Consider the following 72,089-nt stretch of genomic DNA (forward strand, 5'->3'; position numbering starts at 1 on the left):
CTTTTAAAAAAAGCCTTCAGGAAGAGCAAGAAGGATTTTCCCTGTTATGCACCAGCTGTTATAGTCAATATAATGGTTCTGTTTGTATTACTATACTTCTCGTATAATTGTCCTTTAACGCCGTTGAATGATGCATACATCCTATGAAATATAGAGCACCCATATCAATCTGAGTTGATATTCATTACTTCTAATACCCTTTAATCCGAATAAAAAAAGAAATAAGATTCGTTAATCTGAAAATGATTTATATAACAACATGACAATTTGTATGATAGGTATATGTTTACATTTATATGCATATATATGATATTGTGTGTGTGTCTTCTCCTTTGCCAAAGATATTTTTTTCGCCCTTTACCAATGCGTGTAAATCGTTGAAAAAGAAATAATAATGCAATTCTGCACAAGGTGATTCAACCTAACTCAATCATCTCTGGAATAGGGTGGTTAATCATTTGTATTTTATTTCCCTTTTTTTCTCTGTAGCGACAGTGTAAAAATTTTATAACGTATTCCCGTTCTTTGACCTTTGTTCTGAAAAGGGAGTGAACCATGTATTAGTCATCACCAGCAAAAGTTTGGGATTATTCATTTAATCTCTTCATGCATATCAGCCGAGTATTTCGATAAAGTGTTGATAACAGAGAACGATCCAGTTTTTGAATTAATCTATTCATGACTCGCAAACCCTGTTTCCCGTATAGCATGCCGCAAATTAATCTCAATATTGCAATGATTGACAGCCCATTGAAAGATCCTTGCTTTAACTCACCATTCTCATGGATATTTTGTGTGGCCAATTTCTGAAAGTGAACACATGATTCTAAATTCTTTATTCCCATGAATAATACAACAGAAGCGTCCTTGGGTTCCCACCTCTCCTAATTAATCCACACCATGGTATAGCGCATCATTCCATAAAGAAGTAAAGGCCGAACAACTGAAACCCGTCGTCCCTCTAACGGTTACGAATCATTTTCTCTCGTTATCTTTTTTTTTCCTCGTTCTTTCCGTCTTTCTCTTTCCCTCTCATTTTTCTTCTTCTCCTTTTATTTTTTTTTTTCATCTGAGGAGAGGGGAATAATGTGACTGAACCCTGATGGGGAGAGTTTCGGCAAATATGGTTCTTTCACGACACATAGCGAGATCGAGGTGGGGAAACCTCTCGAGAAAAAGTTCAAGATTCTTCAGCTGAAGGTGATATTTGGAACGTTATAAATAGAGCACAGATCTGTCACTCAGTTGGGAAATTCAGAGAGAGAATAGGGGTAAGTTTGGGCGTGCTAATAATGTACGGTAAGGCATTGACGTATAGATTCAGGTGTGCGTATACTGGTCCATACTGTTTATAATCATCATGGGAACACCTGTGCTTTATAACGATACAATATTCTCACTTTAAGTAATGTAGCAGTCTCCCTCCCCCACCCTCCTCCTCCATCTCCCTTTATGATGAAAAACAATAAAAATGTTTTGGGCTTATTTAGCCTGGGTAGTCTCTTCGGTGTTAGCAATGTTCTTCAAGAAGATTTATCATGCCTCAATCATGACCTCCGTTTTGTTTTGGCTTTAGAATGTGTTCACCTCTTTCTGTCTTCGCAGTGATGTATATAACATAATGTCACTGTCGTCAGCACTGTAAATGTTGCACACATTGATAAAATGAAGTATGTACTCGCCATGAAGTATACAGCATAGCTGCTGACGCTTTTTTCTGTTTTTTTTTCTTTTCTTTGTTTGTTCTTTTTTTTCATTGTTCACGGTGGATTTGATGTGGCGTATACAAGACTCTTAATTCCAGAAGCATTAATGTAGTCATTTTACATGCACTGCAGTCTTAATGATAGTAGCTTTTGACGTGATTCCCATTGTTCCTGTCGTATTTCAGTAGTAGGCAGACTTTCGGCCCCAGTGCCCAGTGCGTTCAGTCGCTGCTGGGGGAGGAGAAAGTTTCATAATAATCAGCATTATCAGCGCCTCAGTTTGGCATTTGCATTTCGGTGTGGGAAAAGAAGCAATGCATCATAAGAAATAAGCTGTAGCATCAAATGACAGAATATGTCGTTTGATTTGTTTGCTGCACTCTTGGGAGTTACAAACTGACGTGAAAGCTGTTTTTATATGAATGTATTATCATCATTATTCGTTTTGTTCGGCTCTAGCTCTATCTTTTTTTCGTCGACGCAACTGGACAACGGAACCGAGGAGAAGAGTTGAAAGTGGGTCATCTCCCGTAGGGCGCCAGCCAACGTAATATAAGGGATTTCCCGCGCCTCGGGGAGAAAAACTGACAAACGAAGGGAGATCCCTGTCGAAAAGATTTCACTTCAAAGACTCCTCCACTCGACAAAGGCTACTCTGTAGTTTCTTCTTGGTAAACCCCAACATAAAACAGAATGCAAATAATATGTATATAGATCTTCGGAGAAGAATGTCTCTGTATTAAGGAGTGTATAATCATAATATTCCCAAAGACATTATTGTTTACAAGGAAACTGCACACTACAAGCCATGTTTTCTTTAAAGCAATCCTCTCCAATTCCACCAGTCTTAATTCCGTATTTGTCATGAAAGTTACAACGTAATTATGGTATTTCAGTTCACAGTCTTTTTCTTGATAAGATTGTTGTACTGATATGATGTGTGTTCAAATGTTTTATTACAATTGCATTTTGTTGGAAAAGAAATTCATGAAATGAAATGACATAGTAGGACAATGATTCGCTGAAGGTGTGCTATATGTAGCAACAGGTGTCGAAGGTGTGTTATAGAATTCATTTTGTAGACTCTGCGATCACGCCGCTACAGAAAATCGTAACAATAACCATTGATGTAGGCGATATTCGACGTCATAGTATGGGTGAGTTTTCAAGTTACAATGGTTGCAAAGTCTCACAGATATTTGATGGTTATTCTTCCCAGGTTCCACAGAAATATAAATATCCTATCGTTCATTCCATTACATTTATTTCTCTTGTCCAACAAAAATATATACAATTGTAAGCACATCATGATTATATGAATACTTTATATTTCATTCCATTACATCAGTTCTCATGTCCAACAAAAGTATTTCCAAATGTAAGCACATTATGATTACATGAATACAGAATGTTTCCAATAATAACATCTGTAAGTGAATTGTTATATGATAAAGGCACTACGTCATATACAAAGTATATATATATATATATATATATATATATATATACATATAAGTATACATACACAAAGAGAGAGATTGTATTTATATGCATATTCATATAATATATATATTCGTCTTTCCTGTTTTATTTCTCTATTTTTTCCAAGTGATGAGTCTAAAAATTCAAACACACTTGATCTTTAGATTTTTGGTGAATAATCATAAAATGATGCTGTGAAATGATGTTATTATTCCATTTCCTGGTCCTTAATCTCCCCCTCCCCCCCCCCTTTTTTTTCCCGGCGGAGGGGGGGGGGCGATCTTTTTTTTCCTCCTTCTTCTTCTTAACACGTCTATGTATTTCAAAATCTCAAACAAAAATTACGATGTAAGTGACCATGTGCACCTCCCTGCCCGCTGCTGTAGATAAATGTGTTTTTTTTAAAAAAGTCACTATCTTTCACGACCCCTCGTGATATACGAGGCCAAGCTAGCAAACGATTGTGATAGAGGATGATATACATGCATCTCAAAGTTTGGCCATGCACTTTCGGAGATCGTTTTGAAAAATTCACACGTTTGGATTTCCATCTATAGCATTTCTCAGATTGATCGAGACACATGCTTCAGCTGAGAGCTTCGACATAACTGTTTGATATGTGGTGACCTCAAGTTGTAAGGCTTTTAACACAGCACATACACACACAAACACTCACAGACAAATAAATAAAGAAACACGCACACACATACATTGGATTGGGTTCGGTTTACCTTGGCTTTACGAGCATGGCACTCATGAAGGCTTTTCGGTCACGGCTGTTTCATGCTGTGGGATTAATTGTAATGCTGCAAATATGGCTAACACCGATTAATATCCAAGCTGTGAACATTAGATAATCCATATGATATATGAAGAGTTCGGTTTTAAAAGGTACTACATCCATAATTTCAAGTTCTGGGAAAAACGCGATTTTTTAATTATCATACGTGTATTTACCAAGCTCAGACTGGAATGGCATATCCCCCTATTATACTGCTAGATGATACAACACTAAAACCACTCTCTAAGAAAATCTAGGTCCATTCATTCACCGAAAGTGGATGTAGTACCTTTTGAAACCGAAATTTCACATGCCAGAGATATATTTAGTGTGATGTTATGATATGTTTCGCGGATTAATTTTTTTTTTTCAGCAATGGTGTTGATGGGGATAGGATACGAGATCAATGGGGCCTAGGTAATTGACAATGCCCTGCCCTATTTAGCATCAAGAATAACAAATCAATGTGCATCGCTAATGCCCCACTTCTCCCTTGATGACTAATATTTTGAATGAATGACTGTCATTGGTCATAAGCATGGAAGGGGATCCATTATGGGTGAACAGTTATAGATGGGGAGGTGTCACAATATTTCACCAGGTGATTTCTCTCTTCCGTTTTCTCCTTTTGTTTTTCTCTCACGAGCTTTATCTCAAGATTTCTTATCGTTTTCCTCTTTGTATTAAATTTTTGGCTATTTTTCTCTCTGTGACTTCTCCCTTCACGTGTCTCAAGAATACTGTTTTCATTATCTTTTCTTCATTTTTTTTCAATGTAACTTCTGAGGGAAAAGGTGGAAAAGCAGCATCTGAATGTGCTGTATTTTCTCAACGATGTAATTAAATTCATTACATGAATTTCATTCTTGTATGTTCTTTATCAGGTAAGACAAATCTGATAGTCTAATAGCTGATAGAAATCAAGACCGTCGATGAGTAATATGACCACCTATACTAAACGCACATTTGGTATTACCTTTGTGATATTGTATAAGTAAAAGATGTTATTTACAAGAATGAATATAAATCTAGTGTATCTTTTTTCTAATTTTTTTTCTAATGTACTTTCAAGCCCTGGGGCCTGGTACTTGACATCATGCACGTATAGAATATCACAGCATACCCACAGGTAAAGCACTGTTGGTAGGGATGTCAGAATTCCATATCATTGTATACATCTAACAAAGTAACTTTGCTTTTAGACAAGTTGTCAAACACTTATTAGCTGTTAAGCGATTTTTGTAAGAAATAGACCATACCTGCAATGTGTCTGTGCATTTATTCATGCATGCTTGGACCTTAACGGGGATGGCTAGTAACTGATCAGTGGGAATCAGTGGGAATGCTGGGGACGATTGTTCCAATTCTTGTGGGATTCATTTAAGAGTAGATTATATATTTATTGTTGTGTGAAATTTACTGTACAGGCATGTTAGCCTGGAAACATTAAGCTGCACATTACTTTAATATGAGACCATTCTGAACCAAATAATTTTCACACAACAATATATATATATAATGTACTCTTAAATGAATCCCACAAAAATTGGAACAATCATCCCTCAGCATTTCCACTGATTCCCACTGATCAGTTCCTAGCCTGATTACGATTGATTGAGTGCAGTAATTTAAAGGATATTCAAGATATCGCATTTGATACATTTATGTGTAGGTCAGTTGTATCACAAAACATCCTACCACGTAAAAATTTTGCAATAAAGCCTAAATTATGAGGAGATATCATTATTTTTCTCAATACACAATGACTGTAGACGCTTTAGTTTCGAAATATTTTTATCATAACTATTGTTCATATTTTGTATATTTAACAATACTTAACTTTAATTATACTTATTCACATTTTCGGTTGTTTGTTTTCCAACTCACATATTAGAACTATTTTGAATCACTAAAACTGGGTTTTTGTTTCACCTGCAAATGGTAAATAATGCCTTTAGCTGCATAGTTATGAGTCATTTCATTCACCTTGGTATCTCCTACATCAAAGAGGCATAAGAACCTGCTGGGCTGCTCTTGATTACTACAGGCAGAATTTTCTTTTTCTCACACACAACCTCCGGGGAACCTCCGGGAACCTCCGGAAGCATGCATAATATTAACATTTTGTAAGTAAACAGGTCTGTTACGATGACTTCTCATGCACTCTCCTCCACACAGATCAATTCTCTTTTTTTATTCATCTTTTTTTACATCGCTAATTGCAGACTGCCCCAGAGAATAATTGTAACGCGTCGTCCGAGGCAGTCCCAGCGGCCTGTAGTCCGCTCGCGACTGGTATAACTGCTCTATAAATTTAGTTGAGACTGTACCTGACGAGGAGGAATAGACGTAGACAACCCAGTTCATTGGCAAAATTGGGAGATGTTCGCTAGCGCAAATTGTACTGCGCTTACTTCCAAGGCATGAACTGTTTGCCAAGCCTGAATAGACAGAAAAATCGGTCTGTTCGGAGGAGTTCTATATCATTTTTTTTTTTCACTTTGGCGGTTCTTCTCCGTCTCCATGGAACACATCCCAGACGATAAATTTAGTGATTTTTCGGTCTGGAGCCTAATATACTTTTTTGAGCCTGCAGAGGAAAGAATGCCTATTGCTGAGAAGTGGTATGATTAGTAGAGCAGGAAGATTGAAAAATAATTTGCTTGAAAAGAAGTCCTAACATTTCTTTTGTACCATCACATCTATATCGTATTTCAATAGTGCACTGTCCCATTTTAAGTGACTCATAATTTCTGGATTGAAAGATGAAACGACGTGCCTGGCCCACAAAGGAGCAGAAATGTCGAAATGTCCGATATTTCATCCTCATTATTAGTAAGTCAGTACTCAGTACTGCATTCAGTAAATCACCTTTAAAAATGTCACGGGTAGAAAAAGAGGGTCTTGGGCATCATTCTGTAACACATAACCAGATTAGCATTCAAAAAGCAAAAGACAGTAATCAAAGTCCGTCTTTTCAAACACATTTATCGCTTCATTTTTGCACCTTTGAATTTTACCGACAGGATGTATGCGATGAAGACCAACTACCTGTTAAGAATATTGAAATAGTCACATTTGAGTACTGCCAGTGCATGTAATTGAGTGTGAATATTTACAGATATCATCTCGTTTCAAGTAAGTGCAAGGAGGTACATGTAAAAGGTGAGCTCGCCTATATAGCACGTCATTGGGAATTGTGTAATATATTATGAAATAGTTGAATCAATGCTTTTTAGTAATAGTCGAGTAGAAACTTTTTAGACCTGGAAAAGTTTTTAAGTACAAGGTTTTTTTGTTGATTCGTGTTCTAGAAGGGTATTGGAGTAAATCTAGCTTGGTTGCCACCTGGGCAACCTTGGGCAACTTTTTTTATTAGCCTAATTAGCATAATTACGTAATTAGCATATATAAAATATGTAATACATTACTCATTTTGATACAGAGAACCAGAAAACATGGGAAATAAAACTTTTTAAGGGGTTTTCATATCGAGGAATCCATTCATAACATTAATTTTCAATTTCAAATTATTCAAATGTCTTAAATACCGTAATTAGCGTAATGAGCGTATACGTATAATAGTGAAGTATATGGTAATATATGCCATTGATATGACCTGGAAATGCTGTTAAGCCCAAGGTTTTGTTGGTGTTGTGGTTGATTCATTTTTAAGATGGGCATTGAAGTTATCTGAGCTTGCTTGGTACCTTGGCAACCTTGAACAATCATTTTTATTAGTCTCATAAGCATATTCAGCTAATTAGCCCAATATGTCAAATGTTCTTAATTTCACTGCAAAAAGCCTGAAAACACACGTATAATACGATTTTCAAGTTTTTTTTTTAAAGACCAGGAATTCATCTGTTACACTGGTTTGTACTTCCAAACTATGTAACTGTCTTAAATATCATAATTAGCATAATTACATAATTAGCATATTATGTATGTACAGTATACAATAGTCCAGCAAATGGTGTCATAATATGCCATATACATTAGCGCAATATGTCATATTCACTGCAGAAAGCCCGAAAACACACGTATAATACGATTTTCAAGGTTTTTTAAGACCAGGAATTCATCTGTAACACTGGTTTGTACTTCCAAACTATGAAACTGTCATGAATATCATGATTAGCATAATTACATAATTAGCATATTATGTTTGTCAAGTGTACAATAATCCAGCAAATGGTGTCATATGCCATGTGCTGTGCTCAGTAATGACCTGGAAAAGTTGGTATGTACAAGGTCATTGTAGATTGGGGTTTTAGATATGTTAGATGGGTACTAAAAAAGCAGTAAACTAGTTAAGCTTGGTTGCCACTCTCTCAACCTTGGGTAATTATCTTTGATTAGGCTAAATAGCATGATGTTAGCTAATTAGAATATGCAATGAGCATGTTGCTAATCTTTATCTAGGAATCTGAGTACTCATAAGGTATGACTTTTCGAGGTTTTGAGATTTGTATTTAAGGATAAATGCTACTTCGTTGCCACTTTGGCAACATCAGGCAATCACAGTCTAGTAGCCTAATAGCATAAAGATCTAATTAGGTTGACAATAGAATATGTTGTTTACGCTTTATAATGAAGAAAGCTTGAAAAAATAACACATTTTCAAAGGTTTTCTATTAACAGGAATCAATTTGTGACCCCAGTTTTTTTATGGGAGATGGCTGGGTTGGGAGGGCAAGGACATCCCCCTATAAAACAAAATATAGTTTTTCATTGTTGTATGATAAAAAGAAAAAAATATCTCTCTCTCTCTCTCTCTCTCTCTCTCTCTATTAATCATTATTATTATTATTATTATTATTATTATTATTATTATTATTATTATCATTATTACGGAAGGGAGGGAAATACTGGTGGCACAACAACATGTCACACATTCTGACAACAAAACAAATCACCACCACCAGTGATATCAGACTTAAAGTAACAAAACCTGTATTCTTCCCTCGCCTCAAGCGGCATCGTCCCAGTCTCGATCTATCTTTTTTCCAACGTGGGCCGAACAGGCCACACTCACTTTGTACATATGCATATTCATGACAATAATCATGTATACATATATATAATATACAATATATAATATATAATATATTATATATAATATATAATGTATAATGTATAATATTTAATATATAATATAATATAATATATATACATATATATATATATATATATATATATATATATATATATACGTATCTAACAACATCTCAAGGTCACATAAAACGGTATCAAGTATTGTAAAATGGACTATCGGAAATATGCAAATAATCTCATTATCCCAATTACGATATTTAAGACACCTTGCACCACTTATATGTGAAATATGTGAAAACCTATCTAATAATGAATTCCTCTTCATTCAAAACCTTGAAAAACATTTTTTTTTTGTTTTTAGACTTCCTGCATAACTACACATTGAACATTATAGCTTTTTGCTGAATATGCTAATTAGGCTATTAGATAATAATCGCACTAGGTTGCCAAGGTGGTTACCAAGCTTCGCTTGCTTCAATACTCGACTAAAACAAATAAAGAAATAAAAAGCCTTGTACTTAACAACTTTTCGAGATCGTTTAAATATGGTGTATTTGTTTATCTACTTTACACTATTTTACTTTTGTACACATGTAAATTAGGTTAATATGCTGATTATGATATTTAAGACACTTTTATCATTTGAAATTGGGAACTGGTGTTACAAATGGATTCCTAGTATTAAGCTATAATTTGCGTGTTTTCTGGCTTCCTGTGTACAATTCAATTTCCAGGCGTCCTGGATTAAGATTAGCAGGATACATATTACGCTAATTAGGTATAAATTATCATGCTGGATTAGGCTAACCAAAGATATTTACCCATGGGTGAGAGGATGGCAACCAGCTTAATTAGTTTACTGCCTTGTTAGTACCCATCTAAAACACCAATCTAAGTTACAAAGACCTTGTACATACCAACTTTTCTAGGTCATATACAGTACATGGCATATGACACCATTTGCTGGACTATTCTACACTGTACATATGCTAATTATGTAATTATGCTAATTATGATATTTAAGACAATTACCCCACAGTTACATAGTTCAGAAGTGTTTATACAAACAAATGTTACAGATGAATTCCTGGTCTTATAAAACCCTTGAAAATCGTATTATACGTGTGTTTACGGGCTTTCTGCAGTGGAATTAAGAACATTATGACATATTGGGCTAATTAGCTGAATATGCTAATGAGACTAATAAAAATGATTGTTCAAGGTTGCTAAGGTACCAAGCAAGCTCAGATAACTTCAGTACCCATCTTAAAAATGAATCAACCACAACACCAGCAAAACCTTGGGCTTAACAGCATTTTCCGGTCATATCAATGGCATATATTACCATATACTTCACTATTATGCGTATGCAAATACGCTCATTATGCTAATTACGGTATTTAAGACATTTAAATAATTTGAAATGGAAAATTAATGTTATGAATGGATTTCTTGATATGGAAAACTCTTTAAAAATTTTATTTCCCATGTTTTCTGGTTCTCTGTATCAAAATGAGTAATATATTACATATTTTATGTATGCTAATTACGTAATTATGCTAATTAGGCTGATTAAAAAAGTTGCCCAAGGTTGCCCAGGTGGCAACCAAGCTAGATTTACTTCAATACCCCTCTAGAACACGAATCAACAAAAAACCTTGTACTTAAAAACTTTTCCAGGTCATGTACATGGTCTATGACATCGTCTACTGGACTATAATATATTATTCTTAAGCGGTTAAACCGATTTTTTTAACATTTTGAGTTGATGTTACATTTAGGGCTAAAATCTATTGTATTTATATATAAGTTGACAGTAGGTTGATATTCCAAATAGGGTTGAAAATGTTACATTTAGCGGTGTTTAGGGTCAAAATAAAGTTCATTGAAGATTAAAATGTACATGGATTTCATTTTGGATTGACTCGATCATAACATTTACGGTCGATATTACATTGATGGGTTAAAAAGTATTGCAGCTAGAGTTAAAGGGATGGTACAGTATTGGTGGAGATAAATATTGGGCTTGTAACTTTTTGCGAGATACTAAGAAAACACTTATGAAATAGTATAGAGCATACCATTTTAAGAGGAATTCAAAGTTTATTTGATCAAAATCGGGTTTGGAATTACTGAAACATCCAAAAACAAAGTAAAACAAAGCGATTGTAATAGAATGTGGGTCCCACACTTTATTAGAATCGCTCTGTTTTGGATATCTCAGCCATTTCAAAACCAATTTTCATCAAATAAACGTTGAATTCCTCATGGAATGACATACTCTTTCACATTTTATTCGAGGTTTCTCATTATCTTACTAAAAAATGTTAGAAACCTGAAATTAGGTCTCAACCAAAACTATATGATCCCTTTAATATTAAATCTAGGGTTGATATTACATTTTAATGGTGTTAGCATGTATAACATATAGGGTGGATATTAAACTTAGGGTAAAAAGGTATTACCTTTAGGGTTAAAAACTATTACGCCTACATAGGGCTGATCACTGTATTTCATCTAAGGTAAATATGTATTACATTCAGGGCTGACATTGCATTTAGTATACATAGGCTTAAAATAAATTACATTTACTGGTGATATTACAGGGATCGTATAGTTTTGGTTGAGACCTAATTTCAGGTTTCTAACGTGTTTGGTGAGATAATGAGAAATCTCTTATGAAATATGAAAGAGCATGTAATTCCTTGAGGAATTCAACATTAATTTGAGGAAAATTGGTTTTGAAATGGCTGAGATATCCAAAACAGAGCGATTCTAATAAAGTGTGGGACCCACATTTTATTACGATAGCTTTGTTTTACTTTGTTTTTGGATGTTCGGTCATTCCAAACCCGATTTTCATCAAATAAACTTTGAATTCCTCTTAAAATGGTATGGTCTGTACTATTTCATAAGTGTTTTCTTGGTATCTCGCAAAAAGTTAAAAGCCCAATTCTCATCTCCACCGATACTGTACCATCCCTTTGAGAGTAGAAATGTAATATATTTAGGATCGATATCACATTTAGGGTTGAAATTTATTTCATTAACGGTTGACATTACATTGAGAGGTAGATATATACTACATTTAAGTTAAAAATATATACATCTAAATGTCTAAAATCAATATGACATTCAGATTTGAAATGTGTTAGATTAAAAGGGTAAAGTTTATTGCATTTAGGGTTTATAGCATGTATTACATTTAGGGATAAAATGTGCTTATTTAGGGTCGATAATACATTAACGGTTAAAATGTATTTATATTACATTGAAAGTTAAGAAGTATAATTCTAGGGTAAATATATTGTATTCATAGTTGAGATTACATGTTGGATTAAGAAAGTAATACTTTTGGGGTTAAAATGTAGTACATTAAGGGTTGACTCGATTAGGGTCGATATCATACTTTACGTTAAATATTTTACATTAAGGGTCGATATCATATTATGGTTTAAGATGCATATCTAATAGGGTTAGCATTCGTTACCTTTTACAATGCTCGATATTACATGTTGGTTTTAAGTGTAATACAGTAAGGGGTTGAAATATATTACATTTAGGATTAAATGAATCTATATGCTAACGGTCGATATTACATTAAGGGTTGATATGTATAACATTCGTGGTTTGTATTATAATTAGGGTAGGCCTATTATATTTAAGGTCGATATTACATTTCAGGTTAGAAAATATTACTTTAAGGGTAGATTTATGTTGGATTTAGGTTTAAAATGAATTACATTAAGGGTTGACGTTATAATTATTAAGGGTCTATATTACTTAATTGGTTACAACGTATTACATTAACTTACATTAACGGTTGTCTCCAGTTATTACATTTAAAGTCAAACTGTATTACATTTCTTTTTGAATCGATTATTACATTTAGGGATGAAATGCATTGCATTTAGGGTCAATATTGGATCTAGGATTAGAATATATTACGTTTGGGGTCGATATTACCAAAGCTTTAAAATGTATTGCGTTTTTGGCTGTCTCCGGATATTATATTTCGGGTCAAAAATGTATCATATTTCGGGCTGACTCGATTATTACTTTTAGGGTTGAAATGTATTGCATTTAGGGTCGATACCATATTTATTGTTTTTGTCACATTAAGGGGTGATAAACCGTTCTGATCCTATAATCACAATCCATTCAAGTAAGAGAAATGAACAAAATTACCGTCGTAGTGCATTAAAGACAGCAGATTATTTCCTTCTTCACTCCTCGCTGTTTCCGGCTTTGCTCTGTGTCTTATCGTGTGTGTGTGAGTGTGTGTCTGTGTGTGTGTGTGTGTGTGTTCCACGTCTGTAGCATTGTGCAAACTATTAATATCATTGATAATTCAATTGAATAAAAATTTGAGAAATTCCCTGACGAATTAAGACGAAGACACTTTTTTTTTCCTGCCCACTCATAAACAGTTCAATTTGTAATCGAGTAAGTCTTAACTCTTGTTAACATCTGATCTTATTGGTATTGACATAAACAAAATTGCAAGTCTGCCATAATCAAATCAACAGCGCTAAAATGACCAAGCATCCCTTACAAGGTTTCAGTGCCATAGCTGCAAGCAAAGCAGGTAAAGCTGATAACGTGTTCTTCCCGTATTTTCCATAAAGATAACCGCAGGTAGCAGCACTGACATTTCGTGCACAATTCTTTTTGCAGTGTGTTTCGATGATGGAATGGCGCCGCTAAAGACCAAATTGCTTACTTGTCTCTTATGTAATAGAACAGCTCCGTTTACTAGCTTAGAAAAACGGATTTTCTTCGCGCTCCAAACTCTGTCCTACCTTAATGTTGAAAAGATAAGATTTAAGTGAGTTATATCGTCGTTTTTACAAAGAAAGACTATGGAGAATCGGTGACAAAGACAATCTCATCCAAATTGAGCATTGCTTCATTTTGTGTTCTACAACAGACAGTTTTTACATGTGTTTCACCTATAGTGAGTTTCTGATCAACCAAAACCAAATGAATATAGGGAAATCTAGATTTATTCACGTATCATCCTTTTATTTCTATTTTGTTTTAAATGTTCTTTTCACGATTGATGCAAAGGTAGAATGTTTTCTGACTATGCTGCCATTTGTGTACCCAGGTGATAGGAATACCAGTAGCCATTCCTTAAGTAGCAATCGATGTTAACCAATTTGCGCAACGCATCAACTTGGTGGGCAGATATCGCTCCGATATCAGGTTCCCCTCGCAGTCTTTCATCGGCTGGTCCTCAAATGATCTCATCGAAGGCGTTAAGCTGTCGGAACACCCCATGCGAAGCAACCTGTTTGCCCGCCGAGCTATGGTGAAAAAAAAAATGCTCGAAGATGAATAAAGAGAGGAAGAAGGAGAGGGAGGAGGAGGAGAAGTAGTCACTTTAGACTGACCGTTCCCATTTTCACCGAGTTTCGTTTCCCGATGGCACTTAGAGTTAGAGCAATATATGCGTCATATTTCAGTGGGGATATTTTGGACTGTCTACCAGCTGAGTGCAGAATACGTACGTGCATGCCTATATTACAAGATCTAGCAGCTTCCGCACTTTTAAAATTCTGTGTCAGGTATACAGGTTCTCCGATTCACAATATGTGAATGATGTAAACGACCGTGTATTTGATGACAAGTAACCATCTTTTTGGTTTTCCTCATTAACAAAACACACAAACACACACACACTCATTTAAAGGAAACCTCCGGATGATTTTCAGACTCTTACATTATGAACAACTATGAATTAGTTATACTGAGTACAGAATTTCAGAACATAAAGTAATTGGGATGAGGAATAAGAACGTTTTCAAAATTTGTAACAAATTGCAGTGAACAAGGATGATGACATGGCAGCCTCACCATAAGGATACATGAGTTGGGGCTCAAGGAAGCAGAACAAAAGAAGAAAGCATGCATACACTTTACACAGGTGAACTCGTTAAGCAGGAGGTATTGTAATGGAATTCTTATGTCATCGACACTGCTCAGTGTAATTTGTTTTTCAGAGTATTGGTTTCTCTGCTGAAGGGCCACAATAAAGTCCACAAATCTATGGAGCTGTCGATTTATGTACTACATAATATGAAATTATGAAAATCGTCTGGAATGCCCCTTTAAGAGACAGAGAAATAATTGTACGAATTTGTCATATTGTCAGACAGGGATTGTCATAGAGAAATTATAGGCAGGAGAAGCTTTTTTAAGGATTCTAGAGAATCTAGGGAAACTCTGAATGCGAATAAACCATCTCTTTATTATATATACATAAGTCTAAGCCCATCCAAATATCAGGATAAGATATAAAGGACTATGATAACATCATTGATCCAGATAAACAAATTGAATCAAAATTCATATATATATACTTTAATTTGATATTCATCTCTCTCAAGAACGAAAGAAATAAACAAACGAACGAACAATTATGATTATGTTAGGAATACGTTGATGATGTGTATGTGATCGTGGAGGGAAAAAATCGTTCCCGGGGGAAAAAAAAGAAAATAGGGTAACCAACGTTCATTGCCCTTTATTAAAGCTGAATCTTTTTTTTTTCTTTTAAAGCTATTAAATGTCTGTTTGGATTAGAACTATTCTGTGTTCACCGAGAATGCCAGGTGAGTCGTAATCTGCCAATACAAACGGTAAATTAATGATGCTCATAAATCATCTTTTAGAAAGCAAACCAAAATGAACTGGGTGACTCATTGCAAAAAAAAAAATAGTAATAGAAATACCGACTGTAATCTCTGAGAAAGGGCAAAGTAGATGCAGAAGTCATAAGTGCTCCCAAAAACAATTCGTATTACCTATCTGTATCACTTATTTGCTAAATTTAACTTTCCTGTATACAGTTACCAACGCAACGCAATCGTGCGCTATCTATTTCATTTTGTCTTTGCTGAAAGTGAACGGGTGTCATAATCATAGAAAAAAACAATGAGGGCTCATTCGACCCCGGAATCCTCCTACATACGACATTACCTTTAATTGTGCAAACGCTTTGTCGGCTCGAGTGGCACTATCGTTGGAAATTTAAGAGATTATTTCTAATCAGCACATTAGATTATAACCGCTGTTCGGGCTGATGTTACTGATTCAGATTTACGGTAGCTGGACATAGGTAAGGGAGGGAAAACAAATTAAAGAAAGAAAGACCCACACACTCACACTATTGAGTATTATCAATAGATTTTGCAATCACTTGTGGATTCTTGCAGGTCCAACCATACTCCCTTCGGCGATCTATGGGCTAATACGGACTTCTCGCTAAATGCGTTCTGGCCATAATGTATGATTAGGAGCCAGTGCTATAAACCCGATTTTAAGTGATGGTATCATAGGGGTTTCGCGGATATTTATGCGTGTTTCATCTATATGCCTGGTGTACATAGCACACTCTAAATGAGTCATAAATAATGATTGTATTTGGTTTTGTTCTGTTTGACGTTAAGGTTTTTCTTTTTTTGCTGTAACGACATCTCTTGCTGTGGGCAGCGTAATCCGTCATCTGTCCTAAACGCATTCTCCTCACCACTCTAAACGAGCCAGATTAACACCTAAATTGGATCATTCGCAAGTATCTGGTGCAACATCGTCTGAAGCATAAATGGCGTCATTAATTTAGCAATAAAAAATGATATCAACATAAAGCGACGTAACATTGCTTCCGGTAGTTTATTTGCTTATACGTCCGTATTGCATGCGTGCATGTGTGTTTTAGCTTTCTAATAAGCCATTTGTCCCAAAGGTATTCTCGTTACCACTCTAAACGAGCATGATTAACACCTTAATTGGATCATTCGTAAGTATCTACTGCAAAAGTGTCAAAAACATAAATTGCGTAGAAATGCAGAGATAAATATATATATATATATGTGTGTTAACGAAAAAAAAGGGCAACACTGGTTTTCTGTGATGTATTTGCTTCGTTCATCTGCGTATCATGTGCGTATGTGCGTTGAGTCTTCCACACACATTTTCAGAATGAATTTAGAAAAAAGCAGCCATCTGAAACAATCGTAAAAGACGATAGAAAAGCCGATAATTTTTCCTCTGCCTACATTTCAGTGATTTTGATATCGCTATCATTGAGCACGTCACCCACGCCACTCCCACCATAATTTCGATTTTCCATGTTGCGTGATCTCTCATTTGAAGTGAATGTGATTATTGTGAACAGTTGAATTTGCACGTTTCTGTTCATGTGACCAGTCTTTTATCGCTTATTTCTTACCATGTAAAGTTATTATTGTTCTTCAAAGGAAATGTAAACATGTTTGAGACACGTATGTAGGATATAACTTCACTCTTCCTTGTGAGCGAGAGAGAGGGAGAGACAGAAGGGCGAAAAAAACCTCAGACTTTTAGAGAATTCGCAATATCTCTTACTTTTCCCAATACGAATACACATCCCTTCCTCTCATGTACTGAAATTCTAACATCAAAGCCTGGCTAAATTTTTGAAGTTTCTTCTCATTTTGCCTAAATTTGCAAGAGAGTTTGTCCGCGGCATGTTAACTCTGTTCGGAAACATTCGCGCATTTTCCCCTTTTTAGTTCCTTATCCATTTATACTGTTTCTCGAAGTAGCTCCATGTTATGACTTAGAGGCATATTCATCCACGCTTCACTCTCGTAGCCAGAAAGTTCAGCACTCTAAGCAGCTGTGAGCCATTAAACAATTTGTCTGAATATAAACTAAGCTTTCGCTAAAACACACGAGACAAAGTGGACGTTATCAAATATGCACCATTAGAACATCCAAGATTATTGCAAGGAATACTGCATCCACTCCAAATGCAAGTATTTTAGGACGAATATTGAGGAAGATGGCCGACTTTTTTTTTTAACCATGGCGATCCGAAAAGTGGCTGGTCTTCTTTGTGGATGATTCAATTCAAAACTACATGTCAAAGGAAAGAATTGAACAGGGAATTTTGACCTACGAGAGTTCAAATTTCTCCTCGGCTGACAAAACCCAAAGTAGGTTCTATTTCGTTAGTTTACATGTACGGATACATATCTTCTCCACATAAGTTCACGGATACTCATAGAGGGCATTTTATACATTGTCCTTTGACGCCAAAGACATAAAACATATTATGTACACATTTGATTTAATGTTGCTTTGAAAAACAGCTCAGGATCTGTCAGAATGAAGTTATAAGCACCAACTGACTCTTCAGCTTTGATGTCCATTTCATTCACCCTTTTAGGATTCATGTCAATTTCGTAAATGCTAATAAATGAAATTACATCATTGTAATTGCACCATTATAACGGTATCATGTCTGCACAACTGTGTTGTTTTGAAAGAGCTAATTTGTGCCAAGTATCCAAGTATATAGGCCTATTCTGAAAGTCTAGTGTATGAATAGCCAAAGCCAGATTTTAAGTTATTTTACCTAATTTTGGACGAGGAAATGACTTGAAAGGATTGGTAATCATTATATCGTGAGACACAGTAATTAGCATTTTCTTTCTCCTTTCATTTGAAAGACCACGATGTTATCAGACTCGGAGAAGGGACCAATATACACCATGATGACGACGACCAACGCTCGCATCAATGAGGCCGCTGACGAAGAATGAAGGACTGGTTGTAGGAATGATGACGATGATTACGATGACGATGACGATTACGATGACGATGACGGTGTCAATACTGATCAATGCTTATCAACCCTGATATAGGTGTGCGTGGCTTTAATCAAAAAGAAAATATGTGAGAATTTGTCTGTAGGCCTTCTATAGCTAAAACGACAATGAGTCCACGGATGATGAGGGCTAACTAAGTCAATGTACTTTCTAAATTCATATCACGAAATAGGAGATGGGGTGGTGTTGGATAGCCATACGCACAGCTGTAAATTAGATGTATACAAAAATGAATGGTTGATAGTTATCATCATAATAATATGTGAGAGTCAGAGCAACGTATTTCGAAGAAATCTATCCTTATAGGGACGGATATTTTTGTGCTAAAAATACGGCACGCTGCATCAATTCTAAAACACTCGGAGAAAAGAATGGGAAGGGGGTATGGGAGAAACCTCGGAATATAGGGCTTCAAAATGCAGTAACTTGTCTCCTTTATTCGCAGCTACTTATTGCAACGCAAACGCAATCGGATCCCTTGCGCGCTTCCCTAATGATGTTCATCTATAGAATCTCCTGCCGTGACGAATATTCCTGCTTCGCTTCCAATGAAGAAATGAGCAAATTTTCCTCCCACTAAACCTTCCTTCCACCCCACCCCACCCCCCCCCCCCCACTACACCGCCACCCATCCTTTCTGCAGAATTCTGCACAGTGCAGTCATTTTCCCCATCCATCCGTTGTGTTTGCCTAGGTGCTAGATGAGTCTTCCACTAGAAGTCTGCCCAGTTAAAGAACGTGAGGATTTGAGTTTGCCTAAATGACGTCATCAACCCATTAAAATTGTCCTTGAACCTCCCAAACTGTCCTTCGTGAAAAAGGTGAATTAACTGATCGGGCTGTTCGATGAAAATCAATTTTCGCCGCCTCTTGGTCTTATGACTGTCGCTCCGGCAAGCTTTATCATGTCTATAAACGATCATGATTCTTGTTGACGTTCAAGAAAGAGCACAGAACAATAAAACAGAAAAAAATACTGATAGCAAAATATGGGTGTTACAAGGAGCGCACATCGCAAGGGGAAAATAGGCTGCAGATACTCTCAAATCGCACGTCAATTCAGATTCTAGATTATCAGTGATTATGTTCTAGGTTCTTACTTTGTGTCCCATCTCCGTAACGAGTCGTATTCACATTGCTGTTTGTTCCCTGAAACCTGCAGTAACAAGTTTTGCTTTAGCGATATCTGCATATTTTACATCTTGTTGGAAATAGTCTTTCTAGTTATAATCCACGGTATATTTTGTTTTTTCTATATACCTTTTTTTAGATATACATATTGTCTTTTCTCTATACCTTTTTTTAGATATACATATTGTCTTTTCTATATACCTTTTTTTAGATATACATATTGTCTTTTCTACATATCTTTTTTTAGATATACATATTGTCTTTTCTATATACCTTTTTTTAGATATACATATTGTCTTTTCTATATACCTTTTTTTAGATATACATATTGCCTTTTCTATATACCTTTTATGGGTAGATATACATATTGTCTTTTCTATACACCTTTTTTTTAGATATACATATTGTCTTTTCTATATACCTTTTTTAGATATACATATTGTCTTTTCTATATACCTTTTTTAGATATACATATTGTCTTTTCTATATACCTTTTTTAGATATACATATTGTCTTTTCTATATACCTTTTTAGACATACACATTGTCTTTTCTACATACCTTTTTTTTAGACATACATATATTGTCTCTTCTATATACCTTTTTTTTAGACATACATATTGCCTCAATGTCAAGTGAAATATAAAAATAAATGTGCTAAACTGTCCAATGAGTCTCGAGTGAAAGACTGGTGCAGTTTTAGTAATCAAATTTAAAAAAAAAAATAACAGAGAGGGGAAGAGAGAGAAGGGGGACAGGGACGGACAGACAATCACATAAACAAAGAAACACACGTAATACAGGCGGACACACGGACAGACCGTCAGACAAGCAAGCTCTCCCTCTGTTGAGAAAAAAAGAAAAAAGAGGGAAAAAAGTACTGTCTTGAAATTTAAGGAACACGAGGGATGCGTATGCATACGCAAAAACTTTTGTGAAAAGCGGCCATACAGCCACTTTAAAGGCATAATTTACCATTTGCAGATGAAACAAAAAACAAATGTGAGTTAGGGATAGAAACAACCACTGTAAAAATTTGAATAGGTATAATCGATGTTAAGTATTGTTAAATATACAAAATGTGAACAATAGTTATAATAAAAATGTTTCCAGATTAAGCCGTCTACAGTTACGGTTTATTGAGAAAAATACAGATATCTCCTTATATTTTAGGCTTTATCGCGAAAATCTTATATGATTATAGGATGTTTTGTGGTACAACAGACCTACACATATGCATCAAATGTGATATCCTGAAAAACTTTTAAATCACTGCTCCCAAAGGTAAACGGGACCTTTAAGTTCTGCGACGCTATGATACAAAAATGTAAGATGCGATGACTTTCTGGCACTGCGTTCGGGTTCCCATCGTGATTGAACAATGAATGCCTGATATACGAAGAGGAGGGAACATAATTCTTGTAAGGGCGTATATATATAGACTGAAAACAAACAAGAATACACAAGCTCATTTAGATGACAGTGGTTACTCCGGCAAGTCCGGGAAACCGCATGGGCCTCTGACGCTGTATCATTCAATATTATAATCTGTATCAAACCAGACTGGTAACTTACAAAATTCATTACGACCTTTTCTGATGATATTATTATCATTGTTTATCTCCATTGCAAAATCGTTCAAAGTCTCTGAGTCTCTAAAGTTATAATTGGATCCTTCAATCTCATGATATTGTGGAAAAATTGAATTGAATTTGAATTCGAAATTTGAATTTAAATTAAGTTAGTTTGATTTAAGTTCTTTTTTTCTGTCTCAATAATGAGCCAACTTCCGTATTTTTTTTACCGATTTAATGAATCTAACGACTTTAAAGGGTGAGCATAGTTTTGTTTTAGACGGAGATTCAGGTTTTCACTTTTTGCTAAATGAGTAGAAAACACACATAAAAATGAAATATTAAAGAGCATACGATTCTAAGAGTAATTCATAGTTTATTTTATGAAAATTTGAAATGGCTGAGATATTCTAGTACAAAGCAAAACAAAGTTGTCCTAATAAAACATGTAAAAGGTGGGGTCCCACCTTTTATTACAACTACTTGGTATTATTTTGTTTGTTTGATATCTCAGCCATTTCAAAACCGACTTTCATCAAATAGACCTTCAATTCGTCTTAGTATTGTATGCTTGTTAATATTTCATATAAGTGGTTTCTAATTCTCACAAAAAGTTAAAACACGAGTCCCCATATCAACCTTTAGAATTTCTTCCTCCAACAAGATGGGATATGTTCAGAGCTGCCAATTCAATGACGACATGTAAATAACATCTGCAGCGAAACGATGGCGGAAAATTATGGGTTACGCGATTTTTCGAAAGGAAAATGACAGATAGCTCCAACCCACATACATGATGAGGATGTCCATATCGATGTAGCCAAGGGGGCTTTCAGTGATGTCTTATCAATCCCTATTGCAAGTAATCAAAACGTCTTTTAGAAACAAGTTGACGATTCGTCATCACCTGCCATCATCCGATTTCGTCGTTCTTCAAACACTTCATCTCCCCCTCCAACCACCCACCCCCCCCCCCCCACACACACACAACATGATGACTGCGAATAAAAGAGCGACAAATTAAATTTCACCCGTTTTAGTTTTCGAAATGAAATTCTTATATATTTACAGAGTAGCCAGGCGAATTCTTCGGCAGTCCCAACCAAATTTGGAGAAAAAAAAACTTGGGGAAGAAGGCGCGAACAAGAAGACTGCGATCCGGGTAGTATGGACAAGTTGCCGAAGGCAAGGTCTACTAAAGTCATCCTTGATCGTATTTATTCTGGAAATGAAATTTCCAAACGGACGTATTTGATGGCGCCTATGCCACACATTTATCCATCAGCTTTCTCTCGCAGACTTTGCGAGAGACACTGTACTTCCGTTGTCAATTTATTTGATCAAGTTTGATTACAGACAGAGTGGAAATTATTGTGAGGGCCTCACTGATATATATATATATATATATATATTTATATATATATATATATATATATATATATCAATTTATTGAAGTACAAATATATATATATGTATATATATATGTATATATATATGTATATATATATATATATATATATATATATATATATATATAGATATATATATATATATATAAAATATTCTTCAATACAATTTTGAAGAGACTAGATATTACATAGTAATGAATACGTAAGCTCTGATATCATGATTACGCTTTCATTGTCATCCCATCCAATTGTGTGCAGGCAAATAAGGAATACGATTAACTAAAATCAATGACATCACCTCCGTAACTTTTTATATAAGCATGGTTGGTCACCAGTATCATAAACACTGTGTAGGTGACATTTTATCATACATTTAAATTCAGCAAGCTGTAAAATCACTTTCTAATAACATTGACAAGTTCAACTGCGCATTGATGAAGTCAGATCTTTGATGTAGTGAAACGCCCACAAGCTCCACAGATGAGTTTATTCTGTTTGGCTCTAAGTGGATAGACATTATTATGAAGAATTGATCCAACACGTGGCATTTCATGTGGAAAATAAGCGCTGCGGTTGAACCCACAAACACTGTCGGTAACCTGGGGGTTCGTTTTATGAAGCTATCACAGTAAACTCTTTGCATAAATCTGAGAATGGTCAATGTCGCTCATAAACACTATCAGAGACTGTCAAAAGAGAAGTAAAATTTATTTCATGAAGTCTCTCACAAGTGTGTCTTATGAGTAACAAATCTCTCAGAACACTTTCATGAAACTGACCACGGAATATCATAATTTGAATAGCAATTCGCTAGCAAGAATCATGCATTGCATGTAACACAAGCAGTGAGATGTCATTCTCTACAATCTCACAATTGATGTTTTGAGTATTTTTTGTCAAAAACTGCACCCGAATTGTTGATTCCTGACCTCATAATCTTTCAAGCTCTGTTTAATAATCTTCCCCAGAAAGATGAAGTCACATTACAAGCCTATACAGTACTAACTTGATTAAACAGTTAATTACACAAAAATGTTATCACATCGTCCTTGTATCATTCACTTCCTGATGAAAAAAAGAACATCTTTTGAAATTCCACGTCTTTCATTTCACATCCTCTACTTACATGCCCTACTTTATCTGCAAGACTGCCTTTCTATTGGCATGCCTACGTGATAATCTTTGCTCTCTATAGAAAGTCAAAGTTTATACGTTCTTTCATTGACGCACTCATAAAGAGATCGTGCCTTATTTGTTATTAGCCCAAAACTATGGAACAATCTTCACCTCATATGTGTAACGTTTGCTATATTCAACTGGATCACGTGAATTCTCTCTCTTGACATATTTCATTCAACTTGACATAATGATACAGAGTGTTTTTCTGATATGAATCATTTGCGCGTGTGTGTGTCCGTTTTCATTTTCTTGTATGGGTGATTTTCCTCCTCTACCCCCTCCCCCCGACTGTAAATCAAAGCGTCATATAAGCCATTTTATGTGATGTAATAAGTTGTTACTATAATTATCAGTAATGATGATTTAGTTTCTATAGCGAATATAACGAATCAATGTTCCCTATATGCGTTTTACTATAACTCTTGTCCATTTAACGCACACACTATCAACACAGAGGCATATTAACAAATTACAATCGAAATAACAACGAATCATAAACGTACAACGCACAACATAAGCAGTATACCTCTATTTACGTAGCTTAAAAAAATGTATTCTACAAGAAGATTACCCGGTATTAATACTTTAATAGGAATGATGATAATAAATGCAAATTATTTGCGTCATATCCACTCCAGGCACATGCACCCTGCATGGTCACTGGATACTATTATTTCCAACCAGCACTGACAGTGTTCACTCTCCACTCCCAGGGGAGTATTCCAGCCAGTCGTCATCTTGCAGGCGCGAATATAGATGTTGATCTACCAAACATTCTCATCCTACCGGATACTCATTTATCCTCCTCGATTGGGACCAGCAATGTAGATAAAGTGGCGTACTGAAGGGGAAACGTGTCGAGCTTGGCAGGGGCTCGAACCCTCGAACCCGTACCACGTTAATGTGATTCAGTGACCAGCGCTCTTATCCATTCGGCCACGACACCTCCAAGTATGTTTTGATATCGAGAGACGGATAAAGACATAGATTACTGAGACCCGGGTATTGTACCGTATGAGTTTACTAGATACAATTCAAGCAAAGGAAATTACCTTGTGATCCGCACTTTACCTCTCAGACCGAGGAGTCTTTCGGACAATAAACTTTGCCTCTTGCATGTGTGTGTGTATGTGTGTGTGTATGTGTGTGTGTGCTTGTGTGTGTGTGTGTGTGTGTGTGTGTGTGTGTGTATGTGTGTGTAAAACAAGTGTGTCTTGGTTCATCTGCAACTGAAAGACGAGTCTTGCAGTGGAATATGTTCAATCTAAACAACGACATTCAAATTGTGGCACTGCAAAACAAAACAAAAAAGTATGTCAGGAACAATTCCTCCTGTGGGATTCAAATCAAGAGAACCAATTCCTTTCGGAGTAGAATATTGCATGCCTGTCGGATGTGACAGAGCGTGCCGTAGAAGTCTCCTTGTATTATGACGTGCGTGATAGCAGCTCAAAATGCGTGACATAGTCGACCCAAGACAGATTTAAATCGCCCCATTTGTACCGTTTGTTCATCTCCGCGAACTTTTTTTTTCTTCACGCACCTTTGATTCGAGAAATCTTTCATTTCTCACGATCTAGCGTCTAATTAAAGGTCACGCCACAACTTGCTCTCCCTTATTAATCCTATATCACTGGACAATGATGATATTATGAGTGTTGCTTGCATATTGTACGGTGTTTGCCTCCATCAAAAGAATATTAAGATGGCTGTAGTCATAGAGAAATATGACGTGCGATGTATGCCAAAAACATTTAGGACATGACGAAGATATAGTCAAAAACTGAAGAAATAGCGGCAAAACTAGCCGGTCATAATTTGTACATTGGAAAGGAAGGGATATGAGGATGAAGGGTTCAAATGGACAAAAACGCAGGGGAGAAAAGTAGAGAGCAAAGCAGGGAGAAATAGACAGACAGACAAACCGAGAAACAACACCTTTTTGTTCATAGCACGATGCATTTTGATACATGGAATAATCATGTCCGACCCTCGATGGGGAGTGGTGTGTTGTTGTTTTGTTTTTTCCTGGAAAGAAACTAAAAAAGAAAAAAGAATAAATCAGACAATAAGCATAACGCGACAACGAATAACAGCAGTGGAAAACGTGGTAGCATGAACGAATGAATGTGAAACGACGAAGAGAAAGCGTGTTAGATGAAAACAATGGCCGCGGTTTGAAAATGGGATTCAAGAGCGTACAGTTGCGACTAAGGCAGAGCAAAGAATCACAGGAAAAGACATAGCTGCGAGCAAGGAAATATCACGTGGTAGAGGAAGATCGAAGAGAACTTGAAGTGTGAGGGAATTATTGCGATCGCTCCACGACATCTTCAAAGCAAGGATGCGGTTGCCTTGGGAACCCGCCGGAGCTTGCCGCATCTCGCAGCGTGGAGCTGGCATTGTCCGTCAGTGTTACGCTCTGGTACCACCGACCACGTACGCTTTCATCTCTAGCTTGTCTGTTTTCACGCAAAGTCTCCGTTATATGAAATCATAAAGTCCCTTAAAGGGGCATTCCAGACGATTTTCATAATTTCACATCGTGTAGTACATAAATCGACAGGTCCATGTATAGATTTGTGGAATTTATTGTGGTCTTTGAGCAGAGAAACCAATACTCTGAAAAATCTTAAACAAATTACACTGAGCAGTCTTGATGACATAGGAGCCTCACATTTCAGAAATGTAGCAGTGTAATTCCATTACAATACCGCTTGACTGACAAGTTCATCTGTGTAGAATGTATGCATACCTTCTTCCTTTGTTCTGTTTCCTTGAGCCCCAACGTGTGCAATCTTATGGTGAGGCTGCCATGTCATCCTTGCTCATTGCAATTTGCTCTAAATTTTGAAAACATTCTTATTCCTCAGTTGCATGCCAGTCACTAAAAAGTCTAAAACTCTGTACCCAGTACAAGTGATTTATAGTTGTTCAAATATAAAAATCTGAAAATCAACCGGAGGTCTCCTTTAAAGTTACCGTTTAACAATGCTTCAGGAACTTCTAATTTATACATATGTATACATATATTTATACATATGTATACATATGCACACATTTATGTGAGATGCATGGTCCAATATGGTCCAGCGTGTCTGACGTAGTGTCAAAAGTGAAACTCTAAGAAATTTCGGTCGAGGTTACAAGTTATGCTGAATTCATCACCCACAGTCAAAAATGTAGGATTGACCGCATGAAAATCACACAAACAGATGTCTTGATTGTGATGTTATCATCGTTTCTTTGTTCATTTGCGTTTCTTTTTCTCCGTTCGAAGTCACTACAGCTCACTTAACATTATTCGGAACACACACACAGACACATATATATAATGATATGTAATATATCTTATCCGGTCTTGATATTCTAACGCAGAATCTTTAAAATTTCAGCATCCTTCTCGTCAGTTCATTGCCCACTCCACGAACATCAACCACGAAATCACATTAATGAAATGCTCGACAAGATTCGAACTAATTGGACTGAAATTTGTCGTGGTTGTAGATGCACATCACAGTTTCTCTGCACTCCGGCGGTGCCGTTGACTGTAGCACGCATGTATATTGACATCTGGCATTGCGTATGATTTCACGTATGCACAGTTCCAACACTCACATAATTGAGCGAACACAGATTGAGTTGGACGAATGTTTCCTCTGTTCCTAATCTTAAAGAGGAAATTACCCCAAATGTATATGTGGATTGACTGTATGCAGCGATCACAGTAAAACACATCGGTGAACTTTGAGGGAAATCTGACAGTCTGTTCAAAAGTTATGAAATGTTATGATATTTCAGAGTTTCGGTGCCGCCATCGCTGGATGTGAAGATTACAACGGTTCGTGACGCAACAGCAGAACAACGACGTTAAAGGCTTTTTATACTGTTAAATTGTAATGTTTTATTTCATACATTACATAATTATATGATCGATCAAGAACATTATCGTGCTATGGTTGAAAATTTCTTTGTTAGATCAATTTGTTTTTTATGATCATACGAGTTCACCAGCACATTAAGATACGAGGCTTCGAAAGGATCCATACTTCTACTTTTAATTCACATTAATAACATGATGAATTAATTCGCTTTAGTTTCTTTTGTCATGTTTACCGATGGTTGCATGATATGAATATTAGATTATCGTACGGAAATTTAATAGACCTCTCTAATGTTCTAAATGTAGATTTAAGTAAAGTTGCAAGCAGATTTTAATGAAATACCAATTATGTTACTTAATACCAGTAACGAGCAGCAACCTACGATACAAGCAAAATGGAAAACATTGATGTGAAAAAAAAAGAAGAAGCAAACATTAAGGAAGAGAAAAGTGGACACAAAGACAATCTGCTGTAAAATGAGAAAGTTAATACTTTATTCATTATATAAACACACACGCACACACACACACACACACACTAGTGACCAATCTGCCCTGCACGAATATCAGTGTAAGATGATCTGAAATGCCAAAAAGACATAAAGCATGTGTGTTTGGGGTTGTTGTTTTTTGCGACTTAAATCGTTCATGTACCGTGTGTATATCCCGGATCGCGACATTCTCGACAGCATCTGAACTTTAAAGCCCATAATAATCACGTCATGCTTTCAAACTATGCTTTCATATTTCGGGGGCTTTTCTTGGGACAAATCATAAACGACTGGAAGGCTTTAAGTTTTAATATCCTGTCACATCAATATCAGAAATCGTTATTCGGGCACTTAGTAAAATATATAGCCAGGTTTCCGTGACGTGGAGGCAAATAGTTTGATGGTTCAAGAGGGGCTTACCAAACACTCGAATTCTTGAAGTAAAGTAAGGTTAGTAAAGTTCGTAAAGTATAGGGACATAATAACGATACAATAAAATGACTGAAATGAAGAAGTCAGGCAATGAAAATCATGACATATTTTGTTTCCGCATGTATTCAATGAAAGTTTAACACGTTCTTCTGCCAAAAAGAAAATGTACTGCGAACGATTGTAGCCCCGGTCATAGCGTGTGCAACACTAACAGTATGTGAAATTACAACACTGCTCTATGCTATATTTTTAGTTGTCACTCAATACGAATGTGAACGTTGTCAACCATAGTGGAAAATTGCAGCTCATCATTATTCAAGCAGCAACATTGTATACCCGAAATGTTCTCTGTGTTACCAATACGAATGTACGTATCGAGTGCTCTTTCTTTGTCTTGTACCTGACGATTTAACTTCGGTTGAGGAGAATTTTATCTTCACGAGTGCACACTGAGTTCATACTGTTTCCTCTCATTTTGACACAAAACAGCAAATGAAACCCCACCTCCACCCTTTTTAAAATCAATTTCGCTTCACTGCAGCGAACCTAATCATGATTATTGTCGTATCTTTTCTACCTGGCATTACAGGTCGTCAACCTGCGATAAGTTACACAAACGGAAACAAACTAGAAATGTCGCTATGGCGACTGGTATACCTCCGCCTTATACATGGTTCTCCTAATAGGTCTATAGTTCAATGTCTTGACAATGTGTGATGAGTTTCACATAATTGGCAAAATATTAAAATGACAGGTTTGTCACAAATGTGTTGATTGTTCACTTTCCTTGAACTAGGTTTAATTGGGTGGATGGTATACTGCCAAAGAGCGCAGGTATTTGGGGATTTGAGGATAGTTACTTCACTTGACCTTTGACATTTGGGCAAGAAACTTCCCAGAGAATCTCTTTTGGGCTATACATGTATATATCAAGTTTCCAGAAAAATCTGGCGAGTATTGCATTTAAATATGAGGGGATAAGTGAAATTATGAGGAGTTGACCTTGACCTTTGACCCATGACCCCCACATTCCCTAGATAATCACTGCTAGTCGGTACATGCATATGTAGTAAGTTCCATGAAGATAGCTTGAACTATTTCCTAGATATGGAGAAAACAGTGAAGTTTTAACATTTTCACTTGACCTCTGACCTTTGACCTTTGACCTCATGATTTAAATCTCTCTCTCTGGAGATTCTTTATTTAATATTACAATAATACACAAAGTTTCCAGAAAAAAAAAACTCTCGGCATTGCATGGATATGGGGGGAAATAGTGAACTTTGAGCATTTGACCTTGAGCATGTGCCCCCAAAAGTTGATAGGCACAACTTCGTCCACTCATGCATATATACATACCAAGTTTCATTAGAATACCTTAAACGATTTTTGGGTTACGCTGTCCACAAAATTCATTACGGACGGATTAACGGACGGACGGACGGAAGGACGGACGGACGGACGGACGGAAGGACGGACGGACGGACGGACGGAAGGACGGACGGACAGACGGAAGGACGGACTGATGGACGGAAGGACGGCAACCCGAAAACATAATGCCTCCGGCGACACTTCGTGGCGGAGGCATAAAAAATACTGTACATATCATATTGATGACATTTGCAGTCACTTACAAAGCAGTTGGTGTCTATTCTCTCGTCAAGAAAACGGAAATATTTGGAAAATTGTAAACATTTGAAAAATCAAATGTTATTTTTGTTGTGGCAAGTAGGCTTGTTTTTTGTTGTTGTTTTTTCATATTGGTACCTTGAACGCCCCAGAGGGCTGACAATGATTGATATTTATGCTAGAAGTCTGCAACAAACGTTATTTCAACACATTTCAAAAAATTGTACAATCGCAGAGATTCTTAATGTGTGTTTATGTTTGTGGGTGTGTGTGTGTGTGTGTGTGTGTGTGTGTGTGTGTGTGTTTCTTTGTTTGTTCTCATGACCACGACTTCTGTACTCAGATAGCTACCTCAGCGGATCTTTCAGTTTAAAGGAACACTGAAATTTCATTCGAATAGAACTAGCTCTTTTCCATTCTCTCATGTACCTCTCAAAATGGTAAAATGAAGTCATCCCAACCATTTTTGTTGCATACAGCCTTACACATTCGAAGACGGATTAGCGCCTATAGAGCTGTGTGTTATGGAGTTTCTCGGAAGTAACGTGAAAACTACTTCCTGCTTAAAATTTTGACATATTTTGTCTGAAGAAGATCCACTAAACTCTGTACTACTTTATATCAAAAAGAGATATCGATAAACATCATCAGGCTCTTCATTATAGCCCTATATGGGACTTTATGCAGAAGGTAGAACATGCTTACATAAAGCTGAAATGCATTAGTCTTCTCTATAAATCCAATCTAAATCTTTTATAAATTTTCTATCTGGAAACTGTCGTAATCCACATTCTATGCCAATTAAAATAAAATAAAAAATTGCCTGAAACTTAATGACCAAAACAGTCACAAACAAGCGCATACATATGTTACCAAACAGTTAAGAAGGTTTATAGTAATTACACTGTCGATCATCCTACATTGGTGTCGAGTCCACACTTACATCATGACCTCTTATATCCACTATAAGAGTTGTATGTACCTGAAAAATCGACTTAAACAGTGATTACAACAACGTTCTACAAGATATCAAAATGTTTAAACAAGTCCTTCTCGAGATCTCCCTTGTTAGACATTCTTTGCAATATCATGTGTTGCGTGCCTAAACATACAATATTTGTCTGTGTAGGTATTTTGAGGCACTGTTTTTCAATTGGAGCAGTGATATTAAAGAAAAAATGTTCGAGTCATCACATTTGATGCGTATGTGTAGGTCAGTTGTAACACAAAACATCCTACCATATGAAAAGTTTGCAATAAAGCCTAAGATAGGAGATATCTCATTTTTCTCAATAGATCATAACTGTAGACCATTTATTCTAAAAAATTATCATAACTATTGTTCACATTTGGTATATTTAACAATACTTAACATTGATCATACTGATTAACATTCTTGAATTGGTTGTTTTTATCCCTTCCCCACCATGTCCACATTTTAGAACTATTATGAAGCACTAAAGCTGGGTTTTTGTTTCATCTGCAAATGGTAATAATACCTTTAATAATATGTCAGTTGAAATGGTTGGAGTGTGTGTTTCCCCTCCCGGCTCCAGTGAATTGGTTTATCAGTGGCAATCGTTCCGTTGAGTGATCATCATAAGGTATTTTGTATGATATTCATATTTATTCACAGTAGCTTCTAGTGTTCTACCAGAGGGTCCTGCCATTCCCAGTACCCTATAGCATTAATCATCACGTGTCCATTGAAACATCTGTCAAGAGGAAAATGATAGACACTTTTTTTTCCAAGACCTGAACGCATGGAGTTGGATTGGAACCCATACCGTCTGTTCGACATTTAAAGTGGAGTTGTATCCACGGGTGCACATCATGAGCTAAATACCCACGAGTCATACAACCCACGAGTCATACCACCCTCAAGTTATGCAACCCACGAGTCATACCACCCTCAAGTCATGCAACCTACGAGTCATACATGCAGGTATGAATCATACTGCCCATGTGTCACACAGCCCACGAGTTAAAGTGTCCACGATATGGCCCACGAGCTCCAAAGCAAATAAAATAAGTCACGATCTACCCATACGTTCAACGAGCAAGACACCAGGCAATCGTAGGCCTGGTTTTCTTGCTCAGTTTGGTGTCTATCTCGTAAGTGTTTTACTCATGGACCTTTGTCTAGCTAGCTCGTGGGCTGTATATGACTTGTGAGTGTGTATAGCTTGTTAGATGACCCCATATCCAGTGCATAACGCTGCTATCCGGTACACGTTATTGCCTTCTTTCATGAATAGAAGAGAGAGAGAGAGAGAGAGAGAGGGACAAACAGAGACGGAGAGACACGAAGAAATGCAATCTCTTTCAAATAGAGCAAGCGACAGATGAGATTACAACATTACAGCAAAATTTATTAATCATTTTGATTTACCATCTCTGGGAAATCTCTGGCAGTCAGCAGAGTGGTATCGATCGATATCTGTGGGTGTTCGCAGCATTTGGCGTTGAAGAAAAACAAAAGAGTTCCACTGAGGAGTCAAACTGATGCTGTGAGACACTGCTTCCTCCAATCATACTTCGCAATCCCTCTTCATCTCTTTCTCTCCCTTTCGATCTCTCTCCCGCCCTTTGTCGCCTTTTCCTCTTCCTCATCCTCATCCTCCTCCGCCTCCGCTCCGAAGTTCGTCGAGTACAATTGGTCATCACGATGCTTTCCATCATGTTAACAGGGACAATCGCAACACCCCGGGAGGTCATTGGTCGTTATTGATACAGGATATGTCGTATCCCTCCAATCCTGGAGACACGGGCGCCCCCAATGTCATGTCTCTTTCATTACTCACGACCTTGTCCTTGCCAGGGTCTTCTTCCGATCCTTCTCCTGCCGAGGGTTAACCTTCCTTTCAGGCTCTTGGCTGCATTCTCTTCCTGTAAAAATATTTGCCTATTCAGTTCACCTTAGCAAGCTTATCCTCAATCGTCCGCTTGCCTTCCACGTTAGTAGCTGAATAGACAAAAGAAAATGAAATAAATGAGAGTAAACACAGGGGGTTATGAAATCATAAAAGGTCATAAAGATATAGGTAATAGGAATGCTACTGCTGGCAATAAAATCACTAACTATAGATAATGGTGACAGATCCATGACAAAATAATACGCTATAGACAGTGGTAGTGTATTCAAATCTAAGATCAACCATAACGGTTTCTTGGCTCTTGCCCTACCTAGCAACGACTAAGTGGATTTTCTGTCTAAGGGAGTTTATTGGAAGGAACAGGTGAATTAAATACTTAATGTATGACATCCAGGAACTGTCATAGATCACCCGGTACAGAAGCAATTTATTGAATAGACGATAGCAATTATCGTTATGATTTTGATCATAACACAACAACAGCAATGATTACAATCATGTCAGTACTAATATTGGATGATCCATTGTAATTCTCATGGTGATTATATTGATAAGAAGACAATAGAGAAGTGACAGGGTGACGACATCGTGGGATGGAGTTTGAGAGAGACAATAGGGGGTTTGGACACGAGACTAGGCAAAGGTTGCGATATTGAAGGCGTCGCCAACTAAGAGGGTGATCAACACGATCAACCATTAGGTAGCACACTTCTCTCTTTATGAATGGCTGGCATTGGCGGGGACCACGATGCCTACCTCGTCAGACGCCAAGTGGATAGTTCACGTGATCTCCTAGCAGGTCTATCATCATCGCTCACGAAACAAACTGGAAGATGGAAACGCTACGCGAGATGAGAACTAAAAGGGGGCTTCTCTGGAAGACCAATAGTCCAATTTAAGAAGAGATGTAAGATATGAGAGACAGTGCGTTGCACTTTGTATACTGGTCAGCACCGTGTAATGGCGTTCTGGACCGTGTTCACGGGGAGTTGTTAGCTCGGCGCGGCAGTCCTGCTCCTTCACATATAGATCGCACGTTGTGATGTAAGAGCATATGTCAACACGCACTGCCGAAGTATGCGAAACCGAGTGAGGGATACAGAACGAGTTCCTCAAATATCTCTTGTTTAAGTGACTTGTTAAGATTTTTCTTTCTCTTTTTGTTTCTTTTGTTTCTCTATATTTTGTTTCTACTGTTTTATTTTGCTTCGTTTTGTTTTGTTTTGTCTTGATTTGTTTTGACAGGAGCAACACGATGTGAAATCCATCCAGTAGCTGCGACATGTTCAAAAAGAGTTTGAAGTAAAAGTTATGCTCTGCACTGAACCTGCTAAGGACTTAGGGAGACTGGATTCTCTCTCCCCCCCCCCCCCCTTCTCTCTCTCTCTCTCTCTCTCTCTCTCTCTCTCTCTCTCTCTGTCTATGTTTAAGGTCTATTCTCCGAATAAATAACTGGAAAATGCATTACAAAAACAACATCAACGAGGAGAAGGAGGAGAGTAATGAATGACTGCCGATGAAGACCAGAAGCATGATGGTAGACGACGTCAAGATTAGTCAACATGATGGGGTAGAAGGAGGAGGGAGGAGGAGGAGGAGGAGGAGGAAATGACGATGTGACTGGTGGAATCCTGAAGAGGGCAGCATGATTGTTCATCGCCATGGCAAATGTCTGAGTTTTTTGAACTTTTAAAAGCAAAAATTTTAAAAAAAGGGGGGAATGGCATATTCGGAAATTATGTTGTTCTTTCTATCTACCCAAATATAATCACGATACATCATTGAGCCGGACAGCCTCTCCCAATCGTAACTTGATTCATAATTTCGCCAGGGAGCTACGAAACACGTTTAGTAAAACAATATTTTTAGAATTCCAGGGTTCTCACAATCCTTTTCACCTTGTGGCAGTATTTCGGAATGATCACTCAACATGCCCAAAGATTTACGTTGTAAAAATGAAAGAAGATGAAAACAGTTGAGGTGCAACAACAATATGAAAAGTGCAGATGCAAATGAGTGATGTGAATCGTCCCATATGAGCCGAAAATATCGTTATCAAACTATTAATAGTAAATGTGCATCTGGTTTAGCTGTAAAATGCATGCGATGAGTAGCATTCGAAAGTAGTGATGTGAAAAATACCAAGCAAAACCCATGAAAAAAAAAAAACACGATCACAACACATTTTTGGTTTAAGGCTATTGAATCTAAGATTTCATAACATCGAAATACATGTATGTAATGATTATAAAGGTACATCAGCACGCCCGCAAGTGGTGAACGCGGCATGAAGAACTCGCACACGCTCGCGCAGGCGCGGAGACAATGGAAGGAAAAAACAACAACACCAAAGTGACGAAAATAGTCTTTCCTTATTTCTCAAAGCTACACAGCTATCGTTCATCTTATGCACACGATAACGCCTCTGTGCACAATCAAGGCGTTACTGCGAGATCGATCAAATCTCTTTGCCTTCGGTCTTTGAGGAGGAAAGGGATCATACTTAAAACCATAAAGTATTTTCTACCCAATAAAGTACCCATGTACACCTCATCCTACCAGCTCAAAGCCATGATATTGCATCCATAATTCAGGGGTATCGACGAGGCAGCGAGTACCGGCTAACAAATCAATCTTGAAATTCGATGCCTGAGTTTTTGTGAACCAGCGGGGCTGAGTGACCTTTTCTCTTTTTCTTTTTCTTCATATTTTGTTTTACAAATAAAAGGACGAAAGTGGAAAGAAGTGAGAAAAAAGCCAAAGGTTAAGACTCCCATCACACTGACAAATGTCCACCTACTGTGGTCTTCTTCATCGGTTGCTGTGAATATTTCATGGCATAACGCATCGTCTGTCCTGAACTCTCATGAAAATAACATCGCGAAAGTCTCAGTTTTCGATAACTGTCTCACAAAAGAATACGCTCCATTATGGGGGGAAAGTTTGGATAATACCAACCATCGCGCGTATCATAATGGGTAAATTGATTCCATCGAAAAGACAGAGATCGAGCAGTTGGGTCGAGGTTTAGCTATAAAGGGCAATTCCGTACCATCGCACGTGGAGGGTTTGCACGTTGCAAAAAGAAAAAAAACCCCACAATATTAGTAATATAAAAAAAAAGAGAAAACAACGAACGTTGGGGGCGATATTTTACGTTGTCCGGGAGCTCGCTTGAACAAAATACGGAATCGACAATGACGTGTATTCCGGAATCTCGAGGTGTTATTGTGAATTGTTGTTCATCTGAGCATTTATTTTCGTGCTTTCCTCTCAAGTTTCCTGAGGCAAAGATTTGCTTTGACGTACTATGGCTTTAGAATTACTGTTCCGTTTGATATTTCCACCCATGCACTCCTAAACCTACAACTTGCGACTATTGACAACATATTTTAAGATAACAATTCACCTTCTTATCACTTTATAATGGTTTACGCTTGACGACGTCGTATAAAATAAGAAAAAAGAAAGAAGTTCCATGCAAGCTTCACATCATGTGATATAGACATCATGTTAAGTTTCAAATGCAATTACACTGCCAGGCTTAAATTAGCATGTACAATTATGAGCAATCTGTACTCAGGATTTGTGGTATTCAAGTTACTCGAGTTCAGTGTTTTCGAGTCGTATCACCAAAGACAATGATATGTACTAAATGCGTCCGGCAGTTATCTCGGAATATCAGTCTTACAATTAAATCTTCATTATTTCTTTTAGATAGTATATCTTGTAGTATATCAATATATCTATTATAGTATCTTGAAGATCGTATGTAGTAAAGTGGACAAGCTGACAAATTGTATATCCAGCTGACCTACCCAACTAGTCGTTACATTCCCCTCCCCCCTCAGCTTACTATCCGTGTTCAGTGAATACTTGCAAGCGGTCACGACGGTTGAAGTAATCTGTGTATGACAAAAATAATCCCCGAATTGTAAAACTCTTTTCACATAACAAATATAGCCAATCTTTCTAAAGCAGCTGGTGCTGTTCCTCAAAAGTTAATACTGTCCAAGTACTAAAGAAGGGAGACAGAATTCCTGGCAGTAATTACAAGCAAAATGCCTTTCTTTACGTCCTTTCCTCAAAATTCTTGGATGGAAAATAAGTTACTGGGTGATCTCCTTTTAGGAGATGGAGAAAAACCACCGTCTAACGTTTTGGAACAGAATATGTTATAGGAAGCTCAACTGATAATCACTCATTGGTTATTTCGAGAGCGTTTAGCAGACGATTAAAAGAGACTTCCGGGTGATTTTCAGACGTTTACATTTGAACAACTATAAGTTGGTTATAGTGGGTATGGAGTTTCAGTATCTATAGAGGTTTTGATGAGCAATAAGAATGTTTTCAAATGTACAATGAACAAGGATGATGACATAACAGCTTCACATAAGAATGCATGATTGGATGTTCAAGAAAGCACACAAAAAATAGGAAGCATTCATAAATTCTGCACATTGTGTAGGTGAAGTCGTTAAGTAGGTGGTATTGCAATGAATTACATTGCTACATTACTACAATATCTGAGTCTCCTATGTCATCATCCTCGTTCAGTGTATAAGTTTTAGGATTTTCAGTGTATTCGTTTCTCAGCTCAAGAACCACGATAAATTCCACAAATACATGGCACTATCAATTAATGTACTTCATGATGTGAAATTGTATAAATTGTCTCGAATGCTCCTTTAACAGCGAAATCTTAGGGTCCAAACTTTATCATGCTCGTGTCACAGGTTTAGGATACAGGCAATTGGAAAGGGACATATAAAGTAACAGTCCTAAAGTCTAGAATGACCTCGCTGTTGACGTCACAATTAGCCTTTCCCTCCCCATTTTCTGACGCAGAGTAAATCTTTATCGATAGAAAGGTAAGACAAAGAAACCATTTCATCTGCTACATGTTAATAATACTAGCATTGTCTCATAATCCTTTGACGTTCAAGCCACATCGAGATTCAGCTTGAGACGTCTGTATATTCTTGTTCCTCAACCCTGAATTAAAGAGGTGCTTACTCCAGTAACCATGGTGCTCTTTAACTTTTTTTTGTATTTCCCCTTTTTGTTGCTTGTTATTGATGATAATCAGATTTATTCGTTATCGACTTAAGCTTTGTTTCCGTCATTTCATTAGACAAGGTATTAGGCATTGCGTTATATACGTTATATACCTTCTCATGCACCATCGCATGGTTATCATACTCTTGTAAGCAGTTTCTATGTCTCGAACTGTAGTTTAGTAATGTTTATTTCGTTTTTGACTAGTTACATATGGTATATTTTGTTGTGAAATACGATAAGTGAATTCAATTTAGACTACAAATGTCGCTATGGTGACTGATGCCTCCGCCATAATGCATGATTCTCCCAATAAGGCGTATAGTACAATGTCTTCACAGTGTGTGATCCATGACAGTTTCACATAACTGGCAAAATATTGAAATGACAGGTTTGTCAGAAATGTCTTGAACTTGGTTTGCTATAATTTTCTAAGAGTACAGGTACACATATTTGGGGAATTTTGGGGAAGTTTATGCATTGAGCAAATTAATTTCCAAGGTATGAAGAAAGAGTGTGATGACGGTACAAAATAGATTTTTTCTTTTTTGTTTGTTTGGGGGGGGGGGTATTGAAACCTGGCCTTTGACCCTTAACCTTTGACCTTTGGCCTTCAGGCTGGAAATTTCCGGGGGAATCTCCATTAGGTAATGCATGTATTAAAGGGATTGTATAGTTTTGGTTGAGACCTAATTTCAGGTTTCTAACATTTTTTGGTGAGATGATGAGAAACCTCTTTTAAAATATCAAAAGAGCATGTAATTCTATGAGGAAGTCAACGTTTATTTGATGAAAATTGGTTTTGAAATGGCTGAGATATAAAAAAGAGCAATTCTAATAAAGTGTGGGACCCACACTTTATTACAATCGCTTTGTTTTACTTTGTTTTTGAATGGTTCAGTCATTCCAAACCTGATTTTCATCAAATAAACTTTGAATTCCTCGTAAAATGGTATGCTCTATACTATAGCATTGAAGTGTTTTCTTGGTATCTCGCAAAAAGTTAAAAGTGCAATTCTCATCTCCACCAATACTGTACCATCCCTTTAAGTTTCGAAACTAAAAATGCAGGCATTGCATAATCTAGAATATGAGGGAAATAGTAAAATTTTGAGGAGTTGACCTTGACCTTTGACCCCTGACTATTGACCCATGACCCCTAAAATCTCTAGATAATCCCTACCAGACAGTACATGCGTATGTACCAAGTTCCACGAAGATACATTGAACCATTTGCGAGAAAAGTGATATTGCAACATTTTCACCTAACCTTTGACCTTTTGACCTTTGACCTTATGACATGAAACTCTCTCTGGAGAATTTTTACGCAGTAGTACATGTCCACACCAAGTTTCAAGAAAATACCTTCGGGCATTGCATAGATATGGGGGAAATTGCAACATTTGTAGCATTTGACCTTGACCTTTTGACCTTTGACCTCTTGCCAATGTCACTAAAATCTACTCAACTAATTATCCCATCATACATCATCCTTGGACCAAGTTTGGTGAAAGCTGCTTCATCCAGTTTTGAGGTATCACGTAAACAGATAAATTTTAGGATTTGACCTTGATCTTTGACCTTTGACCTCTGTCCGATTTCACTGAAAAACTAATCAAGTAATTGTCTCATCATACATCATCCTCCAGCAAGGTTTGGTGAAATTTGCTCCATCCAGTCTTGAGTTATCGCGTAACGGATACAATTGCATGATTTGACCTTGACCTTTGACCTTTGACCTTTAACCGAATTCAACCAAAATCAAATCAAATAATTGCCCTATCATTCTTCATACTTGGACCAAATTTGGTAAAATTCCAGTAAATACTACTTAAGTTATCGCGTAAACGAAAGCGGACGGACGGACGGACAACCCGAAAACATAATGCCTCCGGCACCACTTCGTGGCGGAGGCATAAAAAATATCTACCTATAATCATCTGCGATAATCTGTGTGAATTGATACTGCAAACCACACGTACAAATATATACACGGCGTGATATATTTGATTTGAAATGATTAGATTCGATTTGATCTGATTTGATTTGATTTGACTTGATTTTTTTCTGTATGGCAAATAATAATAGTGCTTTGCAATTCCATCAGTTTTCAACTATTTCATTAACATTATAAATTATAATTATACGAATATGATATTGCACAGTAATATGGCTGTGTAAAATGGAGGAATAATCAATAACAGAAGAAGCACTTTCCAGAATTTTAATATAGAAGTTTTAATACTATACAATATGAGATCCTCAGCAATGTTTGGTGTACTCATGTAGGTCAATGCAAGCAATACCCTACCCAACAAGAATATCACTACTACAACAGCGACGACGACGACGACGACGACGATGAAATGATTTGTCATTTTTGTCATTTGGTTTTTCGTGCGTATCAGGCTTGTACCTCTTCGCAGCTTTCGGTTTCCTGAGGATCAGTGCTATATAAATATACTCTTTTTTTAATTTCAAAGGGATCATTTACCGTTTACGTCTCAGTGCATGTTTCAAGGAACAAGCATTATCAAAGTTTATCCCATGAGATGCCTCACTCACCAAGGACTGGAGCATGTTATGTAGATGACATAATTGCATATTCACACCTGTTCAAGACAAAGACACTGGGCTCCATTCATCTCAGCTTCATTCAGTGACAAGGATAATCCGTTCTTTAAGCGTACGTAATTGCCAAATATGTATATATATATATCATTAGAAAAGTGTATTTGTTAACAGTTCATATCCTTAGAAAAGATACGATGCATTGTAATGTGAAATTTGCAGTTCTGTCAGTTTTGTTCAATCCTCCTTTATATTCTGTATAAATACGCTTGCCTATTAATACCGTAATTTCACTCCTTCCATATCCGATACAATCATTCCCACTATGTCGTCCTAGAAAGCAGATTTATCTTAAAGAGAGAAGAATGGATAAGGTTTATAAGAAAATATAAAGAAAAAATAATTAGATATATATAGTTATCTTTAAGTTTAATTACACTTTGATATTCATGGAAAATCACGCTCCCTTTGATTGAAATATAATCTTGTCAGCATCGCACGTCGAGTTCAGATATAATCTTGTCGGTATCTCCACTGAAAAATCATCAGAATTTCTTCAGTTAGTTCAAACAATATTGTTTCATGCTTTTGATTGATATTACCCTTCATTTTGAGGAATAAAACTCTTGTACACAATACTTGACCACATCAAGTCATAACGCACGCATGATTCGACCATGAAATATCTCTTTTTCTATTCGTTAGATGCCCTTGAGGCTCTTGGCTCTTCCATCCATTATTCGCTTTGTTTCGACTCGTACGTTTTAAGCGCAAGAAATGACAGATACGCAGATTAAGCATTACGTAACTGTAAATGCGATTTCTTCAATGAACCTTGATTGTGATACACATAAAGAATATACACATGTTGTTTCTCCCAAGATATTGTTGACAGAGGAGACTGAGGTAAATTCTCACGAACTGTAAAGGGTTTTCCATAATTTCACAAGAGATATCTTGTAAAGAAATATGACTCTGTTACACAACTTCACAGTAAGAGAGAAATTTCGAGAGGCAAATGGTACGTTTCATTTGATAATGACTGTGCGAGGTGAAAAGAACATTGGTAGAAATGTCAAGAGTGAAAATGTCAGAGGTTAACATTTCTGAATTCATGGATGCACAAGGTTATACTTTTTTGGGGGGTGCAAAGTTAACGAATGCGCACAGCAATACTCATGTGCAATGACATAAATATGCAATATTTGTATCGACATTTATGTTCAATTCCCAATCACTTTTACCCCTGACATTTGTATAGCTCTAACGTGTTAGACACCCAAGCGATTTCTACACTGGAATGTTTCATCCGATCACTTTCCTTTTCGATAAACAAATTTGGCAGCAGAGAAAAAGTAACGAGCTCACTTCTACTTGGTCTTGCACTCGATCTAGTTACACACATCTCCTGAATCGTGGCTGTTTACTATGAACGACAGTATTATTGATGGCTTCAGTTTCTCAAGCAGACAAGATGGGGGAAAGAGGAAAAGGTATAATCTTGATACACTATCTCTCATGCATTATACTTGAAGAGGTTTTTTTCCATCACACGGAAGCAAGGTAGATCAGATGAGCCATTGTAATAGGATTACGCTAACAACACATGATGAGTAAACTCAGGGCCCAAAGTCATATGTATCCTATCGTCTGCCACGTGCGCGCCAAATTTTTATAAAGCAGACGACACTGGACGTCAGCTTAGATTCGCGCGGAAATCAGTTACCAGGTCAGACGACGCCAAGATGAGGTTCTTTCATTTTCTCACCTTCCTTGTTCTAGCTGCATGCAGTTTTCAAGGTATACAAACATAACATACAAAATACCGAAACGCTTCTTGTTGTTATCATTCAGTTTGTAGGGTTTTGTTTTGTCTTGTGTTATTTTTTCGTTCATAATCACAAGTCATCTCCACAGTTTCTTTAGGTCAATTTTGGATTATTCAATGTTTGAGTAATGACAAAGATAAAGAAATTATTGACATGATGGAGTTTGACTATTATACGCAGTACCCGCTTCTATATCTAGGGATCAGAAACATCACGGGCTTCATCGAAAGCTCGGGATTCTAGTGGATATGACGCCTATCTAGCAATCATGAGGCCATGGGTTAGAATCCTACTAATAGGCCTACGTATGGCCATGATTTTTTTTGTCATGGCTATTAATCAGGCAATATATAATCGGTGTTTAATCGATGAATGGCAATTTGCAGCCAGTTGCAACTCAAGTTCCTAGTACTTACCACTTCCCTTGCCATATACCACCGTCAGTCCCTGCACGGACGGAATTGACTCTTGGCTGAATCTGTAACATTACCTGTAAGGTGTGGATAAAGAAAGAGTTAGCTTTTTACCACTTTGAAAAACCTCTCCTTTATTACCGTCGAAAAGTAACAGGCTCTTTTCAAAATATCACTTCTGAAAGACTGTTCTTGAAGTGAAGTGCATCAGCCTTACAAGAGATCGCAATTATGATTTATGACTAGTTGTCTTCCTTGTGTTATCATTTTGTGTCACCAGAGTTCTCGCCGAAATTTATTTCTGTTTCTTAGGGCAGACATGAAACATACTAGACCAACATTGACAAGCTTACAACAATGTGTAAAATAGATAAGACAATCAAGTTTCATTGAATGTATTGTGCACTTGTGCACTTGAATTAGGGGCTTTCAATGACGAGTTCGTCACCTTCATTCAACAAAATTCGTCTGACACAAGGAGTTAGACCCTGCTGTTGATTAGGACCAAGTCTTGTTGCCTGTCCTCCTCAACGGTTCTCCTTACTTACATGCCAAGTCTACTATCCAAAACAATGGCAATGGATGATGGCTAGCAAATACACAGGTATCTTATGGGGAAAAAGATTTCAACTGTCCATTCCGGATCAATATCTATACCCTCTTCAATCACAAGACGGTGCAGCAGACACGGTGACGTACGACGACCTGGGCAGCTTCAGCTACGGGAACGGCGCCCCGATCTGTCACCACGCCATGCCGGAGAGCCCCGAGGACATACGCACTCGCTTCTGGCTCTTCACTCGCAGCAACACGAACTCCGGGCAGGAGCTCGACCGGAAATCGTCGAAGTTGATCAGGACCTCGTACTTCTCTGCAAGCAGAGACACAAAGTTCATCATTCATGGCTACACGGACGAGTACACAAGCGGCTGGGCTATGGACATGAAGAACGCTCTACTGACCAAGGTACAATATACTTAACCTACTTTCTCATAAGCGGTCATCATTTTGTCCCTTTCTATTAGCTATAATAATGACATAAGGTAAAAAGGAATGATGAAATCTGCGTTTTCAGCAGTATTTTGAAACGAAAATGGAATCAGAATGATTCATAGTATTACACATAGTACTGTCTACCAAAATTTGCACTGAAGGTAAACTGGATCGAAAGAGGAGGTTACCCTGTTCCTTTGGTCGATTCTTTCAGATTTTTCTGTTGCTTGTTTGTTTGTTTGCTTGTTTGTTGTTTTTTATCTGTATTCTTGTACTGGTACCCTTACCACTCAACTTAGTCAACAATACAGTGAGGGAATTTTTAACCCTCGGCGATAGACTATTAAGATACTATTGACCATTTTCCCGATATCATTTGGCCTCAAAGAACACAAACGTTATCATGGTGGACTGGCAGGAGGGTGCTGGTCGTTTGAATTACGCCACTAGCCGGGCCAACACACGCGTAGTCGGGCGCGAGATCGCCAAACTCATCGAGCTCCTGGCGTCGACCACCGGCGCGTCCTACAGCAGCATGCATATCATTGGCCACAGCCTCGGGGCGCACACCGCCGGCTACGCGGGAGAGGCGCGCTCTGGGATTGGGCGACTCACTGGTAAGTGATGAACACGAACCGGCACCCCGGTCACACACAAACACACGAACACACCCGAATACAATCACATATAAAGGCACAACAAAACACGCACTAACAAAAAAAAAAGCTATATAATTACAGACACAGAACACGCCAATAAAACGAGAAACACAGGGGCGGATCCAGGAATTCTGTAAAGGGGCCGGGGGGGGGGGGGGAGGGGGGGGGGCAACTAATATTTCTGGTGCCACTGTTGGGTTTCATTTTTTTTCTTTTTTTTCTATTGTTTTTAACGAAGAATAAAGGGGGGAGCGTGCGCCTGTTACGCCCCCCTCTGGATCCGCCACTGAAACAGATAGGCATTCAGCATTAAGAGTACCTTCAAGCAAAACATTGCAAATATCCCACTTGCTTCTGTGCCGTATTATCCACGGTGACCGATAGATCATTTCACATCTAAAAATAAGTGAATAGAAACATCAAATCATGGATATTAGGGTAGACATAGCCAAAGAGTGCACGGACGTCGACCATGGGGTCTTGTTTTGTGGATGTTGCCATTTGACACAAGAATATCAAAACCTTGGTTCTAAGAGTATAGAATCACAAAAACAAATGGGAGATACTTACATTGATTACTGAGCAAGTAATGGATAAGAATTTGGCGTCTATTTCTTCTTCTTCTTCGTCTTCCTCCTCCTCTTCTTCTTCTTTACTTTATTTTAATATGTTTAGATGACTAACGGGAAATACCTATCAAATTATTGCTATTATTCCATCAATTACCTGGCTGCTCGCTCGATTTACAGGCCTGGACCCAGCTGGACCAGAGTTTTCTGGCTACGAGAATGAGTGCAAGCTGGACTCTTCTGATGCTGATTTCGTCGATGCAATTCACACCGACGGTGGAGCAACAGGAGCTGGTCTATTGGAGCAGGTACAGTATCAAAAGTAGACTATACTTTGTAAGAAACGTTATACATTCTTAAACATGAGGGCCTATCTCACAAGGGGAGACTTCGTCGCGACTAGTGCTACTCTGTAAAGCATGATATATTAAGGCCAAGAAGTGGATTGCGCGGTCACAAAGAAGGAGACTCTTGTGCGACGACCGAAACGTCTGCAAACGAGGTGACAACTTAATCACGGAGATGTTAACGCCGTGTGTCAGAAACATCTTCTTCTTAGTCGCGAAGACGTCTCCGCGACGTCTCCGTTGGGTGGCCAATGGGTCTCCGCAAGGTCGCGGAGACATCTCCGAGACCATTTGAAGACTAGAAAAAGTCTCCGAAGAGAGGCTAGTGTTCAGGAGATGTCGTGGAGACTCCGCGAACACTGCGCGACCAGTGAGACTCGAGTCTCCACCAGGTCGCCACCTAATCTCCAAGCCAACGAAATACTTATTTTACCAACGACAATGTTCAGTAATGTGCAGTAATGAATAGGTGACCTGTTGAGCTGTGTGACTTTGAATGTTTTGGAGAGGTCTGTTTTCACTGGAGAAAGTGGACATAAAGATTAGTGTTAATTCCCTCCTTAATCAAAATGAGTGTATTATAGTGCCACTGCAATAAGATTTCAGGGGATTTATATATTTTTGTTGCTGTTGTTGTTTGTATTTTCTTTCGCTTTGTTTTTCAAAACCCCATGTAAAAATCCAAATTTACCCCCATCGCTGTTGTTGAAACAACGATGTCATGGACTCCGGATGAAATATGTGCTCACACTGCAACTGCTACCCTTGGTTTTAACAACAACAAAAAATACTCTGTAAAGATGCCAAAGATAACATTAAAAATGATGCTAACAATCCTGATGAGAGTATACTTCAGATTGCTGCTATCAGTAGGTCTACAACCACCATCACTATTCCTAACGATCATTACAACTATGTACCTTGTAATTATCATGGCATCATTCGCTCCATACCGTTTCAGCTGGGTCACCAGGATTTCTACCCCAACGAGGGCGTGGACCAGCCTGGCTGCGAGGGGACGAGCGTGCTTGAAGCCTGCGATCACATGAGGGCGACACACTTGTTCACCGAGACCGTCACGTCGAGCTGAAGTTTCTCTCCCTCGCACAAATGCAGCAGTTGGTCGAGCTACCCGAATTGCGCCCGCTGCGGCTCCTGCCCGGAGATGGGTTACAATGCCCAAAAGAGTCGCGGAACGGGAGCCTTCTTTATCGAGACCAACGGAGCCAGCCCATTCTGTGCCTAGAAGTAGATTAATTTATTTATCGAACTATCTCTATACATCTATATGATATCTATCTATCTTTCTCTCTTCAATCCCCACACTGTAAAGCAGATGAGATACATAATTTGAATAACATATTTTTGTGCAAATATGAAATGAAAATTTCTACCAATCGTTATCGATTTTATTATATTATATTATATTATATTACATTATATCATATATATATATATATATATATATATATAAAATTATGTGTGTCTGTGTGTGTGTGTGTATGTGTGCGTGTCCGTGTGTGTGTGAGTGGTGTATGCTTACTGCAAAAATTATGCTTATTATGTCTTCAACGGTACTTCTATGTTTTACTTTGAATCTATATAGAACTGATTGTTTTGTATGAGAATGAATGAATGAGGATGAAGATAAAGGAAACATGAAAGAAAAAATCTCATGGCGATATAGCTTCCGATTGCTTTAAAGTTAAAGGAGAAGGTAATAAAAATACCTCTGAAGTCATTCCTAGTCAGTGTCTACTTTGTGTAACCCTTTTGGTGTTTTGAGTGTATAGACAATAAAAATCCCATAGCGCGGTATTCATTGTCCAAAGTCCCTGACACAAAAAGGGGGTCAAGAGTACAGTACGGATAATTACAAATATAATTTCTTTCTTTTTTTTCCTTTTTTGACAAATCAGTCCAAACAACCGCTCTTTTTGAAGGTCAAGCCCTACTAACGCTGCGGAAAAAGTTCAGTGGCTATTTAGCACATCGTCAAAAACACGAAAATAAGTTCAGCCCATACTCTCTAAAAAAAATCGAGTGAAAATTTTCACTCTAAAAAGAGTGAATTTCAAGTGAAATTGGAGTGAATTTTGAGTGAAAATGCTCATTTTCACTCATTTTGGAGTGACGTCAGGGATCACTCCAAAATCTTCGAGTGATCCCTGACGTCACTCCAAAATGAGTGAAAATGAGCATTTTCACTCAAAATTCACTCCAATTTCACTCGAAATTCACTCTTTTTTGTATTCACTCTTTTTAGAATGAAAATTTTCACTCGATTTTTTTTAGAGAGTATACTCCAGTCCAGTTACTGTGAAAGTCGCCGATTCGTCCACGTTTCCAGCAAACGAGTTTGCTTGTTTATTGAAATGTTTCAATGATAACAATGAAAACAAAAATCTTTCCGATAACTATTATGACTGGAAAGCTTGTCAAAAGTTTCCCGGATTATAGGTCACTGTACTTTGTTGATACCCATGATTAAATACGTTAACGTCATGGTGACAGTGGTAAACAAAAACATCTAGACCAACATTTACCCTCCTCCACCCTCTCACTATAGCACATAATATCAAAAGTACAGTCAACCTGGCCTTCATCATCATGTAACGAGTGGGGGGACGGAAATACAGAAGGTGAAATAAAACGGGTCCGATTTTATACGAACTTCTCCTTCCGCGTACGTCAAACTTGCCTGAATTAATCGACGTTGGACTTTTATTTCTTATTCCTGTTCAGAATGGTGTATCGATAATCCCCATTGTTTGCGTGTTCGTGAATGAATGTGAATAATGGATTGGAAAGGGATGGTTTTTCTTGTAATGATTTTTTGCATTTTTTTTGGGGGGGGGGTGAAAGTTTTGAACTACAGCAAACAAAATTCTAATGTAAGAGTTGCAGGATATGCTAAATTTTTATTATCAAGTGTGAAAACATTTATGACATTGTGATTGACGCTCATACGTGCTTAATCTTGGTATTTAATTTTGTTTATCTTGGAACAGCTGGCATGGCTGAGCGATATTGGAATTTTGCTTCGAATGAAGTGTATAATGTAAAAGCAGCAGGTTAAATTTGCGTTTATAAACACCGTTTTAGTCGTATTTACGGAATTACAAGCCTTATTTCATTTTCGGTTCACCGAGCCTTTAGAATAACGATCCCTTTTTCATTTCCGGATTAACGAAAATTCTGAATAACGAACCGTCGGAATAATGACCCTTATTCCATCTTCGGATTAACGAACCTTTGGAACATTGGACTATCACCCAGCTGTTCTGTGGGACTTTTACTCATGCTTTAGTCCCGCGGTAACAAGGTGACCTCTGCCTTACCATCTGCCGACATTGTTGCAACAGTAACAGCAGGTCATGGGGAGGAGGGGTGAAGAGGATGAGAAGTGAGGATTATAGCATGGGTGGGATACGCCCTTCCGGTTCCAACAACCTAAGAATGTTATCGGATAAATACTCAGAGCATGGATAGTGTAGATCGGTGGATAGCGTGACGACATTAGCTTGCAGTAAGCTGGCATCGATATGGAAGAAAGGCGATTCGATTGATGAGGATAATTATAGGAAATGACGAGGAGGGGGGGGGGGGGTGGGGAGGAGGAACTCACAAATTTCATCCTGTTTCCGATGACGTGACAATTTTCATTGTTGTGGAATACTTGTTTTAATGTGACTTTGGGCTTAGTCATTGTTGGTATGGTTTGGTATGGTTTATCAAATGAAATGTTCTCGCAGCCAAAAGGCTGAATTGAAACATTTATTCACACAATACATAGTTGATTAAAAAAAGAAAGTATTTACAATTTTCAAATCATTCATCACTATTTAAAGAATAACAATTAACATCATTTACAACATTATTCATTATAAAATATATTACATTCACTATACATTCAACAAACTGTACGTGACGAATAAACATAAACTGATTAAAAGGGACCCATGCGGTTACTTCCTTTTCTTACATTGTATTCACATCTTTCCCCTCCCTCTCTCTAACAAACACACACGCACGCGCAAACACAGGTACACTCATAAACACATACACACAATCATCTCTTCATCACATCCAATAAGTGACTCTCGCACACATAAACACATACAGATACTACAAATTCTCATTCTCCCACCACACGGCATTACTGATTATAAGTGTACATTTGTCACACTTAAACTGCGTTTTGATCACTGTTGACAGTTGTTGTGATACTGTAGCTGCTGTCTTGAAGTTTAACCAAGTGAAAGAGCTCGCGAAGGTGAATGAGGCAAATGTTTGGTTTGGGGTGGAGGAGGGGCGCATGGAGTATAACAGAAGAGGCGGTAACTTTAAAACTTCATATCGGCCCCTCCGTCAGGCTGTGCTTTTGGAAGAACGTAAATACGTCTGTGTTTTTGTTGTTGTTGCTGCTCTTTTAATCTAATGCCAAGATGGCAGTGACGTAATGACATTCAACCTGTCTTACAATGAAAACACGGAAGGGGTGGAGAGAGGTGTCCTCAATTCGACTAACATCCGTTTCCATGGCAACGCCGTCATTAAACTGCTCCAAATAATAATTGCGTGTCAGCTGTTCCAGATCAATCCTCATACAACGTCATCATGGTCATAATGGCACAATCACTTTTTTCTTCTTTTTATTATTATTCTTTTTTTTTGCGGGGGTCGTTTTATGAAAAAAAGCATGTCAGCTGTTTCAAATTGTCTATGCTTGATGAGATACACTGAGCCCAGCAGGGCATATGGAAATTGCATTTAGCTGTTGTGCGACGGAAGTTGTCGGATAACCGCCTAGGAAGCCACAATTGATACTGTGGTGCAGATCGTGGTGACCATTGTTACGCTAAAAACCTTTCGGCTTGGCCGTGACAGCACCGTGCGAGATTTTAGGAGAGTTCAGTATTCATTCCATTTTGCTCTTTTACGTGTTTAATGCCATTGCTAATCTCGGTTAATCGAGGCCAACTTTTGTAGAGACAAACTGATAATATTTGGGGATTTAAGTGTGTTTTTTCCCCATCTAGGAAAGCTGTTCATCTTACAACTTGCCTTACAGTTAAATGCAAAATCCAATTTGGACATTTTTTTTTCATATTTTCTCTTTGGCTCATTTGTGTTACATCCGACCACGCTCTCTTGAAATTCCGAAAGATTTTCATCTAATGATGATCTAATGATGGACATTCATCGCAGACGCACTCATTAATTATGCATACACGTTTCACACAACCACAAAACTTGATTGGGAAATCACGCATACCTATCATGTACATATACATTATTCAATGACGCGCAACGACTTTAGGAGATTGGCGAAGAATCATATAATTTCTCTTCAAATGACGAAATCCAGGACTTATAATCATCTGCTTCTAAATAACTTTTCAAGTACACCTGACTGCAAATGGAGGTACATTTCACCCTTTGATTCATAGAGCATAAATTTGGGCCCTATATCAACACATGTCACAGATAATCCAAGAGACGTAAATTTCTTTGGTTGCTGGTGGCAAAACTTAAGTTTCACTGACATGTAGGAGAATAATGAGGACCATGAATAATCAACATTAAAACAATGTAAGAAATAATCTCTCATATTCTTGACATTGGTTCAAAATACATTAAAAGAAACAGGGATCATCTTATTTTTCTTAATACCCAATAATGTCATATGCGCGCGTAACACACACACACACACAATTCTATTTTCCTGTTAAACTTCCCTGCAAAAAAAAAAAAAAAGTTCATATGAGTCTGGGTGTATTATATATACATATATCATATAATGACATAATAGCATGATGTGTGATTATAATTACATTATACATGTATACACACATACTAGACTTATGTATACGGTGATGTATAATCATACGGTTTACTAGAGAAAATCGTAACAGAAACGAACCGGTTCCCTTTTAAACGCTTGGGCGAGGGGAGGGGTGATTTCGAAGGGAATATCGACGCCACTTCGGATCCACTGTCATTCATGTTGTTCATGCATTCCCGGATCAATGTTATCTCGTTCCGGTTTTCAGTAGAAAATCGACACGCATCTGTTCCACACATTAGAGTGTGTGACCAAGGTATTAAAAAAGGACGTTAACAGAGCTGATCATTCGCTTCAGCCGGTCAATATTAACGAGACAGGTGGCTAAGCTTGCCTCTCTGTTCCCTCCCAAAGGTATCCGTATTTAAAGGAAACCCAAACCCAAAGAGAAATGTGGATTGAGTGAAAGCAGCAACATTAGTAGAACATATCAGTGAAAGTTTGAGGAAAATCGGACAATTGATGCAAAGTTATGAATCTTGAAAGTTTTGATGTTGGATCTGCTGGAAGAGGAGACTACTAGAGGTTATGACGTATGTGTGGACAACAATATAAAGAAAATATAAAGGGAATTCCACAAAAATGTATTTTTCATGAAAATTGCACTGTCCATCAAGTAGGTACTGAGATATTATGTTAAGGGTAGCAATTATTCCCCCTGCTTTCTGAAAGCGTTTAGTCAAGTCCTCTTTCATTATGCTAGAAAAGTAAATTTTTGTGGAATTCCCTTTATATTTTCTTAAATACTGTTGTCCACACATGACATCATAACCTCTAGTAGTCTCCTCATCCAGTGGTTTCAACACCAAAATTTAAAAATTCATATCTTTTGCATCGATTGATTTTCCACAAACTTTCACTGATATGTTCTACTAATGTTGCTGCTTTCACTCAATCCACATTTCTCTTTGGGTTTGGGTTTCCTTTGATACAGTAAAGAGAGAAAGAGAGAAAAAAGGCTCAAATATCATTACACTTCAAGAGGTCCTACCGTCATCAATCAATGCCATATCATCCTACAACCGTGTTCATCAATAAATAAAAGTTACTGAAAATATCGAAAGCTGTTTAAGCAAGTATAACCCTGGTATCAAAAAGGTCAACAATTTTCGACCTATGTCGTAAGTCGACATTCGCTTATTATGAAGTTGATAAAATAGATTTTCTCCTAGGCGAGGTATGATAACTCTACAAAAATAGCTTTAGGGCAAACATTTTGTGAATTGCATATCAAAATCACATACAATTATAACACATATACATCACACCTTTGTAACTTTGATATAGATATACTTCATAATATGTTTAGATTACGGATATGAGCCTCTCTTTCAGTATTTACAGCATACAAACACTTTCATACAAATATTTTCAGCGAGGTGCTTTGTTTGTTTTTTGTGTGTGTGTGTGTGTGTTTTACATCGTCTGCACACTAAACACTGAAAAGGTAGTTTGTATTTCTATAGTAAAGAAAGTGTCAGATTTTTGTCACAGCACTCAAAGTACTCTTGCGGCAAGTGAAAGTACAAATTGACAACACCTGACATTCGACATGAATTTACAACATCAAAAATTCTTGTCAAAGAGAAAACATCCTATTGGTATATAGTCTGGCAACCCTAGTCACTGGGTATTTACTACATGTTTTTATTGCAAGCAAGCCTTGAGAAATCTCTGAAATAAAGGAATGTACTTCTTGTGAATTCCCGTTATATCGAATACTGTTACTCTGTATAGCCAAATCTCGGACATGTCGGATGCAACAAAGTGAAATTCAAGTCCCAAAATGATCATTTATTCAGCTCTATAACTTATTTGTTCGGCTATAAAGAAATTTCGATATAATGAAAGAAAACCGCGTCCTGAGGACTTCATTATAACAAGAATTATCTATATACATTTTCACGTTCCCATCAGATTCAGACGCAGCTGTAGAATTAATCGATCATAATGACGCAAATCCGAAAGAACAAAATAACGGGATACTGAGGTAAGCTAAATCATTCTCTATGAGTTGTTGAAAATCAACAGACTTGGTCTATAGGATTAGACATGTTCAAGTAGACAATATACTTTTCTTTTTCTGCTCATCCTTAGAACACTTCAAACACCTAAAATCCATAAAACACTCTAAAATAATCTGTCATTTTGTGCATCATCTATCACTCGAGCATCAGATGGAAATAAACTATCAATAATAGACAAGTATATCCGCAGATACACGAATTATATGAGGAAAAATATACGTAAGTATATCAATACATATACATTGTAATTGACCGATATATTATGCAATATTATGCGCTTTGTATACGTAGTTGCCATGTGCATTTTTGCAAGATGGTGCACTCTGTAGTTGCTTCCTATTTGTTTTAAAGTCATCTGTATAAGCTGTTATTTTCGCGAGGGTCTAATTTTCACGCATTTCGCGAACCACAGTCGGATCGCGAATTTAACAACACGCGAAAATGTCGGTTACACTAAGGTAATACTGCATTACGATACCGTTGTGTCAATTCGCGAAAGCAACATCTCGCGAAAATGTCTCTGACCTCCTCACTCGCGAAAATACTTGTACGCGAAAATAACAGTTCATACAGTACCCCATTATGATTGCGTTCTGCAAGCCTCTTATTTTATCATTGGCATTACCGGTCAGCGATCGTTCTAGACGAGTTCGGAGACATAATATGTCGTGAATATGTTGCATTTGGCACAACTTCCCATATAGGAACTTTAAGCGAAAGAAACAACATTGAATTCCGCCCTTCGAATGATTACCCATTGTTAAAAAGTTCACAGGATATAACTATGCTCATTGTGTTTGTAATAAACATAAAATTCCAGAAGGGCACTACTTGAAAGTTTGGGCAGGAAGGAGTATTATATACAACTCTGACAAATTCAGACACATACTTCCACCAACCATGGGCCGAATGCATAAACGCTAGCAATTGCTTGTGCTAGCCTTTTACTCGAATCCGTATGCATAAAAACGAGCAATTGCTTGCGAGCAGAAGCTTTTGCTAGCAAGCACAAGCAGTTGCTTGCTGCCCTCAAGCAATTGCTTAGAGACCAGGCATTTGCTTAAAAACGTATGCATAAAACATACCTTTTGCTAGTTCTTGCTAGCAATTGCTTACGATTTTCCAAGCTCTGTAAAATGAGCTTGAGCTTTTGCTTAGCTGGGACGTTCCCTTTTAAGTATCATTTTCATATTCATGAAAGAAAAACCACACTTGTGAAGGAGTGGTATAAATCTACAAGAAATTACGCATAAGTAGAGTAAAAAACTTTTTTATTTCAACAACGGGAATGTCTAGTGGTTAGCACGCAAAATGTGATGAAAAAGAGGTAAGACGTCTGACTTCGGTGGAGAGCAAAGAGACCCGCTCCACGTGCGATCTGGAAGATCCGGGCTGCTGTAAAACAGTGATGGGAATCATGTGTGTGTATTCTTGTGTGTGTGCTTCTGTGTGTGCATTTATGAGTGTCATTTCATAGCTCTTCTGCTATGTCAGGAAATGTTTTCCCACACACATGCCCTTTCAAATACATGTTGCCACACTCCTTCGTTCTTGTGTTCGCACAGGCGTGACGTCCCTTTTGTTGGAAACGCAAGCAATTGCTTGTGCGGGTCAAGCAAAAGGTATAAGCACAAGCAAAAGTTTATGCATATGGATTTAAGCAATTGCTTGAGCTAGACCTTCTGCTAGACGAGCTTGTGCTTTTGCTTGAAGCAATTGCTTACAAGCAATTGCTTGTTTTATGCATTCGGCCCAATGTCTCGCACAAGTGACAGACAGTTAAGAGACATGTCGGATTTTTGCTCCATAAAACGGAGAAAGGTACCGTAAAGTTGGTAATACAGATTATCATGATTTTCTTAAAACTAAAACTATAAAACTGAACTGAATTGAACTTCTAAGGCAAGATTTCAACGAGATAACATAACAATACAGGAAGAGATTCAAAATGATATTTGCAACCATTGCAGAATAGTGATACAATAATCATTTCAGGTGGCGAGATTTTGTTTTTCTTTCCTTCTTTTTCTCTCTATTATTTTTTTTTTTTTCTTGTTCGGAATGGGAAGGCTGGTCCGGCTCGGATTTAATCGAATCCTCGTTACAACTTGTGTATACACAATGTAGTTTTATCACTGATCTCTATGTGAGTACACACACAGCCGAAGAATCCCGACCGGAGTCGATTATTACCGATGAGCGTACGGCATCGATACACATATACGCTGACCGGTGTTGTCCGTGGTTTTCGAATGTACCCCGGTGCGCAGTGAGAGAATTGGTACACCCATGAATCCACACGCTGTACAGGGTCTTTACGGCAAGGTCACAGCTTTGCAGCAGACACGGAGCACGGAGAATCGTCTGGATCGGAAATGACCACAGCACCGTTGACCGGACTCGCCCGTTGTCTGCCGGTGTCCAGCCGTCTGGCCAGAATGAGGCCACACGCCAGGCTGAGGGTGACCAGCATGATGCCACCGAGAACCATGAAGACCGTCTCAAAACTCTGCGTGACGTCGAAGAGGAACCCTGTGGGTGTGTCAAGGGGAAGAGGGTGAGAACATTTTACAGCTGGTCCGGAAATTATTCACAGGTGTAGTCGGACAAAGGCGGGATTCTCTTATTTCTACTACACAAAAGACATGGTCAAACTAGTATTTCGCTTGTATTTATACACGATTTGTTGCGACAGTGTCTACCTCATTGGGTATACGAGTATGGCACAACTACAATGACAACAGTAGGTTACTTACACATTTTCTCTTTTTGGCCTAACGTGTAAATTGATGGGTTCAACGCTGAATGAAACTCAAATACAATGTGAATTCAGTGAGAAAATGCAGCAGTTAGATGAATACATCAGCAAAGTTTGAGGAAAATCAGACAATTTGTTCAAAAGATATGAGTTTTCAAAGTTTTGGTGCAGCCATCGCTGGATGAGAAGGCTAAGACACTATGTAACGTCAGAAAGCAGGGGGAATGATATTTACTTCAAACATAATTATGTCAGCAGCGAGTAGAGGGAATGTGTACTTTCAATAAAAATTAACATTTTGGGCAGCTTACAAGATAACATCGTTCTGGGCAAGCAATCGAGGCGAGAGTTCCCCAAGGGAAATGTTCCCCAAGTATACATATGTATATCTTCCGGTACTGATCCACAATGTAATTTTTACCTGAAAAGGGGCCTGCAATGAGAGTCCCTATTCCTTCCAGGGCAAAGGTGAAAGCAATGGCTCCTTGAAAGTTTTCCGGGGACACGATGACCGCTACCACCGCATCGACGACCACGGAGGTGCCGTAGAGACTCCCTCCAATGAAAAATGAACATATAAGCAGGTAAGGGAGTGTTGAATGCAGAGTCTGGATGAACAATGTCACAGACCCACAAAGACTAAATGCAGCCATGAGGTGGGGGCTCCACAGAGGGCGCTTTTGAAAGACGAGACCCTGTATCATGCAGGATACTATACCGCCCATGGCCCCTGCAGCAGCGAGGTAGGCAGCCGCGAAAGATTCCACGCCTACGGAGATAGCGTACGACGTAACAAAGAGAACCCAGCCATAGTTGGTGATGGAAGACAGAATTAGAAAGGGTAGCAAAATAAAAGTAAAATGTTTCTCTTCGCGGAAAACCCTTAAGTCGAATTGGTCGGTGAAAACACTCAGGAAGTCAGACAAAGATGACTTCACCGCTTCCTCTTTTGCAAACCCGCCATTATTCAAGGAGACTGTCACACTATCAGTCTCTTTCACCTCCGAACATTTTGATATCGCTTCTTGACGATTGTGCTCCGGCTTTACGAAACCGTCTGACGGGTGACTGTGGCAGTTTGTGACGGCAGAGCCATCAGTGAGTTCATATGTGCGCTCAAGACTGCCATCCCCCCGCTCAGCTCTGGGTTGGTGTGCCACACGTGGTGGTCGGAGGACGGCTCCGATGGGAAGCTCGTTGAGTAGGAGGCCACCGAGCAGTAGGAGGGTTCCGTGGAGACCATACTGTTGGTAGAGCTCCGCCGTGACCAAGGGCAGCAAGGTGGACCCGGCTGCGATGCCTATTAACGCCAGTGAGTTCATGGCACCAAACTTCTCAAGGTAGTGCTGCTGTAGCGTGATCGCCGTTCCTAAGTTACTGGTAGCAGCGAAGAGACCTGAAAAAAATAATAATAATCGGGAGCAGATAGACCGAAGGTGTAAACATGTATCATTTCATTGCAAGACGCCGAAGAGAAATGTTCAGTCAACCTTATCTAAGTCGTCCTCGAACAAGTCGAAAAATTGTCTCAGTCGAAATTCAATATGGTGCTATTTCCCCCCACGACAGTTCCTTTATCGTTTTCACTCCTATCGTTGTCAGGTAACCATCTTTATTCTTTCGTCAAGACTAACGTCGCGGCTAAATCATCTAATTACTGTATTTACAAGGTTCGGAGATGTAGATACTTAATATTAGCCATTATACTTATTAGGATAAGAGAAATCTACAAGGAGATTTGTCCAGGTATAATTACAGGTACATTTCGAATGGCTACTTATTTTGAAAGAGAGATAGCTGGAATGGTAATGCCAACAGATGTGATGAATTAACTTAATACCTTCAGAGAGGAAAGGAAACATTCCGAACGTTCAGTGTCTGATAACTTCCACAGTTTGTGCATCGAATGAAGATTTCGACACAATGCTCACGATCGTAGCTGATAACCTTCAACATGACAATGATATCAGTGCAAAGGAATGAATATGTAACAACATGAATTGTTTGGACATGGAGAAGCATAAAAGCCAACAATCGTGAGATCACAACTGACCGCGCTTACAGAAGGACGATGAGACACATGAATTTCCAGTCCATAGGTTTGTGCGTGAAATCTGAACACATTTCACTCATGGGCACATAAAGGACTCACAGACGAGCTGCTCATGATGTGTGCTTTTGTAATACGTAGGAAGTGTGAGATAAAGAATATCCAGTGCCATCGAATTTCCACTCATTACGAAACTTCTAGAAAAAATTATGTAAAAGCTGATGTAAGGGGTATTCATCCACTTAATTAAATCATAAATTAAATTCATAGCAAGTGAGGTGTCATTCTAAAGATAATTAATCAGGCTTTCTTAAGATGTCATATTTAAAGCAGATAATGCGGGTATAAGAGAAATATGATATATCAAACTTTAATTGCAGAACATATATTGCGGAGTTTATTCAAAGCCATGTACATAGTCCGTGTTCACTTTGATATTGCTGTGTTGTGTCATTGGCGAGTATCGTGCAATATCCCATCGAGCCAAAGAATAAGCAATATTTTTCTTATTCAAAGTCATGAAATTCTTCCGTCGAGGTGTTTTCATTGCAACTGATTGACAAATTGCCCTACATCGACGTAAATAAGCACTGAATTGATCAGTGTTTTAGTAGTAGCCATGATACTGCTCGAGTATGTACGCCCATGATTTTTTATCATGGCTACTACAAAACACTGATCAATTCAGTGCTTATTTACGTCGATGTAGGGCAATTTGTCAATCAGTTGAAATATTTTTCTTTTTGTTTTCATAGGAGAGAAAAGCAATGATCCTGATAATCATTATCTCTTTATATTGTCAGTTTTATAGGTTTAACATTGTAGGGGGTTTACTTTAAAGCGATCCTATCTTGGACGATTATTGCAAGGACATTAACAGCACACATTATTACCACAACGCATTACACAGCACCGTCAGCATCCGATCAGGCTCTTACCTCAAGAACAAATGTTATGGTAGATCCATGCACAGACTATATACCTCTTGTGAAGCCCCGCGTCATCAACACTTGAACACAATACACCCATATCGAAGCTCAGTAGCAGGCAACATTAAGAGCCTACGAAATTCTTTTCTGCTCCTGTTTTGAACAACAAACCACAGTCCCCCTGCCACTCGGAGAAGACACAACCTGCTTCTATGGATTTGTGCACACATATAAGTATTTTCCTTGTATCTGTAAATTTGACTGTTCTGTCCTCATTTTTTTTTTCCTGCTTTCGATTGAGGACAAGTAATATAATTGCAATTTTCTGCAAACAGCAGTGTTCTTAAATTACAGATCCTGATTTCCAGGTGCACCTGTTCTCCATCGAGTCCTGCGCATAACATTATCATCTTGTCATCATTGAATAAGTACCTCTGAATATCACTGCATGTCTTTCATCAGAAGTTCATTAGATGGAATTGCTTAATCTATTAGATCTGAAAAAAAAATCACACATAAATGGATAAAGAAATACTGCTAAGATGATATAGAAAAGCAGGAATTCAATCTCCCGAAGTGTGTTGCCAATTTAAAAATTGATTATACATCACGCATTTGAGAGTCTTTTGAAAATTACTAAACCGAAACAAACAATTCTAATCATATGAGCAACAAAGGACTCAAATGATAAACTTTTCTCACTTTTCATCAATAAGAAACACTGAAATACTGAGATACAGTACAAACAGACGGTTATGTGCATGGTTTCTTTAACTTGATGTTTGAAGGGCTTTTTTTTTTGCGTGATTCGAAAGCTATCAGTGACGTAATAATGTGTGATGTATCAACATACCTGCTGAGACGAAGAAGAATGACGAGGCAGCGAGGGACCGGCAGAAGGCTGTGCACACGATGCAGACACCCGACGCCAGGCCGCCTACCATGGCGATTGGGCGTGTCTCCATCTTCTTTACCAAGGGGTTTACCACCAGACCTAGACCAGATGGAGAAAGGGTTACGTTTTTGTTTGAATACTTCTAAAATATGAGTTAGGGATAGAAACAACCAATAAGAAAATGTTAATCAGTATGACCAATGCTAAGTATTATCAAATATACAAAATAAGAACAATAGTTGTAGAAAAATTGTTTCTAGATAGAACAAACCGTCTACAGTTATGGTTCATTGAGAAAAAATGGTGATTCATGTATCTTCTGATATTTTAGGCTTTGTTGCGATTTTTTTATGGTACTGGATGTATTGTGATACAGCTGACCTAATGCATCACATGTGATATCTTGAACATTTTGAAAGCACTACTCCTACTGGTAAGCAATACCTTTTTAAAGGCATTATTTATCACTTGCAGATGAAACAAAAACCCATCTTTAGTGCTTCAAAATAATTCTAGAATGTGAGCTGGAGATAGAGACAACCAATGTAAAAATGTTAATCACTTTTGTTTTAAAAGGAAGAACGTTTACAGTTGAGCAAGTTCTTATCACAATAGTCGTGGCACCGTTTTGCCCCACTAATAGTACGTACTGATTATAATGTACTCATTAAGGTTACAGTAGAAGCATAATATGAAACGGCAGTAGAAGTTAAGCGGCAATGTAGTCCTTAGAAAAAAAAAAAACAATATTGGAAGGATCCACAGTGTGAAAGAATTGGTAAAAGTGCTGGTATAAAAGCAATCAGCAGTGATATCCGTACAAGCCAAGGGGAGAAAAGGAGTAGCATTAGTAGACTGCAGTACTAGTAGGAGTAGATAGCATAGACGTGGCTCTCTTCCCACCTCTCTGGTAGTAGGGTTATGTTGTAAAAACAGTGTTGAAAGTAGTACTTTATGGTGTTGCAAGTAGTTGTAGTAGTAGTAGTAGTAGTAGTAGCAGCAGCAGCAGCAGCAGTAGTAGTAGTAGCAGTAGTAGTATAGGTACCTAGTAGTGGTAGTCTGAGTAGTGGTAGTAGTAGTAGTACTATAGTAATAGTAGCATAGTAGTAGTAGTAATAGTAGCATAGTAGTAATAGTAGTAGTACTATAGTAATAGTAGCATAGTAGTAGTAGTAGTAATAGTAGTAGTAGTAGTAGCAATAATACTAGTAGTAGTGATAGTAGTAATAGTAGTTGGTAGTAGTAGTAATAGTAGTAGTCGTAGTAATAGTAATAGCAGTAGTAGTAGTAGTAGTAGCAGTAATAGAAGCAGTAGTAGTAGTGTAGTTGTGCAGTAGAGTAGTAATACTCGTAGTACTGGTAGTAGTAGGATTAGTAGGAGTATAGGAGTGCAGGTAAAAGTAGTGGAGCAGAAGCGAAAACGAAGTAGATAGCTGTAGCTGTACTCGCATGTGTAGTAATTAGCACATGGGTAACTAGTCAGTATCCTAATAATCATGGTAACAAAGTAATGATTATGATTATAGTGACAGTAATAGTTACTATACTATACTACTACTAGTTGGCAATCAGTAGTATCATTAGTTGTGAAGATAGTAATATCATGCGCATTTAAATAGTTAAAGTATAACATCTGTCGTATGTAGAGTGAGGAGCAGGAACAAGACGAGAAGGAGTGAAAGCGGCTATGGAAGTAACGGAAGCAGTGACAAGTTACATGGAACTTGCTCCCAGCTCACGTGGCCTGGTGAGTGGAAAGCAACCCTCGTCATGATAGCCTTGCGGGTCGACAACTGGCCGTACTTTCTCAGCCTACTTACACATAAGCTGCGTGAATGCTGCGTTGAGGGACATGACGAGCCCCAGGGTCGTGTAGTTCGTCGCCAGCTGGACAATCATGGCGGGCACCAGCACGCCGAAGGACTTGATGACTCCCTTACGGATGAAGGCGTCCAAGAACCTGGCGGCCAGCACCAGACGACGGCGACATCGATCTCGCTGTAGGCAGGTCGGCTTCGTCGCCATGGTGCAATCTTCTAACTCTCTCCTCCTCCGATGCTGCACAGACAAGCCTGCAGACGACATACAGACGGACGATATTTGCGTAAATTCTATGTAAACACATGCATTCAACTTATGTACCGCAGGAGTGCACAAACTCTATACACTCTTCGGTTCCATGAACATTACAGGGTCCTTATCATTTGTATGTTACCTCCTGCGATTATCTCGAAGTCTATGCCCTTGTGTGTGTGTGTGTGTGTGTGTGTGTATGTGTGTGTGTGTGTGTGTGTGTGATAAAAGAAATGATATGCTTTGGGGTGCAGGTGCTGCCACGTGTAAACACTAACCTTGGCATTATCTCCTTATGAAAACTCTTTACTGCATCAAATGCAGTCGTTGTACGCATTTCACCTTCTTCTGATGCTATTCTCATGCTTGAGGAGATTTTAAAAAAATCGACCACAACGACACAAATGATATTGATAACTGATCAGACACTGTCTGATTTGAGTCGCCAACCCCACAACGAACTAGGTCAAATTTGGTGCTTTAACAACTGTTAATCAAAGATATGATATATATAAAAAAATCATATCTGATTATCTGAATTTCTTCGAGACCATACCCTGAGCATGCAGAGAAAGAAGACCTTTGAACTATCGAGATATTGGACATGAAATAGCAGACATGCAAACAGCATACGATGATGGACAGAGATATTAAACAATGCATTGTGTTCTCGATCTTGGATGCCTCCGTCAAGTAGTAATCATGGTAATATAGGTTTTTCCCGCCCAATTTCATCAGATTTGCATTCAATTGAAGGAAAAGGCGTTCAAATTCAAGTGCTCTCGGTCATTAATCTACTCCCGTGGTTCATTTTCATTCTTTGAGCATTCAATTTCGTGTTATGCCATTCTTTTTTAGATTCTATTTCATTCAATTTAGAGAGGAATTCATTCAATTTAACGACTAAAAGCTGGTATCAAATTTCACGCCAGCTAGATACACGTTCAATTTCGTCCCAAGTACCAATTTCAATTTCATTTATAGGAACATAACTTCGCACTTAGAACGTTCGAATTCAATTAATACAGTAAATTTCAACGCGTTTCTACGAATCCTGTATTTCCCTGTGATATATTGTTGTTGTTGTTGTTGTCCATTTTCCATCTGTGAAGATGGCTGGATAGCCCATATTCAGCTACACTAAGCTGGTCTTCCATGGGGTCCAGTTGGATGTGGGGTGGGACCACTTCACCGGGTTAGACACCCTGCTCTTTGCGATGAATGAATGAAGCGGGATCTTTTACGTGCATGAGCTGTGACTCTCTCATACACGGGACCTCCATTTTATGTCCTATCCGAGGGACAGAGTGTTTTGCCTCTTGCTAGAGGGGACGGTATGTTTACACACAACATTGCTCAGTCCAGACTCGGGTTCGAACCCGGGCCGCGTGATCGTGAGGCAGACGCGCTACCGACTGAGCCAACTCACCGCCCTGGTTGGCTTATGATTTCATTGTAATTTTCAAAGTTTCATTTAATCAGTTAAATCTAATTGTATTTTATGTAGGCTTTTTTTACAGGGAATGGCCATGCATCTTAATTTCTCGTATTCCACATCCATATTTAAATGTTGGATTACATTCCTTCATTCCCTTGTATATGTATGACAAATTTGGCTCAGCTGTAGACCTGTTTCATCCGCTCAACAATGCTGTCCATATTCGAGATATTCATGTAAGCTCTGCATGCTCATGTGTGAATAAAATGCACAGTGTAATTATATGTGTTTGAAAGTGGAGTTATACGAGCTATATTCAAACAGATGAATATAAACTATAAAGAATACAGGCAAAAAAAAAAAACACTGCTCATATGTTATGTTTTCAAAGAATATGAACATGCACAATTTACATCACCATTTGGACCCATCCCACTCCACTCCATTGGGTCCCAAGGGGGGAGGGGGCACCCCGATTCTGCCATTTACAAGCTTGAAACAACAGTCATCAATATACTAACTCATTGTATTAACTTAGCTATATTACTTCTGGTTCTAGAGAAAATGTTTAAAGATTCCTTACTGGGGGGACCCCTGCCCCCCCCCCCCCCCCCCAGGTGGGGCATGGTGCCCAGTGATGGAATTGAGATTCTATCCCCCTAGGGATGCTACCTGCCAAGTTTGGTGAAAAATTCATCACGGGGTTTTCAAGAAAAATATGAAAATTTACAATAAATAGGTCCCAATTTAGGCCCCCTGCCCCCCCCCCCCCCCCCACACACACACACCCTGGTGGGGCATGGTGCCCATTTTGATGGGAATTAGATTTTTTTTTTTCCCCTAGGGATGCTACCTGCCAAGTTTGGTGAAAATCCATCATGGCTTTTTCAAGAAAAAGATGAAAATGTACAATTTGGGGCTCATTGGGACCCCTCCCCACCCTCATCCCCTGGGTCCCAAGGGGGGCACCCCTGATTCCGCCATGAACAAACTTGAAACTACAGTAATCAATGTACTAACTCATAGTATTAACTTAGCTCTATCACTTCTGGTTCTAGAGAAGATTTTTTTTTTTAAAGATTCCTTAATTTTGGGGAGTTTGGGCCCCTCTGCAACCCCCCCCCCCCCCCCAGGTTGGGTATGGTTTCCACTTGGCACAAATTGAGATCTTACCCCCCTAGAGATGCTACCTGCCAAGTTTGGTGAAAATCAGTCGAGGGGTTCTCAAGAAGAAGATGAAAATGTAAACGACAAACGACGCACGACACACGACGGACGCCGGACGAAGAGCGATCGCAATATCTCACTTGAGCCTTGGGTTCAGGCGAGCTAAGAATCATGCGTCCGAGAGGCCTATACGATACCGGATGCAAGGAAAATCGTGCTTCCACTTATTACCGGACGCGTGGTTATGGAAAATGGTGACTGAAAGGAAGATATATACATGTATGCAGTCAGTGAGAAATGTTTAAATGGATACTGAACAATCAGATTGCAAGAATACACTAACCCACTTCATGAAAACAGTTAAACACATCGCACCTAAAACTGTACTGACAATATTCAATGGCAGTACAGTATCATAATATTGCCTCACCGTTGCAATATACGAGTTCCTACTTATAACCCTTTTCTCAGATAGAAATAATTACACCTGAAAATAAATAGCTCAAGGAAATCAATTGCCACGCGAAGTATAGACTGGGTGCCCCGCTCTTCGCGGAATCTATCTGTCATAAAAACATTAACCCTTTAGGTCTGTCATAAACTGTCAGAAACTCATTCAGAAACTCATTCAACCGAAGACCAACTATGGTAAACGGTCCCTATCTTATCGAGGGGCCAAACTTTGGAATGAGCTTAATTATCCCTCTTCAACAATTGTATCAATTGAAGCATTCAAACGCTACGTAAATCACAGCCCCGACATACCTATTTTTGCAGGATAATGAGTCAACGAAATTAGTAGATTATTTGAGATTGTACAAGAACGATTTTTCTCACCCATCCCCCACCCCCATTCCCCGATTTTTGATGTTGATTATATTATATTGTTTCTAATATCTTAGTATGTAGGTTTTTTTCCTTAAGTTAAATTGTAGCTTATGCCATTCTGGCTTTTTTATGTAATTTCAGTTGTATATTATTGATTGATTTGTTGTTTGTACTGATGGCATGTTTTGTATTTTGGTTGGACCCCTGTGAAAACCAGCTTTTAGCTGACCAGGGCAATCCATCCCATGAGTGGAGAATAAATAAATAAATTAAAAAAAATTAAAAAAAAACTTCATCAGGGAGCTTTCGCTGTGGCGACGCGGTTTCATGGTACACTGTGCGTGTCGTGTGCAAATTTCGGGAGTTGGCATGGTACGAGCTTGATATCCTTGAGATCTGTCACTTCTTAAATAATGTCTTTAATGCTTGATAACAGATCTATTGTAAGTAGTTCCATTTGTTTGTATGGCAGCACCCTATAAGGCAAACATTCGCGAAATCATGGATTCCTCCTTTAAAAGATTACATTTTATAACGAATAGTTAAATCTCATTGAGATTCAAGCGATAATGTCACAAACCGCTCCCTTCTGAGGGAGATGCCATGGAAACAATATCCTTATCAAAAACCGAATAATCCCCAACACACTCACGCACACACACAAACACGCACGCACACACGCATATTATATCACATACTTTCGACTGAAAAAAAAATATATACATATATTGCCCCTTGACCCATCACGGGCACAACCCCTTTACGCACGCCCCTCCCCCCCCCCCCCCCACCCCGCACTACCACCACTACCATCCCAATAATAAACAGCTTTCTGCTGTCCCAACGTTCTGTACCATAAAAAATACTAGTACAAGTGCGCTGTACTTTTGTCGCTCATCCGTAAACATTAATCATTCAGGCTCATGACTTCTACACCTGCCCTGATCTAAGTTCATTCCACTGTTTCTATCCTTATATCCTTTCTTACCTTTATCCCCGGCTATAAATGTGTGTTTTCTTGACATTTTCTTATCATTATTATTATTATTATTATTATTATTATTATTATCATCATCATTATTATCATTATTATTATTATCATTATCATTACCACTATTATTATTATCATTATCATTATTATTATCATTATCATTATCATATTATCATTATTATTGTTATTATTATCATTATTTTTATTATTATTAGTATTATCATTATTATTTTTTTTTATCATTATTATTGCAAACGTGTATTACTGTCGTTCCCCCTTCCCCCGTCTATATAACGTCCGTATATAAACACGCTAATCGTATGCAACAGCTGCATCTTTGGGGGTCCTTTGACTATTCTTCATGAGGTATTATTCTTGGAATACTCGGGAGGTTGCATTATCCAGTCAAACCTGTCTATAGCGGCCACACACGGGAGACGAAACAGGTGGCCGTTATAGACAGGTGGCGTTTTTTTTTAAAGACAGGGTCTTTCACATGTGGGGTTGTTTTTAGTGGCCGTATACGGCAGTGACCGGAATACATTTTAGTGGCCGTGTATGGCAGCTAGGTGACCGCTAAGGCAGGATTGACTGTGCGTGAATCTTTGTTTGTATTTCATTATAGCATGGTAAACATATATTATGATTTTAGCATGAAGTGAAACAGAAGGGTAAACAGACTGACAGTGAAGAAAGAGAGGGGGAGTTCCACTCTTTGCTTGTTCTGATGCCTGAACACATTGATACGCTCAGCCTTGTCAATTATCTTCGTGATCTGTCGGTTATCTTTTTTCCCCGTCACCTAACCCACTTTATATTACAGGTGCGCAATCGCGAACTTCTGATTGGAAGGTACATAAAAATAAGCGAGTTCATAGTTAGCTGCATGGTCTGCAAAGACATCTAAATCCGACTTTAAAACATGGACTGATTTGTTAGAGGGGTAGATGAATAAATGAAGCCAAGCAAACAGAAGTAATTTTTTATATGTGTCTGTAAGTTCTTGCATGAATGGCTGTTATTAATGTGGTTGAAAAGAACACGTGTTCACCTGTACATATCGATATGCACCTGTAAGTATTATACATTGGGCCTGGTATATAAGATTATCCCCCTCGATCCCTGCTATCAAAGTGTAGTACAGTTTTCATTATCATAGGTTTAAATGTTTCAGTTACGAGTTCACTTTCAAGAGAAGGTCTGCAATGACCTTTGTTTATCTGCACATGCTCAGATTGTAAGTGCAAACTGGCTTATTGCGGACAGCTGATGAATTCATATTGTAACGATGGCGACTAGACCTTGAACTTCATTATGTGGTGTGAACACGCGCTGACGCGATGACTCCGATCTCCCCGCTATCTCGGCCTGGTTTCAAACGCATTTGATGGACCTGATGCTCGGACTCGAGTGCTGTCAACATAAGAGGAGGATACGTTCGCCAGGTACAGTTTATCTGGCCGTGAAAATATATCACTCTGTCTTCACTTGTCGCACGCCCTTCCTGCAGCTCTTCTAGCTCATGGTCGCTACCGCTTCGTGCGTGAATCATACGGAAAGGTGATATATATCCAACGTACCTATGTCTGTACCACCAACTGTACATTATCCCGCGGCCGAGTAAGTCGGCCATTGTTACAGCAGACGAAAGTGAGAATGTTTTCGCACGATTTTGCACGTGAGTGTTGCGTATGACGAACCGTTGCCGCGCAGTTTCGCTGCATACACTCGCCCACTGTCGTTGCGACATACTGCACAATAGCGCGGGTTATGTACATTGTTCAGCTGTTTGCTCCATTCAGGTTATATAGGGAACGATCAGCTGACTGCAACCGTTGTGTTGTTCTTCTGCCCTGGTGAGTGCGAGGGCGAGTTCACTGCTACGCTCCAAGATCGAGGCCCCTCGTATTTACAAATACAGCACGCAACTGCAGCTGACTCTGAAGCGAAGTGGTAAGTGGTATCATGGTACAATTCAAAGCTGTAAATGTGATGAACTGGTGGTGTAATATGACACCACTGTCGTTTGCTTGTTGTGTGAGCCTCTCTTTCAGTATCATTATGCAGCTTGTATGCATTTGCAGGAATTACTGCATTCATATCACTGTCAGTCCGGGTGCGTTAATGACACTTCGACCGTTCAAAGGGTATTATTATGTCACGTGCGGTTGAAATCAGCATGTTTGACAAATATTTGCAATCATCATCAGGATAAACCTGCATCGATATTCCAAGGAACTCCCAACGAAAGGGGCGGGATGTGTTCCACTTTCGAAATAATAAGAAAAGATTAAGACACTATGTGTCATGGCTAGTAGTAGTAGACATGCTGTCACAGGGTAACATATCTATGGGGAAAAAATTAGGGATTACTTAAGATGACAAGACGTATAAAAAGGCAAAAGGATCACTACCAAGCGTACATGCCCCCTCCCCCTTTAAACAAAACTGAGAAAAAGAGGGGTACATTATTTTCACATGGCTGAAAATTTTGGGCCTTTCTTGTCTGCTACACTTGCTGGATATACCAGCAAAACATATTTAGGCCTGCTACACTAAGCTGCATATAAAAAACGGGGGTGCTATTAATATGCACATGCATGTATCCTCAGATATAACGTCTTTCAATGGAAGCACATTAGGAGACGAAGTACAACGTGTATTATCAAGGAACTTTTGCACGTTTATCGAAATGATGAAATACACCTCCTCGTTTCTATTCTATATATAACACATTGCAGTCATTGCACATTGTGCCAATTTCCAAAACCAAACGCCATGTGCTTGATGGATCACTAACCAGAATATACATTGTGTAGCATACGAACAGAAAGACACTCGATCATTACAAAATCATTCCATATACATGTATCTTGCAGTAACGATCTTCTGTGTAGCCGAAACCTGCCCCTTGCGAGTAAAAATCACAGGCACATTTACTAAGCTAAGAGGAATTAAAAGAATTAAATCCCGTGCCATGACTATAAAATGATAATGTTGAAACAGTTAACATTAAGGAGACAGACACAACGTTATGCCGTACAGGACATTATAGCATCTTTTTGACAAAGAAATCTACTGCAACTAACCCATGTATTATCAACTCGACAAAGAAACCTGCTGCAACTAACAAACAAAGGCTCGACGTTTTACATCCACGTGTCAATTTCCATACAATAATCAGAGAGGTGGGAAGAGACGTCTCTTCCCATCTCCCTGCAATAATGGTTAGTTTCTTTCATTACACATTTTAGTTCTTTCCGTTCTTGAATAGGAAAACAAAACTTTATGTTCATACGACGGAGGGTTTTTTAAAACGTGTTTACAAAAGAATAATTCATATATTCCAACTCTCAGCCTTTACGATCGCGAAGCATTAATACCACAAAGAACGTCTAAAATACACACACACACACACACACCTAACAAAATTTGCTTGATATCAGTAAGGGAATGGTATATAAAGTATTGGTGAAGATGAGCGTTGGCTTTAAAACTTTTTTGCAAGATACTGCAATCTCAGAGGAATTCAAAGTTTATTTAATGAAAATTTGTTTTGGAATGGCAGAGACATCCCAAAAACAAAGTAAAAGAAAGCGATTGTAATAAAAGGTGGGTCCCACCATTGTTTAGGATCACTCGGTTTGGCTATCTCAACCATTACGAAACTAATTTTCATCAAATAAACGTTGAATTCCTGGTGGAATTACACGTTCTTTCACATTTCGTAAGAGGTTTCTCAGTATATCACCAAAAAATGTCAGAAACCTGAAGTTAGGTCTCAACTAAGACTATACGATCGCTTTAACAATGCTGTCAAGCTCTTTGCCTGTTTTATACTTTGTGTGCTATTCCTTCAACCGTTCAATTTTATTGCGCATTGGTTTCACTTTGTTAACAAAAGACTTGTTTTCCCCTGTTTTTTGGTCCGACAGCTGTAAAGCTGCCACAGGAATTGTGTGCTGTGGTCATGATTTATTTGCCATGCAGTATTTCGTTTCGCGAATGTGTTGTTATAGGGTTACGGCTTTGGTTCGCGGAGGGTACCATGTTATGCTATAATGTCTATATAGTATATATTAGGCAAAATTATAATAAACGCAAGTTCACGTGCACGGAAATATGTCGCGGAATATAACAGGCTGAGACCTTCAGATGATCTTTAGACTTTTACATTTTAACATAATTATGTTAGTTATCATTTATAGTTATTGGGAAAATGAATAAGAAATGTTTCAAAATACATATAGCTAATCACAGTGAATAAGTATGACGGAAAATAGCTTCACATAAAGAATGCATGATCGGTTGCGATGGAGGTAGAACAAAAGAATGAAAGAAGGATACATTTTCCATATGTGAATTTGTTAGAGCAAGTTGCAATGTAATGGAATAACAATGCTACTGGTATATATATGAGTCTCCAATGGCACCATCCTTGTTCACTGTAATATTTTCTCTCTTTTTTGATGGGGGAGGAGGGTTCAGAGTATTGGTTTATCTGCTCAAGGACCAATGCTCAAAGGAAAACAAAGTCATAATAGAAGGTGGAACCAACCCTTTATTGGGACCTCTTTGTTTATCGCTATCTCAGTCATTTCAAACCGATTTTCATCTGCTCAAGGACTCAATTTATGTATTACATATATAATGTAGAATTATATATAAATCATATGGAATGTCCCTTTAAGCGTCTTCAACATACATGCGTTTTTCTCGTTAGAGGGGATTCGCGCATAGGCACCCCACACATTCTGTTTTGACGAAATCAAAGTTGATTTTGCTGTAACCAGTGTAATGACGCCCATCAACATATCCTGCAATTGTCATAACAGATATGCAACTTGCGGTCTGTTCCTGCAGGTACAATAAATAATTTAATTGTATACAATGCAGCTGTCATGGCCAGTTGTCAAAATAGTGCATGGTGGACTATTGTTTCCACCTACCAGTCTAGTCCTATTGTTCGAACTATGATTTTATACATCTTATACCCCCCCCCCCACACACACACACACAAACAAAAACAAGCAAACAAACCTTGGATTGCAACTGATTGACAAAATGTCCTACATCGACGTTGACGTACGTAGGGCAATTTGTCAAACAGTTGCAATAAAAACACCTCGACGGAAGAATTTCATGAAATTGAAAAACCCTGGGTTGTCTTGAATAACGATATTTTGCAAAGATTACATGAATAGGGTCCTGATAACAGTAGGAAAATAGTCGGGCTGTAAAACAGGATGTCATCTTATCGAGACAGGCGGTCACACATTTGACAGAACAGACAATAGCACATGAGGAGCGGAATTTGGTGAACACGTATTAGCCAGAGAATCCCCGTTTGGAAGGGT

General features: G+C 38.2%; 1 protein-coding gene and 1 pseudogene across 1 annotated transcript; one reads left to right on the forward strand and one right to left on the reverse strand.

Annotated features, from left to right (window-relative positions):
* Positions 1 to 13,563: 13,563 nt before the first annotated feature.
* LOC139711084 (pancreatic triacylglycerol lipase-like) lies at positions 13,564 to 46,974 on the forward strand (annotated as a pseudogene).
* A 7,920-nt stretch (positions 46,975 to 54,894) lies between these two features.
* On the reverse strand, positions 54,895 to 62,260 carry LOC139711085 (monocarboxylate transporter 1-like). Its single transcript, XM_071623002.1, has 4 exons — positions 62,056 to 62,260; positions 60,194 to 60,334; positions 56,783 to 57,757; positions 54,895 to 56,135 (listed from the first exon to the last, which is right to left on the reverse strand). The coding sequence occupies exons 1-4, from the start codon at positions 62,258 to 62,260 to the stop codon at positions 55,930 to 55,932; spliced, it is 1,527 nt and encodes a 508-aa protein (XP_071479103.1). The 3' UTR covers positions 54,895 to 55,929.
* Between the last annotated feature and the right edge of the window lie 9,829 nt (positions 62,261 to 72,089).

The sequence above is a fragment of the Diadema antillarum genome, unplaced genomic scaffold, assembly GCF_040938485.1.
Source record: "Diadema antillarum isolate AM-2024a unplaced genomic scaffold, OU_Dant_1.0 seq00001608_RagTag, whole genome shotgun sequence".
Classification (NCBI taxonomy): Eukaryota; Metazoa; Echinodermata; class Echinoidea; order Diadematoida; family Diadematidae; genus Diadema; species Diadema antillarum.

Bases quoted from the DNA above. Each gene is read 5' to 3' on its own strand.
- LOC139711085 (XM_071623002.1), bottom strand. From the start codon at position 62,260: ATGGCGACGAAGCCGACCTGCCTACAGCGAGATCGATGTCGCCGTCGT. The intron at 57,758-60,193 runs GTATGTTGATAC...TATTTTTTTCAG, and splicing joins ATTCTTCTTCGTCTCAGCAG to GTCTCTTCGCTGCTACCAGT. The intron at 56,136-56,782 runs GTAAAAATTACA...ACACACCCACAG, and splicing joins CATTGCAGGCCCCTTTTCAG to GGTTCCTCTTCGACGTCACG.